Source organism: Prionailurus viverrinus, chromosome E3, assembly GCF_022837055.1.
Source record: "Prionailurus viverrinus isolate Anna chromosome E3, UM_Priviv_1.0, whole genome shotgun sequence".
Classification (NCBI taxonomy): Eukaryota; Metazoa; Chordata; class Mammalia; order Carnivora; family Felidae; genus Prionailurus; species Prionailurus viverrinus.
The window spans coordinates 26261206-26333294 of record NC_062576.1 but is presented as its reverse complement, the minus strand read 5'-3'; the positions used below and the strand labels follow the sequence as shown (position 1 = coordinate 26333294).

The window sequence follows — 72089 nt, the reverse complement described above, 5'->3', positions numbered from 1 at the left end:
AATGAGGACTACATGAGATAATCCATGTAAAGCTCTCAGCAAGACTAGTGATAGTAGCAATGTTTAACATCATTATTACTCATTGAATGTTTAGATGAGGTGTTCAATAAATACTATTAGAATGGTTTTGACTGTTACCACTTTTTAAATCTTTTTTTTCAACGTTTATTTATTTATTTTTGGGACAGAGAGACAGAGCATGAACGGGGGAGGGGCAGAGAGAGAGGGAGACACAGAACCGGAAACAGGCTCCAGGCTCTGAGCCGTCAGCCCAGAGCCTGATGCGGGGCTCGAACTCCCGGACTGCGAGATCGTGACCTGGCTGAAGTCGGACGCTTAACCGACTGCGCCACCCAGGCGCCCCTGACTGTTACCACTTTTTAATTATATTATGGTTATTTATGAGTGTTTCATATTTCCCTTCCATTCATTCATTTATTCAAAAGTATTCATGAGAGTCTTGTCATGTGCCATGTACTATTTTACCAGTTGAAGAAATACCAGGGAAGATGTTAGACAATCTCTGTCTGCACAGAGCTGAGTCTTTCTCTTCCTTTCCCCTTCTCCTCCCCTTTGTGTTTCTTTCTGTCTCTCCTCTACCCCTAACACCCCCTTTTCCTTTCTCTGTTAGTCAAGACCCACCTTCATTAGACATTTAACATGTTTTCATTGAGTGTCTGCTATGTGCCAGCACATGGGGATATAGTAAGGAACAACACAAGTACCACTCATGCCCAATGGCACAGCAGCAGTTTTAATTTAGGGTATGGGCAGTGCAGGCTCTGATCTTGGTTCTGAGAAGACCTGGCCCCTTGGCCTCCAGAAACCCCTACTGCTGGGATAGAGTTCTGCTGCCCTCTTCTCAACCTCAGCATCCTCCCTGGACTCCTTACATATTCTCATCAGCACCAGTGGCTACTAGAGCTTCCTGATTCTTCACGAAGTTTTGGGATAGAGCAGGCACACAGCATCCTGAGCCCTGGCTCCTGACTGGCTGTTTTCTCAGGCATGTCAGGACTCTGCTTCACTTTTCTGCATAAGAGGCCAGAGCTGATGGACTAGGCTTCCTACCATGCTGACTGGCGACTATTAGCAACGTGCCCCTCTCTGAAGATGGAGAAAAAAGGGTCACAGATGGGGTTTCAGCTTGGGCTATATAGTACATATAAGGGGACTTATTTGGTGAGAGTGAGTCCTGGTTTCCAGAAAGACTAAAAAACTGGGAATGGAGAGACCTGGCGTTTGATTCCAGCTCACCCTGTAGCATGCCATGTGATCTAGGGGAAATGCCTTTCCTTCTCTGGCATCACTCTTCCTGTCTGTGATGTCTGATTCTTATAGCACTTACACTGTTTTGCCATATCAGTGTATTACCTCTAGACTTACTTAGTTGTTTTTCTTTAAAATGACTTACCTTAAATTTACTTTAAAAGGAAAATTTATGTAATATTTATGTCCTATATTTAGATCATGAAGGAAAATCCAATTATCAATCAATTTCCATAAATAAGAGACAACCATGAAAATAAATAGGGGGAAAACAAACCCACAATACTAAGTTCTTCTCAGATACTATTGCCCATTAGAAGCTTTGAGTTTGGGGCCTGACATGATTTGTTAAATAGGAAATATGGCATGTTTTAGAAAGGTGTTCTAGATGTGCCAGCACCATATAGAGACTTGTAATTAGAAAGATAGAAAGAGAACAGTGAAGATAGAACGTTGTATAAGTTGATGTTATTTACTTTCATGTCTGGGTACCACATAAAAGCCAGTCTCACTCTTATGAGTGATAATTACCCCTCATTTTGGAAAACTTCCATGATTTCTTAAAAAAAAATCTTTTAAAAATGTTTATTTTTCAGAAACAAAGAGAGTGTGTGAGCAGGGGAGGGGCAGAGAGAGAGAGAATCTGAAGCAGGTTCCAGGCTCTGGGCTGTCAGCACAGAGCCTGTTGTGGGGCTTGAAATCATGAACCCATGAGATCATGACCTGAGCCAAAGTCGGATGCTTGACCGACTGAGCCACCCAGGTGCTCTGTTTTCTAAGGTCCCTTCTTGCTTGGACATTTTTGACTCTTAAATACCTAGATTTTCCAGCTGTTTTAACACTTCTTGCTGCCTGGTGAGGCATGTGGAATTGTTTCATTTTTTAAATGAGTTAATTAAGGCCTTAATGTGGTTGGTCCCAGGCCTTCCATGTCCCTGCTCAGCTTTCATGTTTGGGATCCGTAATGGCAATTTCAGACCTTCTCCATTCTCATGCCTCCTGCCAGCTACTATCCTCTGACTAGATGGTCATGGAAGCCATAATTCAAAGGGGAGGTCCCCCTTTCCAATCCAGCCTCTCCTTTTCTTATTTTATGGTTCAAGAGGTATCTTACCTGTTCTCTGGATCCCCTCCTGGGTTCTCAGGGTCTTCACTCCGTCAATTATCCCTAGTCTTTTCAGCATTTTCAGTTTCTTTCCTCTAGTGACTCCTCACCAACATTTGTTTGGGTATCTCAGAAGTTCTTTCCTACAAATGGACAGTTTATTGGGTGATAAGGAAGACTCCAAGGAAACAAGATTGTTTGAAAAAAATATCTCCCATACTTGTTGAGAGCGATTACCTGTCTTTTGACAAATAGTTCAATCTGGTAGAGCAGGCATTTGGCAAACTATAGATAGCCTCTAGCCCTGCTTGTTTTTTTTTTAAAATGTTTTAAAACATTTATTTATTTTTGAGAGAGTGAGAAGGAGGAGGAGGGGCAGGGAGAGGGAGACAGGATCTGAAGCAGGATCCACCCTGTGAGCACAGAGCCCACTGTGGGCTCGAACCCATGAACTGTGAGATCCTGACCTGAGCTGAAACCGCAAGTTTGCCACTTAACTGAGTGAGCCACCCAGGTGCCCTGTGCTTCTGCTTGATTTTACAAATAAAGTGTTATTGGAACATAGGCATGTTCATTTGTTTATGCATTGTCTGTGTCTGCTTTTGCACTATAATGGCAGAGTTGAGTAACTGTGACAGAGATGGTTTGGCCTTCAAGTTAATATTATTTATTATCCTTTACTTGAAAAAAAGGTGCTTGGCCAGTTCATTCGGTAAGCATGTGACTCTGATCTTGGAATTGTGAGTTTGAGCCCCATGGTGAGGGTAGAGATTACTTTAAAGCATTATTTATCATCTGGCCCTTTGCAGAAAAAATTTGCTGACTCCATGCTAGAGAAGAACCAGTTCATATTTCAAGATAAGTATTAATGATGGGCTGCTTAAAACTGACACATGTTTAAAACCATTGTCTGAATAGAAATGTGGCCACAGGCCAGAACAGACCATAGAGTGATGGTTCAAGGTCTGGATTGCACACTGGATGTGTCACACTTTGATCCATCCACCTCTTAGGATTTTGCTTGCATTAAAAGATCTCGGTGAGTGAGGGCATTGTCTCATTGGAGTAGTGTGTGTTTAGATGAGCAAGCTGGGCAATGATGATATTTCATAACAGCACACATCCATTCAGCATGATAAGCACAGCACTGCCATGTGGAATGATATCCAGGTGAAAATCCAGTGCCTTAATGCCATCTGTCTACACCTTGAGAACACATTTCCCGTCAATGTAACACATTCATTTATGTGTGCTTTTTATCTGGAAGAAACACACATGCACTCAAATCACAATTTGGTCGTCATACATTCTGGATCCTGTGGTTGGCCAATGTGAGATGAAATGGATGGTTGAAGCTTGTCTTCATGTCTCAGAGTTTTGGGTGAGTTCTCAAAGCTGATAGGAATAGGGAGGGGCAAGGAATCCCCGTATTCTAAAGTGAGGTGTTAAATTCTTTTGAGAGGACTTTGGCAGGCCCCGAGGTTGGATCTTCTAGAATTAGCCCATCCTCAGACTTCAGACTATGGGGAGAAGGCTAAAGATTGATCCAGGAGCTGAAGAAAGTATAGAGTGAATAAAACAAAGAGTGGAAGTGTCTTTAGACAGAGAGTTTTTAGATTATTGATGAATTTCTGCATCCTCTTCCCACCATGAGGCAGAAGGGGGTGGTGGCAGTGGACTTAAAGATATCTGCTTGGAAAGGTTGAATTATATCCCCTGAAACTCAAGGAATAAAGTAATTGTTACCTGTTGTATGCATAAATATCCAAGACAAGCTCCAATCCAAGCCAAGCTGGAAGCTGAGGAGGAGATAAGGCTGCCTTTGCATTGCCCGGAGTCACACAGGCAAGGTTGCTCTTAACCTTACCATGGAAGGGAGCTGGCTAGGGGTCATCCTAAAAGGTATGCACCCATGAGGATCATCTGGAGAGAGAAGGTTACTTCAGCAGATGGGTGGACTGCCAGAAGCCAACACCTGGGACAGAGAAGATGAGAAAGTTTGTTTAATGGAACAGTGGTAAGAAAAAAAAGTTTACAATTAGTCTGTATTCCTACCTTCAGTCTCAGGTAACCATTAATCTACTTTCTCTCTCTATAGACTTTCTTTGTTCTTTAGAAAAATATTTTATGTAAATGAAATCACACAGTATGTAGTCTTTTGTGTCTGGTTTTCCTGCACTTATTAGCATGTTTGTGAAGTACATCCATGTTGTAGCAGGTATTGGTATTTTGTTCCTTTCTATTGTTGAGTAGTATTCTGTTGCATGGATATACAGTGGTTATGGGCATTTTTTGTAGCCGATACTACCCAAAGCAATCTACATATTCAGTACAACCTCTATCAAAATAACACCAGCATTCTTCACAGACCTAGAGCAAACAATTCTAAAATTTGTATGGAACCAGTAATGTTGAAAAAGAAAACCAATGCTGGAGGCCTCACAATTCCAGACTTCACGCTGTATTACAAAGCTGTAGTCTCAAGACAGTATTGTCCTGACACAAAAACAGACACATACATCAATGGAACAGACTAGAGAACCCAGAAATAGACCCACAAATGTATGGCCAACTAATCTTTGACAAAGCAAGGAAGGATATCCAATGGAAAAAAGAAAGTTTCAGCAAATGGTATTGGGAAACTGGACGGTTTGTAATGTAATGGTATTTTCTTCCTTTCTGTTGTTGGGTAGTATTCTGTTGCATGGATATACACTGGCTGTGGGCTATCCTAGGTGATTCTAATGTGCAGACTTGATGTATCCATTCAGCCATCTGATTATGAATAAAAAAAAAAACCTGTGAGACACCAGGTCAACATGTTTAAATTTCTCCTAGTTTATAAAAAATAAAACCAACCAGTTTCCTTCAGCATCACGCCTCCGTGCAGTGAGCAACTCCCTCCCTCTCGGTCTTCCTCCCTGACAAACTTCTTGGCCAGCTGTCTCCAGTTCCTCACCTTCTCCTTGACTTCTGACCTGCCTGCTGCTCTGAAGCTGCTATGTGTAAGGAAATGTCTTGGCTGTCCCCTACTTAGCCTTGAGGACGTTTGTCTAGCTAATTACTTCCTTCTTCTTGAAACATCATGACATCACAATTTTATGATTTTCCTTTGAACTCCTGCCTGTTTCTTTTCATGAATATTTTATTTGTATTAGTTTTCTACTTATGTGTAACAAATTACCAAAAATTTAGTGGCTTAAAACAACACATATTTATGATCTCAGTTTCTGAGGGTTAGGAGTGCAGGTACAGCTTACCTGGCTCTTCTGCTAGGGTCTAAGAAGGCATTTACATCAAGAGTCTTGACTGAGGGAAAATTCAGTCCTAAGCTCATCAAGCTGCTGCCAGAATTCATTTCCTTGTGGCTCTATGACTGAGGGCCATGCTTCTCATTTGGTGTCAGCTTGGGGCAATGCCTAGGTCCTAGAGGGCCACCCACAGTTCCTTGCCATGTGGCTCTCTCACAACATGACAGCTTATTTGTCAAAGCCAGCAAGACTAGTCTGCTAAGGCAAAGCCTCATGTAATGTAACATAATAATGAGAGTGATATCCTGTCACCTTTGTCATATTCTGTAGGTTAGAATCAGGTCACAGGTTCTGTCTGCACTCATAGAGAGGAGATTATATAAGGACTTGACTCATTGGGGATTACTTTGCCTTCCACATTCTTATAAAATACAGTAAATGCAGAGTATATATACTCATCTGTATAATATCTTGGCATTTTTCCGTGTTTGTTTCAGAGTTATTTAAAGGAATGAAACATCAGTCCATTCAGTTGCAGTCTGTTTTGTGTCTGTTTCCTTCGGATTTCCTTTCTCTTGTCCAAGAAGTATTCACTATCAAAAATTTGGGATTCAGCGTCTCCATTCATATTTTTACTGTTTCTCTAAATGTATGTATGTACCCAAGGAAACTTAAATAAATGTAATCATATTTTATATACATGTCAGTTTTTAACATTCTCTTTTGAGGTTTATTTTTGACACCTGTAGCTTTAGTTCATTCATTTGCTTTGTGATATAGCATCCTATTTATTTGACCATTTTCTTGGTGGACATGTAGGCTATTTCCAAGTTGTTGCTAATGCCACAATGCTGCCATACACATGCTGGTACCCATATCTTTGAGCATATTGATGAGATTTTTTCCCCTGAAGTGTGCAGCTGGAAATAGAATTATTTGATGGTAAGGTGATGCCTCGCTCACCAGTTGTTCTCTGTGTTGCCCAGCTTCTCCTCAAAGTGCTTATACCCATTTTTTCTCTTTTCACAGGCATTTGTCTTTTCCATATCCATCCAACACTTGAGGCTGTTTCTTTTAATTATTGACAATCCAATAGGTATGAAAATTGTTGATGTTTTAATGTCCACATTCCTGATTTTTAGTGAAGTTAGACGTGGTATGTATGTATGTATGCATCATTCATTCATTAATTCATTCACCTTCCAGATTTCCTCTTCTGTGAACTGCTTACTGCCTACTCATAGTTAGAATCTTCATGATTTTTTCCCAAATATATGCCAGGTGACTTGACCTGGAAGAGAGACCATTTCCCACTTCTGCTTGGAATGTGGCCCTGCTCTAGCTTTTGTTGGCCTTTTCATGGTGGCCTCTGTCAGTAATGGCAACAGTGAGGTCCTCTGAAGTTCTTCATGTTTGGGAGACATCAACAAGAAGAACCTGGGACTATAGAGAAAGAAGAACAGGGAGGCCTCCATGTGGACACACTAGCTAATAGATTGAGGACATGTGAAGTGACCACAGAGACTCCTCGAAATATTGAAAGGGGGACCCAAGGGAACACACAGAGGCAAGACAGAAAAATTTAGGTAGATTATAATTAATAGAACTTTAAAAACAATTTTTTTGACATTTATTCATTTTCGGTAGAGACAGAGTGCAATTGGGGGAGGGGCACAGAGAGAGGGAGACAGAATCTGAAGCAGGCACCAGGCTCCAAGCTGTCAGCACAGAGCCCGATGCGGGGCTTGAACCCATAAACCATGAGATCGTGACCTGAGCCGAAGTCGGACGCTTAACCAACTGAGCCATCCAGGTGCCCTAGAACATTTTTAATATAGCTCTTTGTATATCTACAGGATGGTGAGGCAGGGGCACGTTTGCATTATTATACATTTAGCCTTTTCTGATTGAGATAATATGGCATCAGTAAAATCCTTTTATAACCTTAGCAGCACATGTATAAACCAAAGGGAGAGGTTAACCTCCCAAAAGTATTGCTGTTTCCTTAAGCAGGGTCTCTCTCACTGTAAGGTATGATCCTTTCTCTTTGGAAGGGGCTTACACATCTACCTACAGCTGTGCTGGACTTGGTTGGAGATATAGTCTCATTTAATATTTCAGTTCCACCAAGATAAGATGGAATATTTTAAAGGTATGGGATGTAGCAGAAAACCAGCAAAGAGAACCTTAAGGAAGCAGTCAAACTTGAAGTAGAATTGCCTCTAGGTAGACCTGTCTCATTGGTAGAAATCTCAGGAAAGATGAACCATCCCAGTTCTCTTTCTTCTGGCTTCAAGCCCCACATTTAGCATCTTCTTCCCAGGAAACATCTTGTAAACATATAAATTGTCCAAGTTAAGACAAAGAAGCTGAACTCTTTCTCCTACTTTTCCAAGCCCATTCCTTTTGCCTTGTCCAATGGCCTGCTTCTTCCCCAGATGACAGATGCTATGATGACCTCATTCTTGGGGAAAACCCTGTCCTTTCTTCTCATGGCTGTGGCCTTTCCCTTGCAGACTTCACAGGGACAGCGATGTCAGAACACATCACCATGCCCCAGAAATCAGATACACTAAGAGGGACACACATATAACCACAGGGAGTCATTTCCTTACAGCCTCTTAAAAATCAGATATTTATAAGATTAATTTGCAATAACAAGAAGCCCTTGTCTCTAGCTGAGGAATATTTGTATCCTCTCTCAGAGCCCTGGAGACATACTTGACATCTTGGGGACAGGTCACCTGTATCAACCTTCACCCACCAGCAGGAACTATTTCCATTTTTCTCATCACTGGTGTGAAATGATAGCAACCCTAACGAGATGGGCAAGTGGCCTTTATGCAGCCGCCATCACATCATCCTGAAGGCTGAAGTTTCACTCCAGCAATTAGTGTTGGATGCATACGGTTTGAGAGAAAGAATTCGGGTGTAACTGGAGGCCACATTTCATGGTATTGAAATTGACTGTGGAGTGACTGATGGCCTGCCCCTAGTCTTCCAAATCCTTGATGCTCTGTCTTTTCCAGGGACTGTCACTAGATGATTGCAATGAATGATATGCTTTCTCCACTTTGAAAAAGAGAGAAAGCTGGAACATGACATAACTAAACCTTTCTTCTCAAGAGTGGCCTTGTCATTGCAAAGGTGACCCAGTTTCCCAGAGAAGTTCTGGAATATGCAGTGTTCTCTTGTCCCTATCATGGGGAACTAAATAATCATAGCACTATTTATTAGTAATACAGGTATGTTCCAAACACTTAAAAAAATCATGCAAATAACTCCCACCACCCGCCTTTTCAAGTCAGTACTATTTTTATTCCTACTTTCCTTATGATGTAACAGTAGCTCAGAGACTGGAGTAACTTTTCTAGTGTCATGTAGCTGGCAAGTGGTGGAGTCAGGATTTGAACCTAGATCTTCATGACCCACATCCTTGCACACCAGGAAGCTGCCTTTGAGGGTTGCAGTGCTGTGAAGGTGTCAGATACTGGCACCACTTTTGTTCACTCCTAAAAGTGCTATTTGGCATCCTTATTTTAATCAAAGTCAATTAAAATTATTTTTGATGTCAGGGGCACCTGGGTGGCTCAGTCAGTTAAGCATCTGACTTTGGTTCAGGTCACGATCTCATGGTTCACAAGTTCGAACCCCGTGCCGGACTCTGCTGACAGTTCAGAGCCTGGAGCCTGCTTCAGATTCTCTCTCTCTCTCTCTCTCTCTCTCTCTCTCTCTCTCTCTGCCCCTCCCCTGCTCACACTCTCTCTCTCTCTTTCAAAAATAAATATTAAAAAAACTAAAAAAATTATTTTTGATTTCAGAGCGTTTAGAGAACTGTGTGCTGGCAGTGAGAGATAGATAGACCAGGGCTGAGGCCTTGAAGATAGAATTATGCCTTTGGAGGCACCCAATAGCCCTAATTTGAGGACATGAGGCTCTGGAGGATTAGAAGGATCTTTTCTTGCCTTTTATCTAAGTATTTTAACAGTGCAGCACACCTGACTGTTTTTCTCCTTGTGGGTTGTGAAATACTGAATTCCCTGGGTCATAAGGATGTGAATATAGGGGAGACCCATTTTTTCTTTCTAATAGTTCTTTTTTTCCCCTAATCCAATTAATTATTTTTTATTTTTTAAATTTACATCCATATTAGCATATGGTGCAATAATGATTTCAGGGGTAGATTCCATCTGTTAGTTCTATCTTAACCCGTAGTTTAGGAAGTGTTGATTTTACTCTCAGAGGTACTTGGAAGGTAACTTTTCTCAACCCTTCTTTTTCACTCTGCCCCCAAAGGAGAGGGAAGGCCTTGACTGATTTGTAGCAGAGGAAGAAGGAACACCATATATGTAAGAAAGCCACCTTATCTTTCTATTTCTCAGGCCTCCAGAAAGGAGGAATTGTTTCCATGCTCCTGCCTTCCACACAGGAATCCTAACTGGGTTGTGGTCCAGGTGTGGCTTGCAGGGGAGGGTCTAGAGGTCTGTCTGTAATTGTCCTCACTGATAGGACTCTCCTTGGGGGACAGATATTATGCTTGCAACTGTCTTCTATACAGTTCCAGACTCTCATGAGTGTTTGAGCCAAAATATAAACTGATTGGGTAGGAAGTCCATTGGCTCTCAATTCAACCAGGTTTTCCAACCTACCCTTCTAGTAATAGAACTGATCATTGATCTCCACTAGTCCGTTTCTTGAATCTGTTTCTCAGCAGGTTCCACACTCAGAGTAAGGGGGTATAGGGTGTGATTTTTCAGTTTCCTTAATCTTCAACAGTGAGAAGTACACACACCGTGAAACCTCAACCAATTCTGGAAAGTCTGAATTGGGAAATAGCCAAATGAAAGATTATTTGGGAAATCTGTATTGTAATTTGCCAGTTCTTACAGGCAACCAAGTGTTACCAAATAGGCAAGTGGTTCTCAAGCCTGGCTCTGTATCAGAATCACATGGGAAGGCTTTAGAAAATTTTGATGTCTTGAGCCCATTGCCCTTGGTTCTGATTTAATTCATTTGGGTGTAGAGTCAGGCCATAGGTTTAAGTTAAGGCTGGAAATCACTAAAGGAAGGTGCTGAAGGCTCCTTGTTTAATAGGTCAATGTCTTCTAAAGTACAGTTCTTATAACAAGGGGTATGTGAATCAAGTTAGATGACAAAGGCTTTGCTTCAGTAACATTGAAGCACATTGAAAAAAATTTTTTCCCTTTCTAATTTGTTATTAATCCTTCTGATTAGGTTAAGGAGAAAGTCTCAATATGGTGGTAGTAGGCCCTTAATTCCTGTCTTTTGTTATTTATTTATTTATTTATTTATTTATTTAAATATATGAAATTTATTGTCAAATTGGTTTCCATACAACACCCAGTGCTCATCCCAAAAGATGCTGTCTTTTGTTTTTTAACACAAAGAGAATAGATGTTAGTTTCAGAGAGTTGTATAAAGTAAGAATTATTAACAATCTTTGGCCTTTTTAAAATGGGTTCTATCTATTATGGCAGGTGATTCTGGTTTTCCATTTATGATAGTGATTTAAAGTTTTCTTTAAAAAAAAAACAGTGGTTCTCCATTTTGGTTGTACATTAGAATTATCCAAGGAACTTTAAAAAATACTGTCATCTGGGTTTCATGTTGGGTATTGGGATTTTAAAAAAGCTTCCCAAGGGTGTAAAACCACTGTTTTAAAGTCCAACAGTGCAGTACTTCTCAATATTTCATGTGTGTATGAATCACCTGGGATCTTGTTAAAATTCAGATTCTGGTTCAGTACGTTGGGGTAGAGCCTGTGATTCCATACTTCTTACAAATTCCCAGGTAATACTGATGTGATGCTGCCATTAGTGGACCATGGTTTGAGGAGCAAGGCCCCAGTGGACCTCGTGTTCTAAGAAATCCAATTCTTAAATAGTTTCATAAAGTAAATAATGCTGTACCAGTTCCTTTTATTTTAATTTTATTTTTAAAAATTTACATCCAAATTAGTTACCATATAGTGCGACAATGGTTTCAGGAGTAGATTCCTTAGTGCCCCTTACCCATTTAGTCCATCCCGCCTCCCACAACCCCTCCAGTTACCCTCTGTTTATTCTCCATATTTAAGAGTCTCTTATGTTTTGTCCCCCTCCCTGTTTTTATATTATTTTTGTTTCCCTTCCCTTATGTTCATCTGTTTTGTGTCTTAAAGTCCTCATATGAGTGAAGTCATATGATATTTGTCTTTCTCTGACTAATTTCGCTTAGCATAATACCCTCCAGTTCCATTTACGTAGTTGCAAATGGCAAGATTTCATTCTTTTTGATTGCTGAGTAATACTCCATTGTATATATATACCACATTTTCTTTATCCATTCATCCATGGATGGACATTTGGTCTCTTTCCATATTTTGGCTGTTGTTGATAGTGCTGCTGTAAACATGGGGGTGCATTTGTCCCTTCAAGACAGCATACCTGTATCCCTTGGATAAATGCCTAGTAGTGCCATTGCTGGGTCGTAGAGTAGTTCTATTTTTAGTTTTTTTGAGGAACCTCCATACTGTTTTCCAGAGTGGCTGCACCAGCTTGCATTCCCACCAACAATTCAAAAGAGATCCTCTTTCTCCACATCCTCACCAACATCTGTTGTTGCCTGAGTTGTTAATGTGAGCCATTCTGACAGGTGTAAGGTGGTATTTCATTGTGGTTTTGATTTGTATTTTCCTGATGATGAGTGATGTTGAACATTTTTTTTCATGTGTTGGTTGGCCATCTGGATGTCTTCCTTGGAGAAGTGTCTATTCATGTCTTTTGCCCATTTCTTCACTGGATCATTTGTTTTTTGGGTGTTGAGTTTGATAAGTTCTTTATAGATTTTGGATACTAACCCTTTATCTGATATGTCATTTACAAATATCTTCTCCATTCTGTCAGTTGCCTTTTAGTTTTGTTGATTGTTTCCTTCGCTGTGCAGAAGCTTTTTATTTTGATGAGGTCCCAGTAGTTCATTTTTGCTTTTGTTTCCCTTGCCTCCGGAGACGTGTTGAGTAAGAAATTGCTGTGGCCAAGATCAAAGAGGTTTTTGCCTGCTTTCTCCTCAAGGATTTTGATGGCTTCCTGTCTTACATTGAGGTCTTTCACCCACTTTATTTTTGTGTATGGTGTAAGAAAGTGGTCCAGGTTCATTCTTCTGCATGTTGCTGTCCAGGTTTCCCAGTACCACTTGCTGAAGAGACTGTCTTTATTCCATTGGATGTTCTTTCCTGCTTTGTCAAAGATGAGTTGGCCATACATTTTTGGGTCCATTTCTGGGTTCTCTGTTCTGTTCCATTGATCTGAGTGTCTGTTCTTGTGCCAGTACCATACTGTCTTGATGATTACAGCCTTGTAGTATATCTTGAAGTCTGGGACTGTGATGCCTCCTGCTTTGGTTTTCTTTTTCAAGATTGCTTTGGCTATTCAGCATCTTTTCTGGTTCCATACAAATTGTAGGATTATTTGTTCTAGCTCTGTGAAGAATGCTGGTGTTATTTTGATAGGGATTGCATTGAATATGTAGATTGCTTTGGGTATTATCGACATTTTAACAATATTTGTTCTTCCTATCCAGGTGCATGGAATCTTTTTCCATTTTTTTGTGTCTTCTTCACTTTCTTTCATAAGCTTTCTATAGTCTTCAGTGTATAGATTTTTCACCTCTTTGGTTAGATTTATTCCTAGGTATTTTATGGTTTTTGGCGCAATTGTAAATGGGATGGATTCCTTGATTTCTCTTTCTGTTGCTTCATTGTTGGTGTATAGGAATGCAACCGATTTCTGTGTGTTGATTTTATATCCTGCAACTTTGCTGAATTCATGAATCAATTCTAGCAGTTTTTTGGTGGAATCTTTTGGGTTTTCCATATGGAGTATCATGTCATCTGTGAAGAGTGAAAGTTTGATTTCCTCCTGGCCGATTTGGATGCCTTTTATTTCTTTGTGTTGTCTGATTGCAGAGGTGAAGACTTCCAATACTATGTTGAATAACAGTGGTGAGAGTGGACATCCCTGTCTTGTTCTTGACCGCAGGGGGAATGCTCTCAGTTTTTCCCCATTGAGGATGATATTAGCATTGGGTCATTCATATATGGCTTTTATGATCTCGAGGTATGATCCTTCTATCCTTACTTTCTTGAGGGTTTTTATCAAGAAAGGATGCTGTGTTTTGTCAAATGCTTTCTCTGCATCTATTGAGAGGATCATTTGGTTCTTGTCCTTTCTTTTATTGATGTGATGAATCAGGTTAATTGTTTTGTGGATATTGAACCAGCCCTGCATCCCAGGTATAAATCCCACTTGGTCATGGTGAATAATTTTTTTAACGTATTGTTGGATCTGGTTGGCTAACGTGTTGTTGAGTATTTTTGCGTCCATGTTCATCGGGGAAATTGGTCTGTAGTTCTCCTTTTTATTGGGGTCTCTGTCTGGTTTTGGAATCAAGGTAATGCTGGCCTCATAGAAAGAGTTTGGAAGTTTTCCTTTTATTTCTGTTTTTTGGAACAGCTTCAAGAGAATAGGTGTTAACTCTTCCTTAAATGTTTGATAGAATTCCCGTGGAAAGCCATCTGGTCCTGGACTCTTGTTTTTTTGTTTTGTTTTGTTTTGTTTTGGGAGAACCAATTCCTTTTTTAACGAGAGGGAGCAAATATGTATCTTTAAAAGTGAAATTTTCTTTTTTTTAAAAGTTTTTATTGAGAGAGAGAGAGAGAGAGGGAGAGAGAGAATGAATGAATCTGTCAGCACAGAGTTTGAGTCGCAGCTTCAACTCATGAACTGTGATATGACCTGACCTGAAATCAACAGTTGGATTCTTAACCAACTGAACAATCTGGGCACCCCTATACATAAAATTTTCTTAGCAGATTGTGCATTTCTTATTCAAATCAAAGTCGTGGTCAAATGATTTCAGCACCTTGGACAGAAGCAAAGGCCCTTGCTCTGAAGAGCCAGCCACTAAGCTGGAGAGGGACCAAGAATTGAAATCTGTGTGTAAGAGCATTTGCAAAACAATGTCATTGAAAATATTATTGAGGTTTGTTTTAAAAGATATAAGCTTTCAAAAATTTTAATATATAACAATAAATATTTTATTACATATTACATATATTATAATATATAATTATATGTTACACAGTACATATACATATTACATAATTATATAATATACACATATACATATACATAATACACTATATATATACATATATATATATATATATATATATATATATATATATATATTTAGGTAAATAAATATATATATTTGCTTTGCCTGCCAGTAGAGTCTATATTATTTTCTCCATGAACTTGTGTGACTGATTCTCTACTCTGCCAGATTTCATCAGACACATGAATTAGGTCATGAAATAGAACCATATGCTATCATGACCTGATGATTTCTGACTCTTCATTACTGGAATTAGAGGATAGCTTTAGTCTAAATATCAGCTTTGGATGATGAAAAGGCTAATGGGAACAAGCTGCTATTTCAGAAGAGAGTATGGGATGTGAAGGAAGTTGTGTCAAGGTGGCCTGAAGAAATGGCTCTTGTAACCAGACAGGACTAGGCTTAAATACCACTCATAAATTACTTACTGTGACCTTGAGGCTTCCCTGTGAGAATCCCCATGAGACTTCATTTTCTTATCTGAAGAATGGAGGTAACAATACTCTTCTTCAAGAGTTGTTATGATGGTTAGGTGATGTGGTTAGAAGATCACATCAGGGGTGCGTGGGTGACTCAGTCAGTTGAGTGTCTGACTCTTGATTTTGGCTTGGATTGTGATCTCACTGTTCATGGGATTGAGCCCTTCATTGGACCCTGCATTGGACTGATATCATGGAACATGCTTGGGATTCTCTCTCCCTTTCTCTCTGCCCCTTCCCAACTCGCATTCTCTCTTTCTCTCTCAAAACAAACAATTGAACTTAAGATGACATCAATTTCTTTCTTAAAATTCGTCAGTGGCTTTTCACCAAGTTCCTTACCAGACCCCACAGAGCTCTGCATTATTTTGCTCCTGCCAGCCCCTCCATGCCTTGGTCTGTATCACTCTTCCCCTGGATTACTATGTTTCGGTAATGCTAGTCTCCTATTTGTACTATGAGTGCTCAGGGTTTTTCTCATTTCAAAGTGTCTGTACTTTATGCTTCCTTTACCTAAAAGGAAAGTCTTCATAGTCTTAGCACTACTTGAAATTACCTTATTTGCTTTCTTGCATATTGTCTCTCCTGATAGAATGTAAGTACCACAAAGTCAGAAGCCCTATGTGTTTTGTTCACCAGAGAATCACTATGCCTACAATAGATTTGGAATATGAATAGACATCATATGTTTCAACACATATTAGTCAAATAAGTGAGTGATCGTAGGAGTGCCTGAGACACAATGGTTACTAAATGAGTGCCCAGCTTCCTCATTTCTCTCCCAAACATATTCATGTTGACAACTGGAGATGCTGAGGATTAATGAAAGAAAATTCTAAGTATGATGGTTGGAAAGCAAGTTTGTGAAGGTCTACAGTACATGTTCCTGGGATTGTGCTAGAAAATCATTAGAAGGCGGACCTACCAACATCTAGGTCATATGACCTCGGGCAAGGCGATCTCTTAGGCCTTAATTTTCCCTTTCTGTCTCTCTCTTTCTTTCCTTCCTTCCTTTCTTCCTCCTCCTTCTCCTTCCTTCCTTCCTTCCTTCCTTCCTTCCTTCCTTCCTTCCTTCTTTATTTGAGTGAAGTATCCTCCATGATCCTCTCCAGCATTCAGTGATAGGAAAATAAGAATCCAAGCTTTGCTGGTTATTCTGCAGTTGCTGCTTGTCTCACTTCACTCTTGATCTATTTTTCACTGTTTGTGCCTTGAGGCCTGGCCACTATGGACTACATCACCAGCTCACCCTCCTTGGCTGACTTCTGTTTGAGCTCTGCTGGTGGGGGCATCAACATGCTATCAAAGGGAAGGAAAAGAGAGATTGGGGATCTTCCATTTCCTCTCAGGCCTCACATCTCTGGTAATGGTGTGGCACTTGTTTGCTAGAAGGCCCTACCTCCAGAGTTCAGCCACACTGAGCTGCAGTAACAGTGTTTTCACTAATTTTTCTAGTTCCTAGGAATCTCAATAACTCTTGTTCGTTCCCTTAATCTTGATGAGACCATTTTTAAAGGTCTCCTTGGTTAAAAGCTTTTTATTGAAACTGTCTGAGTGAGATTTGTTTTCCTCCAAGACTCTGATATACAGTCCATTTGAAAATATACCCAGATTCTGAGAACTCCATTTTTGGAGTGAGTAGACAGCATTATGAAGACTTCCCTTTTGGGTTTGATCTGGATCTCTCATACTTGAGTTTCAGTCTCACGTGCTTTTTTGTTCCATCTCCAGTAGAGAGAAATATTGTATTATTACCATTCACTAGGTAACAAAGCTCTATGGACATAGTAAGTTCCTCATGCAGAGAGTTGATGGGAAGGAATCTCTTCCCTGTGGCTCTCTTTTGCTCCTTTTTAATCAGAGAAGTTTTCTTTTTCTGGCATTACAGTGACACATTCTCCCAATAAACCCGGGAAATTCACAGTTTCTATTTATCCCAGTAGACATGAGCCTCTTATCCCCCTTGTTGTGTCTGGCAAGTTTGTGGATTAATTGCATACCCTCCATAGAAGCTGAACCATCACATTTAGCTGAGTGCACTAATAAAAGGATTATTATTTAACAGTTCAACCTTCATCAACTTACTTTTATCCTGCCTTCCTGAGTTGGTGAACAAAATTAATGAGGATGCTGTAGCCATGCCTAACAGCTTCTGCTTGCAACCTTCTCAGCAAATTCTTTGCTTTTTTGTGCTTCCGTCTCAACTTGTAAGTTACTTTCATTATCCAAGTTGACGCAAAGATAGATTGTGACAATAGTTTGTGGGTGGCTGTCAGAATTGATAGTGGTTTGTGTGGGAAATGCATAGCTAGTTTAAGAGCTGTGGTTAGGATTCCAGAGAGTCAACTTAAAAAAAAATCTACCTTAGAGGGAAAGGTCAAGCAAAATTTTTTAATTACAATGCAGTTATAATATATCTCATGCTTGGATGACCTGGGATTGAAAGGTTGGAAAACTATGCAATATACTCAAATCTGAAAAGGGCATGAGTCAGAATCTTTCAGAGAAGGCAATGAGGTAAAGTGGGAGGCATGAAGTGTGTAGTGACTACTTTGGACAAAGTCATTGACCTCTTTTGACCCAGTATCCTTACCCGTAAAATGATGTGCACTTGGAGACTCCTTTTAGCTCTACTATTAATAATCACCCTATGAGGTATGTATTGGAATTACTAGTAGCCATGTTTTATGGAGAAGAAATTGAGACTTAGAGAGATTGAGAACATTGTGCAAGGCCACACAGGTAGGAAGTGGAATAGCCTGCAAAGTTATAGCCTGCCAAAATTGACTCCAAATCTTGATTTCCTGACCTTGAGAGCTTCTATTTACCTTGAAGGCAACCAAAAAATTAAATTTTGTACCATTTTTTATGTGAGGACCATCTTTCAGAGATCTTCAAAGAATTGTTGAAGGCCACCCATTTAGTAAATGGTGGGTCTGGGATGTGAAACCATGACTGTCTGGCTTCAACATCCAAGTTATTACAAGATACAGAAACAACTTAAGTGGCCATTAATAGATGAATGAGCAGAGAAGATGTGGTATATACACACAACAGAATACTATTCAGCCATAAAAAAAATAAAATCTTGCCATTTGTAACAATATGGATGGACCTTGAGGGCTTTATCCTAAGTGAAATAAGTCAGACAGAGAAAAGAAAAATACTGTATGATCTCATTTATATGTGGAATTTAAAAAACAAGACAAAAAGCTAAGCTCGTAGATACAGGGAACATATTGATGGTTGCCAGAGATGGGGGGTAGGCGTGGGAAAAATGGGTGAAGGGAGTCAAAAGATAAAATCTTCCAGTTATAGATAAGTCATGAGGGAAAAACAAGTCCAAGCTCTTTGTCATTATGCTAGATTTCCTCTTATGATTATAGTCAGCATTGTCTTGAAGACATGTAAAGGATAAAGTCAAAAGAGAATTCAGATTTATCCCCAGTAAACTACCTAATTAGGATTATAGGAAGCAGAGTTCAGTGGTCTTAAATTCTGAAATATATCTGGCTAACCAAGGGATAGGTGGGATTCAGGTCTCATTGTAGCACCAGCACAAAGGATAAGTAAAAAGCTCATTTAAAAATTTTTAGCCAGAGTTCTGCCATAGCATGAACATATATGCAAATTCCAAACACCAAGTGTGCACCATATTAGAATTTATTATAATACAAACAAGTCCAAACACAATATATTATCTAATTAAGAAAATATGAACATTTACTATTCTTCTCTGGTAACATTCTATTCCATTCTTTGAACTGGAATAGCCAACATTAGAGTCTTTGATTCACTTCACATAGGCTCATGTTGGACCAGTAGGCTCCAACTGTGCAAAGTAATCTTCCAGTTGCAGAATGTTTGCAAAATGGAAGTTCATACCTTCTCATGGTCTGTCTTTTATGGTTTGTCTTTCATGTTCCTCATTTCTTTCCCCATGAGACAGTTCAGTCCTTGAGCTGTCTGATAAAAAGACACAGCATGTACGTGTGTAGCATCACTGCATGTCCAACCAGGGACACAAATCACACAAGAGAAATGCTAGTTAACAGTCCTTCACAAAAACCTAATATAAGGCAATTGCTTAAGTGCCGTCAACAGCAGCTCTTTACATGACAGGCTTTAAAATTCAAGGCTGTTTCCAAAACTGGCCTGAAAGAAAAGGTTTAAAAGTTTTTTTTCTTAAAAACCTTATCATTATTGTCCATAATTATTACTATAAATAATAATAATAAATTAAAAGTCCATAGATTATCTGAAACAAATTTTAGGACATATGTATTAACCTAACCCAGTGAGTACTCTTATGCATTTTAACCAGAAGATAACAACTCATTGGAATGCCTTCAAGAATCAGACCTCTTTTAAATATTATTTATCAAAATATAAAATATAGCCAGAAGGAAAAAAGATCACAATACAACGTGGTACAACCTCTACTGGTAAGAGAATTAATAAATGAGTGTATGAGGAAAACATTCCAAATGCACACCCAGTTTTTTACTTTTTAAACATCAACAGTTTTTACATGTAATTAAAAATGTGGAGCAGGGAGCATTGAGATTTACACACATATTTTCCATCTTGCATACATTCTTAAAGAGGAATTGCTTAATCTTTAGAGCTATTGCACTGTGACTCATCCACATATAGCTCAAACTAGCATTTTTGAGCCATGTGTTTAAAAAAATATATATATATATATATATATTCAGTGTAGGTAGCCTTTGGTCAATGTTCATTCATAAGGGGGTGTGGTGGAATTGCATCATACACACACTTAATGAACACGACATATTTGGACTACATGTGCTTGGCAAAAAAGAAACTGAAAGAGAAATGCAATTTAAAGGTTGTGGGGGAGTCTGCCCACCATTCCATTTGATGCACATGTGCGCTGGGGAGAGTGTGATATGGGACATACTAACCTGTTTGTCCCTCATACAACTTCCGTGAACCTCTTCTAGTGGGAGCATCTTGCTGCACGAGTGCGATCTTAATGTTCTTGGATACATTAGATTCATACAGTGAAGGGAGGTCTCTAAATGCATGCCAACTTTGTCTTATCCTTGATATAAGAAATCTGTTCTATTGCTGGAGAAGAACTTAGCTGAGTTAGGTTTTATAAGGATTAGAATATGGTCTCCAATACGGTTCCTTCCTCAGGACCTTGCAGAAGTAACTTCGGCTCTGCCAGATTTTTTTCTTTTGCACTGACTTTAGAATCTAATCTTTGGGTAAGATGAGACTCTACTGCAGTCATTTAAAAGGAGTAGGAATTAGAATAATCAGGACTACCATGACCTAAAATTATATTGACTTAGTATTGAGGGCATTGACTAATTGTTTAGGGCTTGTGTTGCACTGGGGCCTTTTCTACCATACTCATTTTATTGCAGATTTCCTTAAAAAGGGTAGACACGTCTTCCAATTTAGGACTAAAAATGTAGTAAGAATCCAGCCTGAGGAACCAAGTGTTCCAGGAGGACTGTTTGCTTTTTGTTTGCTCACCAAAAACACCATACAATTCCAAAATCATTTTGGGAGATTTCTTCCAGAACACAGATAATTTCAAATACTGGTAATCTGGAAGAGAAATTTTTAAAAAGCTAAATAAGTGGAACTCCAGCATGGTTTCCCTTTTAAAATACATTACTGGATACATATAAGCCTAATATAATCAAACATGTGTGGGCATGTGTGTGTACACACATGAGTGGCAAATCTGAGGGAAGCCCCTATTAATTACATCAGAGAGCTCTTTTTGCCTTGGACAGGCAAGGGGAGAACAGCTAAATAAATTCATATTTTATCATTTTGCAACGGACCTGAATTAAGTAGCTTCACTGAAAACTGGTACCACCCTTTTGAGCCATATGCATCAAAGGGCACACAAGCAGACAACATGGGCACCTTACCGTGTGAATTTTATCTGCATTTGTGGCTGAATAGTAATACCAGGTAGACTGTGGGGCAGAGCTAAGAATGTCTCCTTTCACACCTGGAGGGCTACAGTTCCTGACCCTTGAAAATTAAGTCCAGTTTGGAAGTCACTTCAGATAAAACAATTTGGTGAGGGCTTCAGCAAGCAAGGAGGCAGGGTTGTCAACTCTACATGTAAAAGGCTTCTCCAGGAAGCTTAAGTGGCACCGCAATAAGAAGCTATTTTGAGTAAAGGGATCATACACAGCTGACACGGGATGGATCGAAACAATGGCAAGAGTGGGCTTATTTTTTTGTTTTTCTGGGCTCAAGAGATCCTCCTTCCCCCCCACGCACCAGGCAGGGGTCTTTGTTTTGGAGGAGATAGATAAAATCTATACATAATGACAAATAGAAAGCCTGCATTTTAGACCCAAATCTGAGGGTCATAGTTATGTTGGTTTGAAGCCTTTCCAAAGAAGCTCTGGCCAGAGTTTGGATGGGATTAATACTTGCTTGTCCCCTTACAGTGTCATTCTGTAGCTTAGGGTTCCAGGGCCACTTCAAGACCACAACCTTCTCTAGGACAAAGGGCACCTTGGAAAAATCCCAAATCCCAGTGGTCAGCATTATTAGCTGCTGGGGATGGCACAGGGAAACGATGGTTGACCTCAGCTCTTAGAGGAAGAGTGTGGACTCAGCTACCTGCTATTGTGGCTTGGTGTGTCACATAAATGAGAGGTTCCCAATGACTGGATGGTGCCAAGGCAAAGTCATAGACTATTTCTTTCCTGTGTCCTCATTGGCCACAGGATGATGACACAACCTCTAAAGACATCTTCAAACTGGTAGAAATTCTGCTGTCAAGTGACATTGTGAAAATAAATGCACAAATGAAAACAAGATTGGTGCTTTTCTTTCTTCTCTTCCATCTTTTCTCATCTACCAGTCTGAGGGTTGCTCAGTCTGTGGAGATAGGAAATCAGGTTAGCACTTTTAAGTGGGCTACCCTCCCATCTGGAAATAGATTAGACAGAGGCACTAGGTGCCAAACCTGTGAGGTCATGGGGATACTTTTATAGGTTTTCCATTTTTGTCATACTGGTACACCAGCATCTTGATACAGTGTGAGTTGGCTGGTGAGATCCAGGGGCTACTTGTTATGGAAAAGTTATGGTTGGTGTAGAACTGTACAGGTTGCTTTTGGCACTTGAAGAAGGCCTTGAGCGTGGCGGCCGCCATAGTGCGGAACCTCTTGCTGATGAAGCAGTAGAGGAAGAAGTTGATGGCTGTGTTCAGAAGGGCCAGCATGTTGGCAATGTCGGACATGATGTGCACCAGCCAGCGGTTTTGGATAGGTGCCCCATAGAGGTGGTAGAGAATCATGACAATGCGGGGGGCCCAGAGTGTGGCAAAGATGGAGGTAATGGTGAACAAGATGGCAGTAGTTTTCCCTGTGGAATAGCCACGGAGGCGAAAATTGCTTTTCCTCCTGAGCTTGTACACAATGATTGAGTTCAAGATGAAGAAAATGGAGCAGGGCACCAAGTACACGGTGAAGCAGTGAATCCAGATAAGGACGTGATGCATGGAGGTGCTGATGTAGTCTTCAGTCCAGATGTTGGGCCACCAGTAGTAGGGGATGCTGGTCAGGAAGCAGGTGATGTAAACACTTACAATGACTTTCCGGGTGCGGGCTGGGTAGGAGACCGTGTGGTACTTGAGTGGGTGGCAGACTGCAATATACCGATCAATGGTTAATGGAACAGTAATCCAAATAGAAGTGTGGATGGATGAAAATTCCAGCACTTCTATGATCTTATTGGGCACCTGAGGCATCTGCATGTTCAAGATGAAGTCTTCCAACAGGAAGTCCACAAACACAATGAAAAAGAGGACCAAGATGTCAGCAGCAGCAAGTGCCAAGAGATAGTTGTAGGAGGACTTCTGCCTTCTAGCTACCAGCTGAGAGAGAATGATCACTGTCAGGATATTGGCTGTGGAGAGAAGAGAATCTGGTTTATCTCTGAAGTCAGATGACTTCATTGGCTAATATAGGGCCCTAGGCTTATGTTTATGGGTACTTCCATGGAAGCCAAAGGGACCAAACCAGTGCTTTTGAAAGACAGTCTCTACACTACAAATTATAGCTCATGCAGCCATCTGGATACTATTTTGACAAAATTACATACTCGTAATTTAATATTGTAGGAATAAATAAACTATTCCTCACAATCATTGGAGGTGGTGTTGCCATTATTCTCACTTCAGAAATGAAACTGGGGCCCAGAGGGCTTAAGGAATTCACTTAAAGTCACACAGTTAGTAAGTGCTGGCGACAGGAACCAAGCCTAGATCCCCTAATCTGAAATCCCATGCTCTTTCTTTTGTCCTCATGCATGCAGGAAAATATGGGGTGTTCCCTGCTTCATGTGTTCAGGTAGGAGACTAACCTCTTAAGAACCTTTTTGGAACCTGGATTTTAGGACCTTTCCTTTTTATGTAGGTTTAGTATTGATGGAGTGGAGAAGATCATGACCTTCAGATTAATTTAAAGATAAATTATATTTATTTTTTAGAGTAGGTGCCGATGGTCTCTGATTTATGATGGTTCAACTTAGGATTTTCTGACTTTACTGTGGTGCAAAAGCTATAGGCATTCAGTAGAAATTGTACTTGGGATTTTGAATTTGGATCTTTTCCTGGGTTAGTGATGTGCGGTATGAGACTCTTGTTATGCTGGGCAACAGCAGTAAGTCAGAGCTCCCAGTCAATCACGTGATCATGAGCTCTTAAAACTGACACACTTGGGAGAGAGCCAAAACATAAGAGACTGTTAAAAACTGAGAACAAACTGAGGGTTGATGGGCGGTGGGAGGGAGGGGAGGGTGGGTGATGGGTATTGAGGAGGGCACCTTTTGGGATGAGTACTGGGTGTTGTATGGAAACCAATTTGACAATAAATTTCATATATTAAAAAAAAAGATTAAAAAAAAAACCTGACACACTTAACGACGATCTGTACCTGTATAACCATTCTGTTTCTCACTTTTAGTCCAGTATTCAAAAAGCCTTGTGTTAGATGATTTTGCCCAACCATAGGCTAATGTAAATGTTCTAAGAATATTTAAGGTAGGCTAGGCTAAGCTATGATGTTCAGTAGATTAGGTGTATTCCATGCATTTTCAATTTTTATGATGGGTTTATCAGGATGTAACTCCATCGTATCACGGAAGAGCTGTAATCTACAATAGGGTACATAATTAGAAATAATAGCAGGGAGAAGTAAATTTCCCTTCTTGTTCTCCAACCACCCAAATACCCCTCCCTCAGGGCAATCACAGTAATAAATAGTCTATCCTTATATATGTCTTTATAATATATATAGTTTTTGAACAAACAGTAGCAATATATTATTTTTCTTGGTGTGTGATTTGTTTTGAAAATGCATGCATATAATTTCTTCTTCTAAAGTTTTTTTTTTTTTTTTAAGTAATTTCTGTACCTAACATGGGGCTTGAATGACTTTGAGATCAAGAGTCACATGCTCTTCCAACTGAGCCAGCCAGGTGCCCCTTGACATGCATGCATATAATTTCTGATCAATTTAAAAAAAAGTCTCTCTGAATAAGACACATCTGGAAAGTTGTTAGGGACTCATTCTAAAATGATATTCCAGTGGATAATATCTATAAGTCATTCTGCACATTGAATCTCATTAATTTTCAATCAACACTATTAATCCTATTTTGAAAACAGGAGTATCAGAGAATTTATGTCTCTTTTCTGAAGTATGGTGGTAGAGTTGGCATCTGAATCTCTCTTAATCTCACTTTTTAAAATGTTATACAATAGTTCACTTGTAAAATTAGCTTGTAATATACATATCCTGGTGCACTCTTCACTCAGATTAAATAAATTTTAACATTTTAACATATTTGTTTCAGTTCTTAAAAAAAAAGAACTGACACTGTAGATACAATTGAAGTCCTCTTTGAAATTGTCCCAGGCCCATTCTTTTCCTTCCCTCCTTCTTTCTCTGTCTCTAGAGGCAAACCCCATACTGTAATCTTCAGGGCCACATTTGCATACCCTTACTTTTCTTTAGATTGGACCATCCATTCCATATGCTTCTGTTTCCACTCAACATTATGTTTTAGAGACTGTATTGTTGATACATGCAGCTCTCATTCACTCATTTTAATGACTATATAGGATTCCATTGTATAAAATTACTGTAATTTACTTATTCGCATATACGTACAGAGACAAATCTGTACATATATACACATGTCTGTATATATTTCTGTATAATAGGCATGTATAGGCATGTACACACATGTATGTCTACATAATATGTGCATATATACACATATAGACATACGTGTGTGTGTGTGTGTGTGCGCACGCGTGTATAAAACAATGTACATTTAGGGGCACCTGGGTGGCTCAGTTGGTTAAGCCTCCGACTTCGGCTCAGGTCATAATCTCAGTTCTTGAGTTCAAGCCCTGCATCAGGCTCTGTGCTGACAGTCCAGAGCCTGAAGCCTGCTTCAGATTTGGTGTCTCCCTCTCTCTCTCTCTCGGACCCACCCCTGCTGACACTCTGTCTCTCTAAAAAATAAACATTAAAAAAAATTAAAACAAAAAATAAAACAATGTACAGTTAAATTAGTCCCAAGGTTTTGCTATTAAAAACTGCTGTAGTTAACAGCTTGATATTTGAGAGTTTCTCTTGGGTAATATACATGTACAAGTATATTTATTATGTTCTAGAGTAAGTGCATCTTTATCTCTACCATCTACAGCTGAATTGGTCTGTAAAGTGGTTTTACTAACTTACATTCCCTAACAGCAGGGTATGAGAGTTCTAGTTTCCTCATATCCTTTCTGTATTTCTTACTGTTAGTTTTTGTTTTTAAGTCTGTGCTATTCTTGCTCTTTTTCAAAGCACTTTGAAATAATATTTTGAAGCAGTGAAGAGTTAAGCATTTATGATATTTATTAGCCAGAATTCAAACCCAGGACCAATGCCCATGCTCTAAACCACTCTGCAATATGAATAATTCCAGGTAGTGGTGGGGGTACCATGCAGGTATATTACAGTGTATACAAAAGCGAAAAATAATGAGTAAATTCTATTTGAAGTCACTACTTAAGAAAAGAGGTCCTGGGGCGCCTGGGTGGCTCAGTCGGTTAAGCGTCCGACTTCAGCTCAGGTCATGATCTCACGGTTCATGGGTTTGAGCCCCACATCAGGCTCTGTGCTGACAGCTTGGAGCCTGGAGCCTGGAGCCTGCTTCGGATTCTGTGTCTCCCTTGCTCTCTGCCCCTCCCCCACTTGCACTCTGTTGGTCTCTCTCAAAAATAAATAAACATTAAAAAAAAAAAAGTCCCATTAAAGCAAAGTTTTTTTGTATTTGTAAACATGAAATTTCAAAAGTTTATTCATGCATTCAACAGTGTTTTGTGCATTGATTATGAGCTATGCCCTGGGAGGAGATGTTGACCAAAATAGACATGGATGGTCTTGCCTTCATGGAGTTTAGAATCTTTTAGGCAAAAAACCAAAAAGTTAACTGAAGAGCCACAGTAGAAAATATGTAACTGGAAGCTGTAAGTGGTATGAGTGATAAATAAAAGATTTACTGAGGAAATGATGTTCAAGCTGAAATTTGGAGAACCAGGAGGAAGTAAATAGGCAAAAAGGGTGAGAGTAGAAAGTGTGTTTCAGGCAAGGAAAACGGCATATGCAAAGGCCCTGAGATGGCAAAAGCATGAAGAGTTGGGTTTATTAAGGCAAGGAATGCTAATGTTAATTTTCTACTTGCTTTGTATACATTTTTGTTCTCTCTCTCTCTTTTAAAAATTTTTAATGTTTATTTATTTTTGAGAGAGAGAGAGAGAGACAGAGCCTGAGTGGGGAGGGGCAGAGAGAGAGGGAGACACAGAATCTGAAGCAGGCTCCAGGCTCCGAGCCGTCAGCCCAGAGCCAGATGTGGGGCTCGAACTCACAGACTGCAAAATCATGACCTGAGCTGAAGTCAGAGGCTTAACTGACTGAGCCACCCTGGTGCCCCTTCTCTTTTTTTAATAGAATGCACATTTTATTTTATTTTTATTGTAGAGAAAAAGCAAGTTGGGGAGAGGGGCAGAGGGAGAGAGAGACAGACAGAGAGAGAGAGAGAGAGAGAGAGAGTCTTAAGAAAGCCACATGCTCACTGTGGAGCCTGACAGGGCTCAATCCCATGACCCTGGGATCATGACCTAAGCTGAAATCAAGAGTCGTATGCTCAACCGACTGAGCCACCCAAGCACCCACACACTCTTGCTGTATTGTGTTGAAAAATGTTCCAAAATGTTTTATTCATTTAGAAATCTTTTCAAAAAGTATTTAGCATCTACCTTCTGTGTGCATGGGCCCATGGTAGAAACAAATTGGTATTCAGAGTCTCCACTCAGAAAGTATAGAAAAACACACAAGTAACTAAGTATTAAAGAGATAAATGAGAGGGGCGCCTGGGTGGCTCAGTTGGTTAGGTGTCTGACTTCGACTCAGGTCATGATCTCACGGTTTGTGGGTTCGAGCCACACATCAGGCTCTGTGCTAAATGCTCGCTTGGAGCCTGCTTCAGAGTCTGTGTCTCCTCTCTCTGCCCCTCCTCTGCTCATGCTCTGTCTCATTCTGTCTCTCAAAAATAAATAAAGATAAACTAAAAAAAAAAGATAAATGAGAGAGAACACACAGGTGATTTAAGAGGGATTGGTGAACACACATAGAATGATTTGGGGGAAGGTGTGGGTCAAAAGTCTGGCTACTTTGATCTAATCATATACACTCAGGGCTTCGTAAATTCAAGCTGTAAAATCAGGTCTGATGGTTACATATCAAAGAGCGTCAGGACTCTGGATTAAGTGTGTGGAGTCTGGGGCTGGGCTGCTGGAGTTTAGTCCTGGCCCTACTGCTTATTGGCTCTTTGCCTTTGGGCAGATTTATTCAATCTCTCTGCATGTCAGTTTCCTTCTTTATAAAATCGGGTTAATAAGAATATCTCCTTGAGAGGGTTGTTTTGAGAATCAAGTGAGATAATTTTTACAAAGTGTTTAGAACAGTGCGTGGCATGTGGTTAAGTTTTCAATGAATGTTAGCTATTGACTGAGAGTCCACTCCTTTAGCAAATTTTAGCAGAGCATTTCCTATGTGCCAGGCATTGTATGAGGTGTTGGAGATGCAGGGGTTAACAAAATGCACAAGTTGCTTTATTGTGTGGTGAGGAAGACAGACAATAAGTAACTATAAAAATGTACAAGAGAATTTCAGACAGCATACTATCCAGAATAAAACCCAGGGATGAGACAAATTGATGGGAGATTATTCTTTAGGTTAGGAAGTGACATTTGAGTTTAATTAAGGGTGAAAAGAAGGTTATCTGCCATGAAAAGACTTGTGGGAAAGGAATTCTAGGCAGTGGGAATGCCAAGTGCAAAGGCCCTGAGGTGGGAATGAATATGGTATTCATGGAACGGAAAGAAGGCCTCTTATCAGTCCTATTATCATCCCCATTTTATAGATGAGGAAACTGAGGATTGGATCTTTAGGTTATTTGCCCAAAGCCACATCCGGAGTAAGTGGGAGAGCCAGAAAGTGACTCTAGTTCTTTCTGACTTTATGGCATATCAAGTTCTGTGTTGTTTATTTTTGATCACAGGAAAGGGTTCTCAGCTGGAGGAAAGTGATTTCCTGTTTCCTGGGTTGCCCCTGACTTAGAACTAAGTGCTGTCATTTCTCTCCCATGTTCCTGCCCCACCTGCCAGCCTATAAGGAAGCAGGAATGGATAAATGCTGGGGTCTCCCCAGGGGAAAAAAAAAAACCTTACTATATGTTCGGCAGGGAGTGACTCTTCACCACTGTCTCTTACTCCCCAGATGAATGCTATTTGAAGTGTGGTGCTAAAAATTTTCCATATCCAAGCTGTTTAAAAAATATTTCAGCCCCATCTAATTAATGCTTTAAGTCAGGCAAGTCATTGAGTCCAAACGAAATTGCTACGTATTCCTATTTGACATTTCCTTAAGTTTCTAGTAATTGTCTCTCTTGAGAAACTAACCCGCAGACACTGAGTCTCCCGTTTCTTTTGTACAGATAGATTTGCCCCCAAGGCAACATCAAGCACACTTAGGAAATCCTTGGGATGAGAGAGCATGTGTGAGCCACAGAAACTTGGAGGGGAATGGAAAGATGCCTGTGTATTGATTTTCTGAAAAAGAAATGAGAAGGTAGAGTTTTCAACTCTTAAGGTTTCACATTTGCTGTAATTACATTAAGAAATCCCTTCATTTCTTTGGTGGCACGTTTTCCCCCAAAGAAAAGGAGTGGTGTTGACAGGGTCTGTGCGTATTTATAATGGGTGAAACAAACAAACAAACAAACAAAGAAAACAACCAAAGAAACCCAAGTCATCACCACCTGATATTCTATTTCTCAGGTTTTCTCTCAAACTAACCAGCCCAAGACTCTGTTGTTGTGGAAACCTAAGCAAGCCCCAGTGAACTTCACAATCAAAATGTCAATGCTTCAAAAAAGCAAATCCTTTCTGTCAATGGTGTCACAGGGCAGTTTTAAGCTCCTGGGTAATAGAAAGCCCGTGTTTTGTGATTGCAAAGCTTCTTGGTTATATTCTTGGGGGAATTAATTTCCTGTACTTTGCAGCTTACTATGCTCAAACCTGAGAGGATTTGGGGAGTGGCTGAAAGAACAACATGGGTTTGGCTGTCAGACCCTACCACCGAATGGCCTACTGGTACAGAGGTAAAGGGTCAAAGTTTTCCAGAGGTATTTTCTGTGTCTGTGAGGAGTATACGGTTCCTGTAGGTTCCTTGGAAGAAGTAGCTGGAACAGAGCATTGACTGGGAGTTTTGAGTTTATCTCTCTCATTTCTGCTGGATTTTTTTTTGTCATTGAAAATTAGTTTTTTCAATTACAAAAGTAAAACATATACTTATAAAAACTTAAACATTATATTGACATGTAATTATATTATTAGCTCGTTTTTATTGAGCATTTACTTGTAAGCATCTTAACAGACCATATATCATTTAATTCTTCACAACCACCTATGAGGTTGGAACTATGATTTGAGAGCATCAAGGCTCAAGAGAGGTTAAGAAACTTGTTCGAGGTCACACAGCAAGCAAGTGGTGATCTAGGACATTAAACCAGGCCTTCTGCCTCCCAGTTTATATATTTAACTACTACATTAGACATTGGAATGTGAAAGTCTGTCCAAATCCCATTTTCCAAAGGTATTGTAGTGCCTAGTCTCATAGATAGCCCTTGATGAACCACATGTCTGAATATTCACGCCTTTGGGTAGTCTCCTTCCCTTGAATTGGAGCTGGTCCTGTGATTTACTTTTGAGCATAGACTATGGGTCTGTACATACAGGGGTGACCTTGTATGTACAGGTAATATGTGGGCCTTCTGAATACTTGGTCTTGGGATGTTCCATTTTGGAACCCAGCTATGAGAAGCCCAAGTCAGATGGAAAGGTGTGCAGGACTCTGGTTGAAAGCCCCAGGTGATCTCATAGCCGAATCCAACATTAATTGTCAGCCATTTGAGTGTGCCATCTTTGATGTCCAGCTCAGTGGAACCCCAAGTGACAGCAGTTATTATAAATTATAAATGTAATTAGTAATAATAATTACTGCTACACAAGGAGATCATACAAAAAAACTGTTGTGCAAATTGATTTTTTTTGAAATTAGAAATAAATTGTGGATTTTTCCCATTGTCAATAATATTCATGAAATATTCACCTATGGCTGAACATTATTTATTTTATCTTATGTTTTGTTTGGCTACTGTAGAACTTCATTAAGTGTCTTTTCGTTTATCTGTAGAATAAATTCCCAAAAGTAGAAATGCTGGTTTAAAGGGTAACACAGTTTTTTCCCCTTCTTCCTCCCTCTCTCCCTCTTTCCATATCTCTCTTTCTTCCTAAAGGCAGCTAAGAAAATTTGTAAAAAGGAAAAGAACTCAAGTTGAAACTACAAAAGGATTTAGATTAGGCACCAAGAAGAACTTTTTGATTATAATGGCTGCTGTGTGAACAAGAGCAGGCCAGACACCACAGTTGCTTGGTTCATGGAGGTCTTCAGAAAAGGACAGAGAATTTCTTATCTGGGCTGATTCCTGAGGTTCCCTTCTGCAAATCCTCTTTTTCTGCATCCTAAATTATGTTCTTGTGAATTTCACCATCCTTGGTGACTTAAATGCATCTCTCCTCCTTAAAGTTGTCTGTTTTTTGCACTGGAAGAGTTAGGCCTGTTGTCCTACAGAAGTACAAGGACCCCTAACATTGTAAGCAATTTCAATGGTGTTATTTTAGCTGTTCCTGGGAGATGCCCGAAGGATAGACTTTTAGGAGAAGCAATGTTTAAGCCTCCCAGGCAAGAAGTCAGCACTGCCTTTGTTTAGATCAGCTGGGGAGTGGAGACTGAATTGTGTGATGGGCATTGACTCTTGGAGGTTGTCATCTTCCTCACTGTTACCTGTTCCACTCTGGATCTTGGAGGGTAGGGAAGAAGAGGGAATAAAGCATGATGCTGACGACTTGGTGTTCAGTCTTTTTGGCCTCCATGGATGGTACTAGAAGGTCTTCAGGTGGTTCTGCCCTGAGGGCTCCTAGGAGAGGAGCAGGGAAGGAATTGAGGGTAGCTGTCTTGCCATGTGGTTCCAACCTCAGGCACTACTAGCTGGCCAGTGGCCATCCTGTCTCTTCATTGTTCCTCTTGCTCCAGGGTAGAAGTTTGGGAATGCAAAAGTCTTTCTTGCTTTTGGTTATTAGTGGCACAAAACTGACTGTGGACTAGTGAGGACAGGCAGTGGGTCCCAACCCTCACCCTATGGGAAAGGCAGTCCTTGAGGGATGGCTTCCAGATTCCCAGATGGGCTCTAAAGAGCCATTTGGGTTTGTTGTTGTTGTTCTTTGCAGGCTTAACCTCACCCAAAATATCCAGGTACATAAGAACCTATCCTAGTTGGAAGAGTTTGTGAAGTATAGTGTTAATCTCTCTGAGCCTCAGTTCCTACACCTGTGAAATGGGCATCATAATAAACCTACCCCCGTTGGTTGTTATAAAGATACATGAAATACCGTGTGTGTAATGCTTAGCATAGTTTTTGGCACATAATGAGCCCTCAGTAAATTTTACCTGTTGTTTCTTTTTACACCTATGTTACCTATTGTTACATTTTACACCTGGCAAGTGCAGTTCAGCAGACAATTATTGAGCTAGAGGCCAGACACTGTGCTGGGAGCAGAGATGAGTCAGAGAGAGTCTGAGCTCTCCAGGAATCCCAGAGAAGATTCTAGTTTCCCTTAACCTATAATTCCAGGCACTAATAATCCTGTCACCCTATCCTGAAATTCTTTATTGCCTCTAACTTAATCCCTCTAGCTGCAGTGGTATTCCACCGGCTACTCCTCACTTTGTTTCTCTGCTTGGTGGAGAGGAACGCTGGCTGTTATCTAGGGCCCTGAAGAGCCATTGTTACACAATGACTCAGTTGTCTCTTGCTTTCTCTGAAATAGCCTTTGTTCTTTTAAAATTTTAGTTTTTATTTTGATAGCTCTTTAATTTTCTTTGTAGCTTTACTATCATGTTCTTCTCTATTTTCTTGTGGAGACCCCTATTTGTCACCGCATTTAGCACTGGAGTGGCTTATTTTCAAAGCTAAGGGTAGTATTTCCTCTATTTGTACAGTCTCATGTGAAGGGTGATTGCACAGCTTGAGACAGGAATGGCAAAACACGGTTCATCTTCAGTCTTTTGGTAGTGGCTACCATGTTCCCTGTTCTAAAACCATGCCTGAGTTTAGTAGTGCTGTGTTGGATTAGTGATATTTGCCATGGTGGAACAAATGCTGTGGATTTGCCCCGGGGGTTTGAGCCCTGGATACAGGATGCAGTCTTCCTTGCTTTTCCTAGAATCTAACAAAGCAGTGGTTTCCATTGTAGACCAGAACTAGTTGAGATCTAGTAAGGCTGACCCTTGCAGATGAATAGTCGGCAAGAGCTAAGATGGTTGCCAGGGTAGTCTGACTCAAGACAATGGGGGAAAGTGAATTAGTACCTGGACTGGTCATCACATTCATCTGGGCCAATCACTTGGCCTTCTCTTGACTGCAAAATTCCTTCTGACTTTTTGACCAGGAGCACCGTCTTGGGGTAACCATGACAACTGCTAGGTCTCAAGTTGGCCAATAGACTCAAAAGTTTCCAAACCATACTGCTTGGTGCCAAAGTTTATTTTCTTATGACTACTATACATTGAGCACCTACTATGAGCCTCTTGGCTCTGTAGAGATGAGGTGATTTTATGTGATTCACTGATGAATAATTTTACTTTTTTTTTCAATATATGAAATTTATTGTCAAATTGGTTTCCATACAACACCCAGTGCTCATCCCAAAAGGTGCCCTCCTCAATGAATAATTTTACTTTAAAAGTTATGTGTTTAGTTTAAATGGAATTGGAGGAATGTTATTTTTTCATTTAGGGTAGTGATTAAAAACATGCTTATAAAATAAGTTCAGTTTATTAAGAAAATGAGTTGATTTAAAGAAAGATGTGAGGGCATAACAGTGCAAAGAGAATGTAGGCTCTGGTCTCCATTTACAAAGAAGGAAACTGATGAAGGGAGGGTTAGGCACCTGTCCAACATGGCACAGCTGGTAAGTCGAAGAAGTATCTTGAAAGCACTCAGTGGTACCATCCTGGGTCAAATGATAGATGCAGCTGTGTTTTTATGGCTCCAGGGTTTGTTGCAAACACAGATAGGGGCAGAGCTTGAGCTGTCTTTGCAGCAAACATAGAATGTAAGAGTTACCAGAAGGGACAGGCTCATTAAAATGACAGGCATATATTTTGGAGTATAGATGAACTACACTCAGATCTGCTCCTTTCTAGCTGTCATTCTTGGACAAGTAACACCAGAAGCTTCAGCATCCTCCTCAGTAAAGTAGGAGAGCCAGTGACATGTGTTTCCCAGAAGATTGTTGGGGAATCAGAGGAGGTCACATGCATAAAGCTCTTGGCACAGAGCCTGGCATGGGCAGAGTGGACAGTAAGTGGCCACGATTAGTTAGTATGCATGAGTGTGATGACTAGTCCTGTGAAGGAGATGATCTGAATGAGGTGAAGGCTTGACATGGAGGAAGAATCACTGGCAAGTCTAGGCAGGGGATTCTCCTGCTGTATTTCTTGAGGATGGGAGAATTGGCTGTAGAAAAGACCTCTGACTCATTATACTCGGTCAATGAAAGTGTCCTTGAGATACATGTGCAAGTTGTTAATGCAGAGTAAACCCTAAGAGTTCTCATCGTAAGGAAAAAAAATCCTTTTCTCTCTTTGCTTTCTCTTTTAATTGTAGCTGTTTGAGGTGATGGATGATAAGCTTCTTGTAGCCATAATTTCATAATATATGTAAGCCAAACCATTACGCTCTATACCTTAAACTTATACTGTGATGTAGGTCAAATAAATCTCATTAAGGTGGGGGAAAAAGTGTGCCTAGGCATCCCAATTTTATTGGGAGATGCCTCAGGCTTCAATTAGGTTCTGACATAGACCTGTATGTGCCCGTGGACAAGCCATTTCCCTTCTCAGGGCTTCAGCTTCCAGAGCTGCAAAAATGAGCCAGTTACCAATAAAGCAATAATAATAAAGATAGTATCATAGCTCGCATCTAGTTAGGGTGAGTGGTAGTTTGACAGGTACACAAGACAAGGAAGGACTCTCCAGGGAGAGTGAACTGCCATGTCCCAAGGCAAAGAGGCATGAGACAGAAGACCCATTACCATTTTTTCAGGGCCCCTGGAAGTTATGAGCGCTTACTGTGTTTCAGGCCCTAAAACCCATCCCTTCATATACATGAAGCACGTTTCAGATCAAATGTCATCTAATATCATAGTATCTAATATTAAATATCCAACATTTAATCCTTACAAATAAACTAGGCACTCTTTCCATCCCTTTATTGATAAGAAAGACTGAAGGGTTAAGTAGTTGGCTGTTAAGGAATCAAATGCCTCTTCCAGTTCTCCTGTTTATGGATACCTGTTATATTAGAGCTGAGCACATTTAGTAATAACTAATGCATGTACTAATAACAGTTCCCTTTTTAAAGCATTTACCCCATGTGGCTCACTTGTTAGAGGTTTTACTTAACATTAAATTGAATCCTCACATGACGTTGGGAGATATGTACTATTAATATCCCCATTATAGGGATGAAAACACTGAGGCTCAGTGGGTTAAGAAACTGGCCCGAACAGACATCAAGTGTGTCCTGGACTTGGGATTCAAAAACAATTTATTAGACTTAGAGTCCATTTGATGCACGTGCTTGTCCAGATGCTTCCGTAATTAGCTCTAGTGAACTGACCATTATATAGAAATAGGCCAGTTTGTTCTTTCTCTTTCTTTCCTTTTTTTTTTTTAAATATGTGTATCAGCTGGCACTCTCCATTGCCCTTTCCAATATTGAATGATGCTCCCCACTGGCTAATTCTCCCTCGTATTTGTCCGGGGTGCTCAGTATCAGCCCACACTGCCCATCCCCTGACTTCCAGCTGGTGACTGCCTTGCACACAGGATGCTCATTTGTTTGTGCTGTTTTGTGGACCCAGGGTGATGGTCAGTGGGTGCCAGGGGACCAACAGGAAGTCAGAGGCTTCCGGGCTCTTCATCTAGAGTTCACTGGGGTGTCAGAGGCTAATTGTGGCTCTGCTCGGGTTGTCACTGTTTGATTAAACATCTTGTGCTAAGCACCATCCATCTGCCTCCCAATGGCTGCCAGGGGTAGGTATTTTTAGCTTCGGGCAAATAGCTTATCAATTGTGCATACAAAACACAGTCAACACAAAGTCAACACAAAAAGCCTTGTTTTCCGTTGCCTGTCTTCTTCAGTGCAGGCAAGGAAAAAGGAAGAATTAAATGAAGTTTGTGCTCACTTATTCATTCAACAAACATTTACTGAGCCCCACCATTACTAGGCCCTTTACCAGACATGGGTGATGCAGTAATGTGGAAACACACAAGCAGATCAAGTCCACACAGAGCTTACAATGTATGTTGACCAAGTAGAATTCTGTTCTGCTACCTACTAGCTTTGTGGCCTTGGGTAAATCACGTATTTCTCTGGGCCTTCTTGCACTCAAAAGGCATGTGCTGGACGTGTGCTGTGTGCTATTCACAGTGCTGAGGCTGCTGATGAGGGGAGGTAGATCTTTCTGCTAGCAAGAATGGCAAAGAGTTTGCATGACCAAGCGGCAAGAGTGACTCAGGCTGCCCCAGGCATTTTCTCAGGTCTATGGGGAGAGAGCAGCAACAAGGCCCCCCAGTGGGGTCAGGGAACGCTACACAGAGGCATGAAAGAGGAGACGGGGGAGACTGGGCACTCCAACATCCAGGAATGGTATGAGTTAGGGAGGCAGGCCTGTGGGCAGCACAGTCAAGAACTAAGAATCTAATAGATATAAGAGATAAATTAAACAAATAATTCTTCATCCAGTGACCCATGCTGTCTTTCTAGCCTGAAGGCTTTTCTTCTAAGGGGCTACTTCTTAGGGGCAGCTGGTTACCCTGGAGCTAAGACTGTGTATAAATGGCGACAATTAGCTGGCGACTTTGTACCTCCAGCTGCTTTCCAGTATTAGGTCTGCATCAAGGGTCTCCAACTTAAAAAAAAAAGAAAAAAGAAAAGCAGTAACATGATGTCAGGAAAAACTTGAACATTCACTAGGTTCCAGAGCACACTGCTACGATTAATCTGTCTACTTATGGTTCCATTGCTATAAACACTACTGGAACTGACCACAACTTTAAAGTCTGCTAGTTTGATGATTCAAGAGGCATTTCGGGGGCTCCCACTGTTATTCCAGAAAGACAAGGGCACAGAGAACAGATTCCAGAGCCAGACTGCTAGGGTTCAAATCTGCCTTTGCCACTTTTTAGCTGTGTCATCCTGGGCAATTTACTTAATAATGTGCCTCAGTTTACTCATCTATAAAAAGGATGATGATTTGGCACCTATCACAGGCTTCTATGAGCATTAAATAAATAAATATAGGGAAGATGCCTAGAACAAGTACGATGCATACTTGTACCATGCATGCTATATAAATTTCACCATCGTTACTATTAGAGGGGTTAGAACTCTAGAAGGGCAGGAAGTGTGTCTGTTTTGCTTATTATTACTAATACATTTCCAACCTCTTACACAGTTTCTGACATGCAGTAGCTGCTTAATAAATACTGTTGAATGAATGACTAACTACAAATATAGATTAACACAACATCACAGACACACAGAAGTTCTGGTTAACAATTTTGAATAGACTGGGAGCTTACGAAGGGTTTACTGCAGAAAATGAGTCAGGTGATATGATCAAAGGCAACTGGAAATTAATTTAGTGTTCAGTGTGAGAGAGAGATTATCATTCTTCTCTGAAGAGGATTTGTGCCAGAATCTTCCACGTGAATCCAATTTCGTTCAACATAAATTTAGTGATGCCCACCTACGTGCCAAGCCTGGAATAGGCTCTTGGGAGTACAAGACCCATTCCTTGGGCTCAGGGTGCTCAGAACTTACTGAATCAATCATACCAAGGCAGCATGAGGAGTCATTCCAAACTTGCTCCTGTCAATGGCTCTATGCCAAGGTTTGAAAATTCAAATGGCAACAGGACCAGGCAGGTAATATCAATATGTGAGGTGGGCATGCAGGGACCTTTAATGAACTGAGTAGTTCATGCCCTCCTTCAAGAGAGCAGCCACTATTTAGTTCTTCCTGGTGGTTTTCCATGAGGGAATGACAGCCAACTGGCCAGGTCTTCCAGTGCTTTAGGAGAGGCTTTCAAACAACACACACACACACACACACACACACACACACACACACACACACACACACAGTGTGGCCTGTGGGCAACTAGTTTGAGACCTCTGCTCTGTAGCCAAAATCCAGGATTTTTGCATGACCAACAAGACACCTCTCACACCATCAGCTCCCTTCTGTAACTCATGCAAATGCACCTTGCTCTTCACTTTATGAGCTGTTGCCTAAATGCACAGCACTCTTTCTTTCCTTCATAGCACTGAATGGGCTATTTCTTCTGCCTGGAATGCCTTCCTTGCCTGTAGCTCTTTGGCTGGTAGATTTTTTATTTTTAAAGCCTTCCCTGATCTCAGTATGCTGAGTCAAGCATCTCATTGGCTAGAGTATTTAACACATTTTTGTAATGATCTTCTTCAAAATCTTTATTACCCATTCAGTGAGAGCCCCTGGGAGGTGGGGACTGTATCTCTTTTCTCTGAACCTTGAGGGTTTGCAGGGCAGTCAAGGAGTATGTACTCTATCAACATTTGTAGAATAAGAGTGACGGATGGATGGATGGGTGGATGGATTCCCCATGGCATTCTTTGTGGAACATTTATCTGCTTGCTGTCAATTTTGTGGTATTCCATTACACACATGATAACTTGATCATATCCCTTCCCTTTGTTTTTTTCTGTCTAAACCCAGTCTCTCTAGGTAGCTTCTTAGGAACTTATTTCTCTTACCTCCTATGATGGATGATGGATCTGAGTTCCCCATTTCCTTGCCTGAACATGACACTTAACTCAGTTTTCTCATCTCTGCAAGGCAGACAATAACATTTTCCCATAGAAGACTGAGCATTTATACCATGCCTTGCATGTAGTCGGTTCTCAAATATTATTCATTTATCCACCGAGTGTGATAGACAGTTTCTTCCATAGAGCACTAACCCTTTCCCTTGTTGAAAAGTGGAGAGGTTAAGGGCACTGATTCTGAAACCAGGCTTCATGGGCTTGGATCCCAAGTTTGCCAGTTCCTTGTTTTGTGATCTTAAGTTTCTTAAATACTCTGTGCCTTAATGTTCCTTATCTGTAAAAAGGGGATAGTACTACCTGTTTCATAGGGTTCTTGTAGGAACTACATGAAATGCTTAGAAGAATACCTCGTACATAGTGAGTGCTCAACAGATGTTATTTTTGTTGCTCACAGCCCAACCCAAGAGATTCTGGAGTGAGAAGGATTTTGCATTATCACAGACAACTCAGGCCAGCCTCCCTCCCCTTTCTTCTATCACCGATACTGACTCCCTGCTGTGTTCAGGCACTGTGCCACAGCTGTGGATGTCATAGTAAACCCGAAGAAATGGTTTCTTCCTTCCTGGAGCTTCTAGCCTGGCAGAAGCCAGATAGATACCCAGAAAGAAGCTCCATAACAGCAGAAGACAGCATGTTATTGGGAGCACTTGAGAGTGGGTAACCATCTAAACTAGAGGATCACAGAAGGCTTCTGGGAGGAAGTGGCATGTGTGTGCAGTGACATGGAGGAGTAAGAACCAGTTGAGTGGGGAGCAAAGTATGCCAATAAGAGAGAACAAGATGTGCAAAGGTCAAGAGACAAGAAAAAGAGAATGGCTGTTGGAGAAGCTGAAAGTTCAGCATAGAATGGAGGTCACAGACCAGAGGCTTGTGGGGTAGATACCAGGCTGCAGATGTGTCTTTAGGGTTTCTGAATCAGTTTGTCATATCTATAAATTGAAGTATTTCATGGCCAATGGAAGATTTGAGCTTCTTTTGAAAATCAGAAGGAGAGGGCACCCTGGGTGACATTTTCATGGGGGTGTTCTCCAGCTGAACCAGTCCCCACCAGACCTCACTCATTTATGTTATCTGCCTGCCCTTGCTGGAGAGAGAGCTGGGAGAGAGGCCTGGTTGGAGAAGTGGTAGAGAAGTAGTAGCACCCGACTCTAATGATTCAGACAGTTTTGCAGTCGTGGTTGAGTTGAATTTGTCCTGAGGAAATGGAGAGTCATTGAAGGGCTTTCAGCCTTAAGGGGTTTTACTAGGTAAGATAGTTGTGGAGTGCCTGGGTGGTTCAGTCAGTTAAGCATCTGACTCTTGGTTTTGGCTCAGGTAATAATTTCACAGTTCCGTGAGTTTGAGCACCACCCTGGGCTCTGTGCTGTGAGCTGACAGCATGGAGCCTGCTTAGGATTCTCTCTCTCCTTCTCTCTCTGCCCTTCCCTCACTTGCACCGTCTCTGTCTTTCTCAAAAATAAATAAATAAACTTAAAAAAAATTTTTTTAAAAGATGGTTGTTATTTCTGTATCAAACTACAGATATCCAGGTGGGGGTGGGGTGGGTGGGTGGGGGAGTAAAGAACAGAAGGTCCTTTATAAACCTCATTGAAACTTCCAGGGGCGCCTGGGTGGCTTGGTTGGTTGAGCGTCCGACTTCGGCTCAGGTCATGATCTCACGGTCCGTGAGTTCGAGCCCTGCGTTGGACTCTGTGCTGACAGCTCAGAGCCTGGAGCCAGTTTCAGATTCTGTGTCTCCCTCTCTCTCTGACCTTCCCCCATTCATGCTCTGTCTCTCTCTGTCTCAAAAATAAATAAACGTTAAAAAAATTAAAAAAAAAGAAAAAAAAAGAAAAAAAAAAAAAAAAAAAAAAAGAAATTTCCAGACATGGGTATTGGTATTGTAGCTTCCTCATAGACCTCATAGACCAAATCCTTGAGAAGTAACACCTCCCGATGTAACGTGTCCCCCTTTCCCTGCTTGGGCTAACAGAGGAAAGTTCCATGGGATCTGAATGTTCAAGAACATTGGAAAATTTCCTGATGCACACAGCCCTGCTGCACGCTTTCCAAGGCCGCTGTCCTAATGGACATTCTGTTCCACCACGGGACCTGCATTCTCCCAGTGGATGCCGGGTTGAAGTGGCAGCACCTATGTCAGAGGATGTGGATGGACAGGGAACAGGCCATGCCCAGAAGACAATGTCTAATTACCCTGGGGCCTCGGGAAGCAATTTTCTCTGGCTGCAGAAATTGTTTTGTGCTTCAAGCCCATGCACACAACCGAATGACATGTAGGTCAAGGAGGCATAATTATATGGAAATGGTTTTATGTTTGGGAACTTCTAAAAACCCACCTCTGCACACTGGGAGGTGCCAGAGAGAGAGTAGCTTCCCCTCTGCCCAAGCTGAATTCAGCAGGTGAAGGATGCCTTACTTTTTCATGACTCTGGAGGGGTCTGTTTCTTTTCTGGCTTTGGGACACATGTCTGAGTGTCATAGAGAAAAAGAATCGTTGCCTTCTGGTGTGCTGGTGATGAGCCTGGGCACTGGATATAGATCTGACATGTTCTTGCTGTGTGACCTTGGGCAGGTTACCTAACTTCTCTGTGCCTATATTTGCCCATCTGTAAAATGGATCTGATTGTGAGGACTAAGTAAGTTAATGCATAGAAAGTGCCTAGAAGAATATAGGCTGCCTAGTAGACACCACTGGAATTGTGCCCTCTGCTCCTCTCTGCATCCCATGTCACTCATCATCCCTGCTGAGGGGATGTCCCAGCTGAGAGGAACTACTGCACGTGAAGCCCCCCAACAAGCCACATTCTCTCCAGACTTTGACCTTTGCCTGTGCAGTTTCCCTTTTCTATAACACTTCCCCCATCCGCTTTGTCTTGGATGACTCTTGTTCTTGACTCTTCATGAGCCAGCTTGTCCAGCCCCCACACTGATACCCCCTATGCTTTGCTGTGCCCCTTGCCTGTAACAAAACAAACCGCCTCCCTTTCTCCTCTGAGCAGAAATATCATTTCTAAGAGAGAACAAGGAGAATGTTACTAGGAAAAGCAAGTGGGTTTTTAGAAATGAGAGAAATGTAAATAATAGCAGTAGCAGTAATGATGATGATGATGATGATGATAAATGTGTGCCTTTTTCTGCCACAAGGGAAGTGGTCTTACTAATGAATAATAGCTTCCACTTCGCAATCCCTTATTGTACGTTAGAAACTGTGGTGGGTGGTTTGCACTTAGTTACTGCTACTCCCATCATTTTAAAGGTGGGTATTGTTAGATCCTTTCTATAGAGGAGGGAATTTAGAATTAGGTTTAGAGATTTGCCCAAGGTTACACAGCTAGTAAGTCACACAGCCAGGATTTGAACTCAAGTCTGACTAATTGCAAAGTGTTAACTGCTACACTCTTTAAGAAGGCAGAAGGCCTGGGGGCCATTGCTTCCAATGACACCTAAATCACCTGCAGGACAACTTGTGCCCTACTGGTCTTCTGGTCTACTCTGACATGGGCACCATCATTGGGTGCTTTATACTCTAGGATGCTGGGCCTTCCTCGCTGCCCTAGGGAAAAAAGGCCTTTCCCTGCCTGCCCATGGTTTCCCAGAATGAATAGGATACTCCTTGTTTGAACAAGGAAAGGATGGGCTGCTTTCTTGGCAGAAGGGAACCACAAGTGCAGAATCAAGGAAGTGTGAAAGCATGCTTTGTTTGCAGCACTGTAAAAAATGCCAGGCTTGGCCGGCGTGTGGACCAGAGGGAAATGAGGGATAAGAATTCAAGAATCCAGGGTGATAACCTCAGTGAAATTGCTCTGCGGACTCCCAAGGTTGTTGTGGGGACTGAAGAAGACAACACATGGGAAGTGGCTTTGCAAACTGGAAAAGCGTTAGACAAATGTTAATTATCACAAATTGTTTCACAGGTAGCCTGATTGGTATCAGGGGCGAGATAGCAGAAAATTAAAATATCTGGTAATTTCTCTTGAATCCACGTTCTCAAAAGCATTCATAAATGAAAAATTCTAATGTCACTGCTCTCATCTCCTTTTTTCAGCTGAATAGATTGTAAAAGATTTCAGAAGCTAATAAAAATTCAGTCAATTTCTTGGTTATTATCAATGATACTGCCAGGTTTTGAGACTTGCAGTAATGTTTTTGTTGCCCATCTAAAAACCACATCAGCTAATTCTTGGTCCAAATACCTTTAGAGGCACCTTGTCTTTTCTCTTTCCTTGGTCATCCTGATCCTGGGAGCCCTGGGAAGGCCTGTCTCATTTTGGGCCGTATTCCCAGTCACTAGTACAGTACCTGATACATGATGGTACATGGTGGGTACTAGATAAATGTTTAGTGCAGCATTGAGCCTAGATGTCATCATATTACACCTGAGTTACTGAGGGAACTTAGTTCTGTTCCCAAAGCAATCTGTCTGCATTTGATGCAAAACTCAATCCATTCTCTTCCTTCTGATAAAATATTATTGGTAAAACTAATTTAACTAATATTAAATATTAAAGCTGCTAACAAAGAATCCAAATCTACAGTGTAGCCAAAATGGTAAAGTGGGAAACTAAAATAAGGAGGATAACTATGTAACTATTTAAGAAGGCATCATCATCATTATTTATTGATAGTATAATGGTATGCTTAGAGAACTCAAGAGAATTAGCTGGAATGTTATTAGAACCAGCAAGAGAATCCTCAAGAGAACCAAAGCCCAAAAGTAATAGCAATTGTTGCTTACACAATGGAATGGGAAGAAGATTCCATTCACAAGCTTCTAAGTGCCAACACCCTCAGAGGCTATATATTCCTAGCAGAGGTGAAGAGAATGGCTTCCTTTTCAACCTTGGGTTGCACTTTGTCTCTTGCATCCCCAACCAGTCCTGCTTGAGTCCAAAGTCTTTCAGCATCTCTCACCAGACTGTTCTGTTGGCTCTGGTTCTTAACAGTATAAAAAATAAGGTTTAAATCCAGTTGGCCTGATGGGGGAGTTAGATGCCACCCCAATTATCTTGCCAGTATCCCCTCAGGGAAGATTTTCTACCTGATTCCTGATTCCTACCTGATTCTACCTCCAACACAGGCAGCCTTTACAATTCTATACCCCAGAGGTTAGGTGCCTCAACTCCCCATATCCATTTCAGTGGAAGAGATCATGGCTTTAATGAAAGCCCCACTTGGATGATCCTGGAACCAAAGAACTGTTCTGACCAAAAGCACAATTAGTGCTTCAGCTGAGCAGATGACATCACTCCTGATGTCTGGGTTAGAAGCCTGGCTTTGTCATAGCACTAACTGCATGACTTTGAGCCACCTCACAACCTACCATGTGTCTCAGTTTCTTGTACCCCATCTGTAGAATGGGGTAATAATAGCTATTATTATTATAGAATATTAGGTATTATAGAATATTAGGTATTATAGAATAATACCGACTTCATGGGTTAGAATTAAGTTAGTTAATTCATTGGAAGTACTTGAAACAGTGCCCAACAGGTCATAGGCATTCCATTCATGTTAGTTACAATTATGGTAAATAGCTGTTAGTTTAGTTTCTACCATCAGGTCTTCAGTAACTGTGCTCTCCAAGCTTCAGCCATGGATACTGCTACATGGGGGATGTGATGGTAGATGCATGAGTATGGTGTCAGATCACTGGTTTGGGGCTTTGACATCATCCTGAGCTTTTTTTCTGAACAGCAAAGTATTACACTATAAGGTATACATTTTAAAAGGTAAAAAATGAACATATGCATTTTAAAAGGTAAAAAATGGCCAAATGCTGATAATTTCATATAGTACAACCTTACAATTTTCAATTTACTTGTTTTGCCCACTGGACAGTACACATCTTAAAAGTATGGGCAAAGTTCATTCATCTCTCTCATTCCCAGTTCTTAACAAAGATTCTCATGTGAAGGAGATGCTCCATTCATGTGTATGATGAAGAAAGAGATTTGTGGTCAGAATTCACATTGCGTATTGGGTACCAGATATTAGGAAGGTGAGTTCCAGATAGTAGGAGCAAAAAAAGTCTGCCCTGTGACCCTGCTGCATTCCCAGCAACCCAACCCAAGACTGGGGTTGATTTCTTCTTCTTTGTCCCATGGTACATGGGCTTCCCTCTTGCTCATATCTTACCAATTTTCATGCTACTGTGAGTTGCTTCTTCATCTCTTCAGCTAGATTGAGTCCTCCCTGAGAGCAGGAACCCAGATCTGTTTGTCTTTGTGTCACTAATAGCTAACACATAATTTGCGAATGAATGAATAAATAATGGAAAGTCCTGGCAGAATTCATAGGGGAGGCTCCATTTTGGGGATCATTCCTACTTCTGACAGCTTTGTATAGGATCTAGCTTTGCTTTTCAGCCTGGCCTACCAGTAGTAACTTGAGAAAGCTATTTAACTCCTCCGAGCTTCAGTTTCATAATGGATGAGAAAGCCCTTTGTAAATTTTAATTCACTTTGCATATTGGCCAGCACTATATTAACATTAATGGCTGTTATCGATGATTCTTTTTAAGCATGAGGAATAGAGCCTGGCACGTAATAGGTGGTCAATAAACATTCACCACATGAACTGGATTTGAAATTTTGAGCACTTGACTGAAACTAAGCGCATTTATGGCTGATAACAGAAATCTTGGAAGGATTTGGAAGACCACAGAGTTTTCACAGAAATTGTTTCATCACAATATGCTTCTTAAAAAAAAAAGGCAGCTCAATTTCCATTTTGTAGGTTAGGTATGAGGTGGAGAGGGAATTCACCTGCCTGTCCTTGCTCAAAAATAATTTCAAGTAATTAAACCATCTGCTTGGGGAGAGGGCAACGGGGACACTGGGAGAGTCTTCAGTCAGGAAGGAGGACATAGTCCCTTTAAATGCCTGCAAAGACCAGGCTGGGAGGGTGAACCAAGACAGAGGTCTGTAGACACAGCATTTGTCTTTTCTGATGCTCTGAATACCAATGTTTGCAGCAGGTCCAGTGGTAAGAGTGGAGTGCAAGCAGTGATACACAGGCCTACTCTGTCTTAGCTCTGCTCCTCAGGAGCTGAATTGCCTTGGGCAGGTTATTTTACTTCTCAGAGCCTCAGTTCCCCCATCTACCAGATGGGGACGATAGAAGTACCACCTCACAGGCATTACTTTGGGGTTTAATGAGTCAGTGTGGAATAATGTGTTTGATTCAGTGCTTGGCTTGGATTAAGTGCTTGATAAAGGGTGGTGGTGGTGATGATGATAGTGGTGATCAAGATGTTTTCTTCAGTCTCTTCAAGGTTAGTGTGGACATGACATTAATGGGATAAAGAAGGCCATCACCTATTCATGTGATGCATCCACCCACCTATCCATTCAGTATTGCTAAGCCCCCTATCATGTGCCAAGGCCCCCCAGAGGGTACTGTCATCATGGAGATGACTCAGATCCCATGCCTGTTGGCATGGTTAGTTCAAAGCCTAAGTCTGCATTTTTTGATGCCCTTAGGCAAAGATAAGTTTGAGGTCCCACAGGAATTTAAATGCTTCACCCTCACCCCTGTTGTAGAACTTGTCATATCACATTATGATTATTGACTTGCTTTTCTACCCATCTAGACTGTGAATTCTTTAGGGGCAAGGGCCATGCCATGTTTATCTTTGTCTTTCGCTCATCTTTATCCCCTAGAATTCCTGGCACAAAGTATGAAATGAAAAGAAGTCTGGCCTCATGTAATGGAGCCAGATCTTTAACATAGCCTAAGGAGTCCAGGTGAGGATTTGATAGGAAATCCTTGTCAGTCTTAAGAAAAAAAATCCTCTATTAAAAACCTACCATGTGCCAGGTACATTGTCTTGTGTATTCCCCTCAACAAGGGGTGCATCCTTGTTACTAATTCTCATTTTACAGATATGGAAATAGACATTCAGGGAAGCTAATTGCACACAGCCGGAAAGTCCAGTGGATCTCAAACCCAGGTTTTCACCAACTTCCCTTCTTGCAGGAAAGCATATAGTGTGGTTGGAAAGCATAGATGCGGCTAAAAGTGTGGTGGTATAAATGGATATGGGATATATGTACGTATGTGTTAAGCTTTAGACAGTAAGACAGTAAATTTAAAATCCTATAGGAGCAAGGTAGGGAACAGAAGTGAGAGAAACAGGTCAGGTGTGTGTGTGTGTGTGTGTGTGTGTGTGTGTGTATAAAATCTTTGTGCTGGGGCACCATAACTCCGATGAACTGGGTAGCACAAGTGCCACCTAAAGAAGGCTGTGGCTACTTGGTTCTAGGCACTTAGTGACAGGGAAAGCTCAGTTTTTCCAGCCTTTGAAATTTTCCAAGACTCATGAGAAACCTGAATTTTTAAGAGATTGCCTCTGAATGTTAATAGGCATGGTGCTGCCTTTTAAGAAAACCTTTCACAGGCTTCTTTCACATTCCAAGGGGTCTGAGTTTCTGGTTGGTTGTTGGCTGTTGGCTGGCTATGACCCCCAGTCCAGGCCTCTTCAGGAGGTTATATGAGGGTGGTTGAGAAAGGTATTAACCAGCATGTATCTGAATAGCATTTTGAGGAAATTATTCAGTACTGATAGTGATTAAGGAAAAAAAAATCCTCTTATTTCTTAGAGCCATTCTCTTCTGGCCAGAAGGTCTAACACTGAGAAGATCCAAGAGGCAAACTACCATTTTCTTTCCTCTTCCATGAGCATTCTCTTCCTATTTTCAGGACGTCCTTGGAGTCTCCACCTCAATCCTGGGGGCATTACTCCCTTCTTCCTGTAATACCTTGGGTCATTAGAACTGAATGCAGTCACGATGATAATGTCTCTCTACCATGCCAGCCAGAACTCAATCCTGTTCATTTGTCAAATGACAGTGCTGAAGGTGACCCTTTTCTTCTTGTCCAGACACTTGCTTTCTCTCTGTTCAGGACTCTCGCAATTGACAGCTGGATCATTAGCAGGACTTGCCCACTGCCACAACCAAGATGATAGCTCTCTGTTGTGCTGCGGGCGCTTTGCCATGGTGCCTGGAGAGCCAGGCACAGATGTCCTTGATGTCTGAGGACATTGTTAGTTTGCTTACTTCACATGTCTGATGCTGTTTCACTTGGAGACCGAGGTGATGGTGGATGGGGTGGGAGTAGGTTTGGAGCGTCTGTGAACATGACCCTTGACCCACACTCCTACTGTGTGCCGGGCACTGTGTTGGCCACTCTACAGGTATTGCGCACTCTCTCCTACTGGAAACCAGAGATCGTTCACACTACAACAGCTTCCTCTTCTTTCCTAAGAAAAGGAGCTTTCCTCCTAAACCACCTTCCATTTGTTTTTTTCACAGCAGCCAGAGAGACCTTTGAAAAACTCAAATTAGGTCATATCACATGCTTAAAAGGCTCTGGTCTCTTCTTGCAAATCCAGATTCCTCACTGTGGACCAAAAGGCCCCACAATCCAGCCAGTGTCCGCCTCTTCCCCTCATCTCCTGCCACTCTCCCTCTTGTTCATTGTATTCCAGCCACACAAGTCTGCCCTCACTCCACCTCCTTCCCACCTCTGAGCCTTTACCCTGTGGAGTCCCTCTGCCTGGCATGTCCTTCCCCTGTGTTTCTTGTGGCTGGCTCCTTCTCATCATTCCGGTGTCATTCTGGACATCAACTCTTTGGAGAGCCCCTTCCTGACCACCCTATGTAATATAGTTCCCTATCTCCTTACCACGTTGTTTTCTTGATGGCATGTATCAATATCTCAAAGAGTGTTGTGTATGCATTTGTTTATTTGTTTACCACTTGTCTCCCTGGTAGAATGTACACCTGTGCAGACTTTATTTTTCCTCCAGTGCCTACATAGGTGCCTGGCATATGAAAGGAGTGCCACATATATGCCAAATAAATAAAGTTGTTATCACCCCCATTCTCAGATAAGGAAACTGAGGCTCCAAGAAGGGTAAATTACCTGCTCAAGACCTCACAGTTAGCAAAGTTGCAGTGCTGGGATTCAAACCCCCAGGTGTGCCTAATTCCTAAGCCAGTGTTACTTTCCTGATAGGAAAGGTGGTGTTGAGCCTTTCAGCCAGGACAGGTGGTGTTCTGGAAGGGTCCTGGGTGCGGAGGGTGGACATGATGTGGAAGCCAGGCTCTGTGAGGGTTGAGAATGTGGGCCTGTGATTCCTTTAAGGAATGCCCATCTCTACCCTTTTCATAGCACCAGCCCCTCTTGAGTTCTCTCTCCAGTTACTGCTCCATTCTGCTACCTTCCAGGGAGGCCACTGCTTTTCGTTCAAGAGGCAGATGATGGTTCTTGTCAGCAGCTCTATGGAGCTGAACCATGGTGGTGAGGTCCAGAATGCTAACAGCAAAAGGCTATAGCAAGGACCAGACCATTCTATACCTTTGACTGTGGGAGGAGTGTGTGTGTGTGTGTGTGTGTGTGTGTGTGTGTATGTATGTGTATGCATGTCTCTGTGTGTGTATCCCTGTGGGTGTATGTCTGTGTGTTTGCATGTCTGCGCATCTGTGTGTCTATGTGGTGTCTGTGTATATGCCTGTGTATGTTTGTGTGCACACATCTGTGTGTGTGTGTGCACATGCGCATGCATGCATCTCTATATGTGTGTGTGTGTGTGTGTGTGTGTGTGTGCGCGCGCGCGCACGTCTCTCTGTGTGGGTCTGTGGATAGTCCCTCCTGTGAAGTCATGTGGTAGATAGTTTTCCCTGCACTTAGCTGTAAATGATAAGAAATGTCTGTGGTGGAAAAGCAATTGCCCCAGGTCTTCAACTGCCAAATATTCTGGTAAACAAAGGGGGAAAGAAAAGAAATCATTGGTTAATACCAGAAGTCAAAAGGAGTCAACACTGTAGAATGTGTTCTCCCAATTCAGGGTCACTTTGTGTGGTTTCTGTAAAGCTCTGATTTCCTGTTTCCTCTGCTTACATCTCATGCCTTGTTTTCCTCCTGTCCTCAGACCACCTTTTGGCACTCCAGACTTGTCCTCTTTTTGTTCCTATATGGTGCACCAGTCCTCTCTTGCCTAAGAGTCATCGTGAAGCCTGTCCCCCTTGCCTCTTCTTCCATTCTTTCCTTCCTCAGTCTTCAGGTTCTAGGTCTTCCCCACTGGGCAAGTCCCCCCACAAAAAGCTCTCTTATCACCCTGTGCCTCTCCTTCATGTTCTTCTCACATGGGACTATTTACATTTATTCAGACTTCTGGTCATGCTGGTCTTCCCCACACGAACATGCAGACATCGAATGGGTCTTTTTAGACTTGCCATGAACCTACCACAGACTTGCCATGAGCCTACTTGGCAGTGTCAGGCACATGGATAGATGGATGGAAGGAGAGAGGGAGGGATAAGTGAATCAATAAATGCAGATTCAGGGGCTCCTGGGTGGCTCAGTCGGTTAAGCGTCTGACTTCGGCTTAGGTCATGATCTCATGGTTCGTGAGTTCGAGCCCCGTGTTGGGCTCTGTGCTGACAGCTCGGAGCCTGGAGCCTGCTTCACATTCTGTGTTTTCCCCTCTCTCTGCCCCTCCATGCTCATGCTCTGTCTCTTTCTGTCTCTCAATAATATATAAATGTTAAAAAATTTTTTTAAAAATGCAGATTCATTTGCCTAATTGTGCTTTCTGGTTTCTTGTCTCATCCTTCTTTGCCATGGGGCAAAATGAAAACATGTATTTGGGTTGAAAGTCACAACTCTCACTGTAGTTCAGCTGGTCATGACTTTTACTCAAGAGGAGCCTAAGTCATTCAGCTTCACTTGATAGAAAAGCAAAGATCCTGGATTATCCATACTTAGAAGTTCTCTCCGTTTGAATACCAATGGGATTCACGGTAGCCACATCCTCCCCATGCCCCAACCCCCTTTCTCTTTCTCTTGGTGGGGGACAGATGGTAGGGCTGTTGCAATGGCCAAAGCACACTGGATTCAGAATCTAGAAGATTTGGGGTCAAGATCACACCTGATTAGCTGTGTAACCTTGGGGAAATTTCTTGTCCTCTCCGGGGCTTCAATTTTTGTGTTAAGAACATTGTACTATATCAGGGCTCCCCAGATTTTAGTGATTGGCCACCAATATTATGATTTTTGCCATATTCTTGTGTCCCCTGTGCTATTATTAACATTTTGTTTTAAAGTGACTTGTCTTTTTCCCCCTGAATTTATACTTTATACAATACTGCTGTCCAATATAAATGTAATGTGAACCACATATGCAATCTTGATTTTTCTAGCAGCCACATTAACAAAATAAGAAACGGGTGAAATTAATTTTAAAAATATATTTTATTTAACTGTGTTCATCCAAAAATGTAATCAATATAAATTATTAATGAGATATTAAATTTTTTTCATACTAAATGTCCAAAGTCTGGCATGTATTTTACATTCTGAGCACATTTCTCTAAGGATGCTAAATTTTTCAGTGGAAATCCTGATTTCTGTTTAGATGTCATAAAATATACAGTTGAAAATTTCAGAGTAGATTCGCATACCCAAGTTGTTCCAATATACAGTTATTGTCCAATAACTGAATCAAGTATCAGGTCTTAATTGTAAATGAATTGAAATGAAATTGAATGAAAAAATCAGTTCCTCAGTTGTGCTACTCAAATGTCAAGTGCTCAATAGCCATGTGAGGCTGGTGGTTACTATATTGGACAGCATATATAGCAACCCTGAATCCCAAACCCACCTCCCTGTTGTAAACAGAAGATAGCCTTAAACATAAATATAATGACAGTGCAAGGGTGACATTAAATTTTAGCTAGATACTGCTGCTTCCCAAGGCTGAGCTCTAGGCCTGCTCTGTGTCTGTTAATAAGGGAGGTTTAGCACACGTGAAAAGGTGTTAAAGACATACTAGCACCAAGATGAGACTTTCCCTTTGATAGAATCAGAAAGGTTGAGAAAACTGAAAAGGGATTAAATAATGATGCAGTCTTGTGCCACCTAAAATAATCCTACATAAAACAACAATAACAACAACAAAATGCCCCTAAATCTAGATGATTACTCTGAGTTCTAAAATTCCACAGCCTGTTTCTCCTTTACTCCTATCACTTTGCTTCCTCAAGAAATCACTAGCAGTGTGATTTTATAAAAAGGGAACTAAATTAAAGTTGGAAAAGTTAAGTTCTGGTTTAGATTCTGCCATTCCTAGCTCTGTGACATTGGCTAAGGTGTCAGTTTCCTCATGTTATAAAATGATGGTGCTGACATTGATTAAAAAACAGCAGCCATGGAGTGGCAGACATTGGGACCCCTGCTAGCCATGAATTGCTTCATTTTGTCTGTACATACACCCTGTGAAAAAGGCACTTTTATACCCATTCTGCAGAGACGATCACTGACGCTCAGAGAGGTTTAAGCAACTTGCCAGAGCCCTGCCACTAGGAAGTCACAAGGCTGGAACTTGAATCCAGGTCAGTGGGAGACCATGAGCCCACATCCTAATCCACCATGCTGTCAGGTTCTAAGGGCTCTTCCCATTTACAAAAAAAAAATGGGGGATTTGTGTTCCAGGACATTGTCAACATGCAATTTGTGGTACTACTTGGAGTCCTTTCTTCTAGTCATGCCAAACCCCTGGTTTCCTGAGTTGGCATGCTTGTTTTTTTTTTTAGTCATGTGTTTCTTTGGGTCTCCCTCTCTTTTATTCCTTACTCCTCCCCCTAGCTTCTTGTTTTTATTCTCCACACACTGTGCACTGTGTTGGCATTTCTTGGTACCTCTTAAAGCTTTACCCACTCTGGAGTTTGTGAATTGGCAGCCTGGTGGGCTGTATCAAGCCTGAAGATATGTTTGGTTTGGCTCATGCAGTGCTGGCTCGCACAGTGTTTTTTAAAATTTTTGAATTAGTTGCCAACATTGAAACATTAGGATATTTCATATAAAAATCTAGATTTGTAGATTTTTGGAAGAATTTGGCAACACTGCATTGGCTAGAGAGCTGAGTGGTGATGGTACTTTGTAACCTCCTCCAGTCCTTACTCCTCCCCACTCCTCCCTATTGTTTGTTACCCCTGTCCCTAGTGATCTAGTCCAAGTGTTGCTTGTCAGCTGTCATTGTGTGTGTGTTGCCATTTTCTTATCATAAAGCTGGATAACAGTAATGAGTATCACTCTGTTGATTTCTAGCTATGTGACCATGGGCATCTCATCATTCTCATCTGAAAAATGGGCATGATAAGTATGCACACCTCAAAGGGTCATTGTGGGAATTAAATGAGCTAGTGCCTGTAAAATGCTTTGAAGAATCCCTAGTATATAGTAAGTGCAACAAACGTGCTAGCAGTTGTTAAGAGGAGAGTGCAGTGGTTTTGGTACATACGTCTCTATCACTGAGGGAAGATTAGAGAGACCAAAAGGGCCACATGTTTTCAGAAAAACAGCAGGGAAGGATGATTCTTTGGGTAAGTGAAATATTTCTTAAAACTGGGCCACTTTGTTTATTTATGCTATCTGACTGCCTCTAGCAAGTATTTGAGTTCAAGACACCTGCCCTTCCCTGCCCCCAGCATTTCATGGCACCCTGTGCAGGGCTAGCATCCCCTATCAGCATTGCCCACACAGTTCAGATCACATGGAGGTTCAGTGGCAGGATCTGTGTTCACCTCCCTGCATCACTTCTGTTTATGATCCTGGCTGCAGAATGCAGGGGACTCTTCTGGGTCCTTGTCAGTCCCTTTATCAACTTTAGCTGAAGAAGATTTCATGTTCTGGACTGATGGTATTTCTGGAGGTTTCACTGAACCACAAGAAACTCTTTGAGAGGTACAAATTCCTTAGGCTTATGATAGAATTGATTGTTTAATCCATTGGATAATTCTTTCTTAGTTTTCCAGGGCAAGGAGTTTCATTCCTGGTGGGTGCACTCTGAGTGGAATTGTATGGGAAAGACCTTGGTCAACAAGGCTTGTTGACATGTTAAACAATAAAAACAACACCAGGTACTCTTTATTGAGCTCCTACAATGTTTGAGGGATTGTGAGAAGCCTTTGCATATTTTATTTTGGATCACCACAGTAACAATGCAGGGCACAGAAGGTTAATAACACTTACTGAACTCTTACTCTATACAAGAGCAAACATGTGCCAAGAATGGTGCTAAGTATTTTTACATTTTCATTTAATCCTCACAACAACCCTATGAGATAGGTATTAGTATGGCCCCACCTCATTGATGAGGCTGCGACTCATAGAGGGTGAGAAATTGGCTCAAGGTCACAGACTGGTAAGTAGGGAAGCTAGGATTCAAACCCATTCAGTCTAACATCAGAGACCTCTTTCTTAAATGCTGAACTTGGCTGATTATTTTATTACAAATGAAAACTGGGACTCAGAGGTACAGTATCATATCTGAGATCACACAACAAACACGGGTAAGATACAGGATCCAAATCCATGTCCATTCAGTTCCAGTGCAATGCATTTTATACACAACCTCAAAAGCAGAAATTACACATGGGATCACTACAGAAATTGTGCAGGGGCAAGGACAACAAAGCTACTGTTCTGGACCCCAGCCCAAGGCCAACCTGGCCAGCCTCCAGCATAGCTACTTCACTGGTCAACGCTTGTGTCCCATTTATGGGCCATGTCTCCAACTGAGCTATACAAGCAGAGCCCAGCTCTCTCAGGCCTCTGACAGACCCACACTGTGAGTTAGTGCTAGAGAATAGCCTGGAATCCAGGACTCCTCATGCAGTGCTCTTTCTCCCACTGTTACAACAGGGATTCTAGGGCCAAATGTGCATAAAGAGGGGCCATACATGTTACAGAGAACAGTGAGGTGTCGCATATAGGGACCTTCACATAAGAGTGCCTATGTGATTTTGAAAGGGGCACCCATTAAATTATGGTACAGATATACAATGGAATACTATGCAGCTTCATAAAAGAATGAAAAAGCTTCAATATACCATGATGGATGATTAATATATTAAGTGAAAAAGAGCAAGATGGAGGAGAGTGTGTATAATGTGCTCATTTTGAGAACAGTAAAAAAAAAATGAAGAGTTGAGATCCTCTGTTCATACTTGCTTGTATATAAACTAAAACACTCTGAAAAAACAAATGAGAAACCAAGATACTGATGCCCTCGTTATCTGTGTAGTAGTGATGATGGGGTGGATTTAGGAATTGGTGAGTGGGGGAAATGGATGGGAGGGAGATTTCGCAATATGTGCCTTTTTATATTACTAGGTTTTTGAATAATATGAATGTCATTGCCTATTTAAGGCTCTCTCTCTCTCTCTCTCTCTCTCTCTCTCTCTCTCTCTCTCCAAAAAGCAGCTACATAGCAAAGCAGTCCATTCCTCATCTGCAGCCAACCTTCTGGGAATATGTGTCTAATATTAGTTCCTCTGGCTTTTCAAGGAAACTTGGAAATCGGTTTTTTTAATTCCAATTTTTAGTTTCAAATTGTCCATTGCTAATACATAGAAATACAGTAGGTTTTTGCATATTAACAGTGTGAACATGGTGCAACATGTACAAACATGGTGAACTCACTTATTCTGAGGAGCTTTTTTTGTGTGGAGTCTTTGTGATTTTCTATGAAGGTAATTGTATCATTTGTGAATAGAAACAGTTTAATTTCTTCCTTCTAGTATACCTTTTTTTAAACAATTTTTTAAGTTTATTTATTTTGAGAGAGAGTACAAGTGGGTGAGGGGCAGAGAGAGAGAATCCCATGCAGGCTCTGCACCATCAGTGCAGAGCCTAACTTGGGGCTCAAACTCACAAACTGTGAGATCATGACCTGAGCTGAAATCAAGAACCAGACCCTCAGTTGACTGAGCCACCCAGGTGCCCCTTTCCAGTATACCTTTTATTTCGTTTTCTTTCCTGGCTAGAACTTCCAGTATGATGTTGAATTGGAGTAGCAAGAACAGATCTCCTTGCCTTGTTCTAGATCCTAGAGGAGAAACATTCCATCTTTTATCATCACATGTGATGTTAGCCATAGGTTACCTATTGATAACCTTTATCAGGTTAAAGAAGTTCTCTAGTGTGATGAATTTTTATCATGAATGGATGTTGAATTTTGTCAGATACTTTTTTATATCTACTGAGAAGATCATATGGATTTCCTTTTTTAGGTTTTTTATTATGGTGGATCACACTGAATGATTTTCAGATGTTGAGCCAGCCTTACATTCCTGGGATAAACCCAACTTTATCTTGATTTGTTATCATTCTTATATATTCCTGAGTTAGATTTGGTAATATTTTATTGAGGATCTTTTGTGTCTATGTTCATGGGGAATATTGATTGGTAGTTTTCTTGTAATATCTTTGTCTGCTTTGGTATTAGTGTAAAGCTGGTGTCATAAGACAAGCTGAGAATTTTTCCTTAATTTTCCTAATTTAAAAACAAATTTTTTTTACCGTTTTTATTTATTTTTGAGACAGAGAGAGACAGAGCATGAACGGGGGAGGGGCAGAGAGAGAGGGAGACACAGAATTGGAAGCAGGCTCCAGGCTCTGAGCCATCAGCCCAGACCCCGACGCGGGTCTCGAACTCACGACCGTGAGATCATGACCTGAGCTGAAGTCAGACGCTTAACCGACTGAGCCACCCAGGCATCCCTAATTTTCCTAATTTTTAAATGATGAAAAATATGACTTATGGAGTGCTTACTGTGTGGCAGACATTGTGTTAAATATATAACCCACTGAATTTTCACAGCAACTCTATGAGGTATGTGCCATTATTATCATCATCCAATTTTACAGATGGGGAAACTGAGGCAGAGAGTAAAGTCACTTGCCTAAAGTTACACAGCATATAAATAGCAAAGCCAGGACTCAAACCCCAGAGGGCTAACTCCAGACCTTGTACTGTTAACCTGTTTACTATATTTTCTCAAAAGATGTTTATAGGTTCTCAAAAGAGAATGCATCTGAGGGCTCAGTCCAGCTTGCTAGTCACCATTTTCTCACCTCTTGTTAGCAGCAACTGTAACCACCACGTGTCAAAGCACTATCTGACAGGTGACAGACTCATCATCTCCTTCATTGTGCACCGATCCTCACAGGCAGGTATTACCATCCTCACATGGCAGTTCCAGAAATGCTCCTATCTGCTGGGCTGTGTGTGGTGTCAGGCTATCGTCTTCCTTACCTTGTCTCCCGTAACATCCCTGGTGCCTTTTAGAAGGTAAAATTTAAAAAAATATCTTTCATATCTCAGTTTAATTTCGTGCTGCTCCTTCCTTATCAGCCAGGCTCACCCGTCCTCCCTGCCACTCTCTTCCCTCAGGCATCAGGCTCATCTCTTCTTCCTGTACTGCCTTCTGCTTTGGACTATCTTGTCCCATTTGGCCCCATCAGGGTCCCCAACTGTACCTTGTTAGCTTTACTGGCTTATTGCATGCATTTGGAAAAGCTAGAAACATCTTGCTTACTTAAAAGGAAGAGAAAAGAGAAATAGTTTTAGGAACAGCTGGGACACACCAATGTTCTCCACTGAGTACACAGCATAAAGGACTGGGGTTAGTTAGAAGAACTTCCTGGCAATAATGAAGGCACCGTGGTACAATGGAAAGAGCAGGTGTTTACATACTGGTTTGATTGTGTGACTGTGGACGGGATGCTCCATTTCTCAGAATCTCAGTTTGCTCATCTGTAAAATGGGTTCAGGGACATGTACAGGTCCCAGGGATGTGGTGAAGATTAAGTGCAATAATCTAAGCATTTAGCATAGAAAAAGATCCCGTGCAGAGAAGGCACTAACAAGTGTTTTCCTCAGTCCAGGCACTGTACTTAGCCATTTTTATATGGATGATCTTATTTAATATACATTATCTGTGTGGGTAGTTGGTAGTGCTGTTACCCCCATTTTACAAGTGGGGTAATTTGTGGTACAGAAATGTTAAGAATTCTTAAGTGGCAGAGCTGTGCCCATACTTCATATTAGGACCCCCGGGTCCCACTCCAAAGCAGTTAAGTTAGACTGAGGTGATTCCTAGAGGCAGGGGATTGGACCACATGGCTTTTCCCAAGCTCTTCCTTTTAGTCTAGATACTGAAGGAGGTAAGAAACATCTGTGCTTTCTCCTAGTCACTAGCTCCCTTGTTGCCAAACAGCCACTCCTCATCCACCCCTCAGTTTCCAATCACTGTGAGAATTTGGAAATGGGGGTGAGTTCACTGCCAGGAAAAGTGATTCAATTAAAATCTCAGTTTTCAACAATATGACCAAGCTCTGTGGTCTGTTACTTCACACTCAGCATAGCTGTGCATCCTGGTCAGTAGCAGGGCAATGAGGGTTTGCTAATTGCCGGTAGCTGGGGGTGGGGAGGGGAATACTGTAGTGAGCTCAGGCGCTGAGCTAAGTGGTTTTCTTGTGTGCTCCCAGTCCCTTCTCTGACTCCCATGCCACGCAGTCCCCCTCCTTACAACCAGATCAGCTTCATGATGACCACAACTGCAGTGTCACAGCAGCAGTCAGTCAGTGTGTGGTGTGTCAGGCACTGAGCTGAGCGCTTAACCTGCACCATCATCTCCATCAACGTCTTTCCTTCTTGCCATCATTCCGGGAGGTGGCTGCTGTCCTAATGCCTGTTTTACAGATGTGGAAACTGAGGCACAGAAACACAGAAGGTCCACATGTTAACAACCAGCTCTGCTTCATTCTGCAGTCTGCATTCTTAGTCACTAGGACATACTTGCCTGCCCTTATGGTTCTAAGAGAATGACTTAAGGATTTCACCTTCTGAACCACCTTGCAAGCAATTAACAAAACACTTATCAACCTATCATCTTCCTGCAAGCCTGCCCTCTTCAATCATCCTTTTCCAGAATGCTTGGTCCTTCTGCATCCACCACAAGCTCCACTTGTGAGCTCCTTGAATCCTCTAGGCACCTCTTTAGCACTTGACACACAGTAGGTGGTCACAGCTTTTAGTGGAGCATAAGAACCTATCAGTGCCTTCCAAGTTCTCATCCTAATCCCTCTCTCTTTGTCTCCTAACCCTGGGCTCAGCCATGATGAGCCTGTGCCTAGGACTGCTTGGCACACAATAGGTGCCAATGCTATGGGTCAGGAAGGCCATGTCTGGCATAGGAGTTATGCTGTAAAGATGTGAGGTATCTTGTTTTCCACCTTGAGGTGTTTGAAGGTCTGAGCTTTCCCCTGTTCTACTCATCTTCATGTCCCTGCTCTGGGCCCTTGGAGCCTCCCCGTCTTTATGTCTCCGTCCCTTAAAGGGGTTTCAGAAGGAAAGCCTGAGACAGTAGCTTCTTTAGTCAGCAGAGGAGATGGAGGGTTGAAGGCGGAGGGGTCAGACATTCTGATGTGAGAGCCGAAGGGAAAAGGGGCGGCTATCACTTCTCTGGTTCAGCAAGTGTCACCAATAACCAACCTCCTCAAAAACTCACTCCCTAAAAGAGAGCTCTGGGAGAGGCTCAGGGGGGCTGATGGGGAGGTGGGGACTGGACAAATCAATTCCTGCTCAAGGTAATTATAGGACACGTGCTGCTGCCCCAGCAGGGTGAATCAGAGGCTGAGCGTCTCTCCCAGGGCAGCCAGAACGATTAGTTAGTAATAAAAACCTCATCACTCGCTGGGAGAGAGGCTTGGTGATTGTAAACTTATGCTTTCTCATTCCTTCCAAAATTTGGGAGGGGGAATTTATATAAACAACCTTATCAGGGGCCCTGACCACCAAGTTGAATGTTTTGAAAAGGAAATGTCAACAAGGCTTTCAGAAATCCAGCTCCCAAGTTCCCAGGATGCGGAATGGCAGGGTAGATGATGTTGTGATTCTAGGCTGTATGCTGGATTTTTTTTCTTTCTGTTTCCTTTTGTCCCTCTCTTGTCTGCTTGCAAGTGATCTTTAGGAATCTTTCTGCCACACAGACCGTCTCAGAGACTATCTGGAAGAAGGGGTTATCTCACGCTGGAGCCCCAGGAACCCCCTCCCCCTCTCTCACAAACAGCAAGCACCCCCAGCCCCCAGCAGCCCAGCTCTCTTCAGGAATTCAGCAGAAGTCTCAGTCACACTTTGGAGAGGACGTTAAGATGTGGGACCAGCCAGACATCCGCAGCGGTCATGAGCTGCCCAGAATGGATGGACAGGGAAGCAAAGCCAGGGGGCAAGGCATGTCCTCAAGGAGACTGTGACCCCCTGAAGTGGCTTCTGAAGCCTGTGGGTGTCTCTGGACCCTTACCCTGGCCAAGGCATGGTCCCAGACCCACCCAGACTCTTCCTAGCCTCCCTGGAGACCCCTTCCTCGCTTAGGGGTCACAGGGGCTCATCCTTTGCTCCATCCCAGCAGCCCCAGAGAAAGAGTGCTGGGCATCAGAACCTCTGGCTTCACCTCCAATCAGGGGTGACACGCGCGGTGGGGGAGGGGGCAGAGGTTTTCTCAGGCTGGAGTGGATGTGGGGGGGGGGCCACAAGAGAAGTGAAACCCCAGAAAGCTGTGGGGAAGTGCGGTCAAGTCACACAGCCCCCACTGGACACCTTCAGGGACGCGGATTGCTTCAGATGCTCATGCAAATACTCGAATCCACGCGCACACTCACACCAACACATACACCATGCCCATCACCTGCCACGCTCGCTCGAGACGCGCACGCGCGCGCGGCACACACACACACACACACACACACACACACACACACACACACACACACACGAGTCCCTGACAGGCACAGCAACTTCCTTTCTCCCCAGTCTGGAAATGTCCGCTGTTGCCCTTAGGCTTAAACTTTTTCAGAAGGGGCGCCAGGGATCACGCGCCGAGGATGTCTAGGCCTGGGGGTTCTAGACAGGGTCGCTCCGCATTCGGGGGTCCCGGCTTCCTCCCTCTCCCCCACGCTCCTCACCTGGTAAACCGAGGCACAGCAAGAGGCTGTAATAAACCACGGGCACGAAGCCCAAGCCGCAGGTCGAGCCGGGGGACCAGGACAACGAGCTGTTGGCTACGAGGTGGGCGTGCGTGTGCTCCATGAGCTCGCCCCTCGCTCCTCTCGTCTCCGTGCCTGGCCTGCCAGCCCCGCTCTGGACGCTGGTTCGGTGGTGGCGGCAGTGGCGGAGGCAGCAGCCGGAGCAGCAGCGCCTTTCTTTCTGCAGGACTTGCTTCTACCTTTGGCCGTGGTCCCCTTTGCTCCCTCTACACCTGCCCTCCTGGAGTCCTGGCACGGCCGTCGCGTAGGGCACAGGGCGCTGGGCACGGGGACTTGGGAGGGGCTCCCAGAGCCGGTTCGTGCGCCTCCCACCTCGGACCCGCTCCGCTCCCGCCTCGGAGACGGGGAGCTGGGGCGCTGCTCCCCGCAGCCAATCAGCAGCTGCCTGGACGCGGATGGTGGGGCGAGGGGGATGCATGGGAGGAGGGGGTCCCAGCTGTCTCTCACAGCTCCAGTTTGAGGAGAAGAGTGAGACCTGGAAGCCCCAGAGGAAGACCGGGGTGGGAACAAGCTATCCCTCTGCGGGAGGGGCGTGGTGTGGGTGGGACCTGCTTCCCCGCAGCGGCTCTGGCTCCGTACTCCTTCAGCGTGTCCTCAGTTTGCCTTGCCCGATTCTCCTCCCAGTCACTTTTCTTCCCCGTTGCCAGTGCTCTGAGTCCATCTCCATGTAGAGGATCCTTCAGCCAGGGCATCGGAGGGTGGGGTTGGGGGTTGGGGAGGAGGCTGTCGGAGTGAGGATGCTCAAGGTTTGTCGGTTCTCTTGGGCCAAAGGAACAGCGCTTGAAATCTCCACTCCTACCCTCCCAAATGCTCACTTCCTCTGCCCCTCCCCTGCTTAATTTTTCTCCATCGTGCTTAGTACCACGGTCATACCATATACAGTTTATTGAATTAGTTTGTTTCTTATCTGTTTCCCCTCTTAGAGAATCAGGGACTTTTGTCTGTTTTGTTCACAGTTGCATCACCAGCTTCTACATGGTGCCTGCATGTTGCAGATTCTCATTAAACATTGAGAGAATGAAAGGCCCCAGCACCTGCTGACTTAGGGCAGGCAGGGCATGGGGAGATAAGTTTATCTTTGCTTGTCTTTGCAGGCCAGAGTGTCAGAACATGGATACTGTTAGGGTTGTGGGGCTCAGTCTCAGATTTAGCATGTAATTATCAAGTCTGATTAACCACTATAAAAATAATTTGTGTGATTTGGTTCTGGGGATCTTGTTAGAAACTATAAAACTAGAAACTTGGCTAGGCCAAGGAGCAGGGCTGCATGGAGAATCTTGATGGACCTTATTTTTACTGAGCCTCTATTTCCCCATCTGTAAAATGGGATGAAGGAAACCAGGTGCATCTTATTTCAGGGATGCTGAGCAGGAAGAGAGGGAGTAGAGAGGTAGAAGCCATGCAGACTCTGATCTGGAGAATGGAGAATGGGATGGGGTTCACTGCTGGTTCCATTGAGAACTCTGGCAGCCTGTCAAGGTCAAAGTTTCCCAGGAAATGGGTGGGTTAGATGAGAAGAAATTTAAGGTCCTGGGTCAGGCTTTTAGTACCAGGGAAGGGACAGGATGAGTCAACAACGAAGTTTGTTGAATTTTGCTCAGGGGCTGAGCCACTTGACTGGCTCTGTAAGATAATGGCGTTCTTGAGCATCAACTGTGGTTGGCTAAATTCACTCACTTATTCATTCTCTCAACAGACATTTACTGAGCATTTAATGTGTATTGATCAGGACTGGCTGCATCATTGCAGGGCCTGATACGAAAATAAAAATACAGGGCCCCTTGTTCAAAAATTAAGAATTTGGGGGGCAGCAACAGCAGAGCATTAAACTAAGTGGAGAGCCCTTTTCAGTATGGGGCTCTGTGTGGCTGCACAGGACACATTACCCGTGAAGCCAGTCCTGCGTAAGGTACAGAGGTAGGAAATAAAAGATATGGGGGTTTATGATGAGACAGCTGTGTCTTAACTCATTACATGCACACAATAACACTATTAGCTCAATTTTACAGGTGAGGAAACCAAGGTATAGAGAAGTTTGGTAAGTTGCTCAAGGCCACCTGGCTGGGATTAGGTCCAAGGCTGTCTGGCTCCAGAGCTGGTGTTGGAACCACTTCTGCTTAGTGGAAGGACAGATATACAACAGGAAACTCACACTGTAATTCAGGCACTATGACTTGAGGGCAGGGACTTCATTTGCCATATCCGCTGTATCCTCAGTGCCAAGAACATACCTAGTGCCAGGTGGGTGTTCAGAAATAAATCTTAAAATTTTTAATGTATATTTATTTATTTTGAGAAAGAGAGACAGCATGAGTGGGGTAGGGGCAGAGAGAGAATGCCAAGCAGTGTCCATGCTGCCAGCACAGAGCCTGATGTGGGGCTTAAACTCACGAAACTGCAAAATCATGACCTGAGCTGAGATCAAGAGTCAGATACCTTAAATAAATAAATAAGTAATAGAAATATATGAATAATGTTAGGGGAAGGTGTTGAAAATTCAAATGCCTACGAGCCTGGACAGGAAATAAACATAAGTGAGACCGAACTATTTATTGTACATTTTCTACTTCCGTAAAGAAAAATGCAGTCTCCCATTTTCCTGGAAACACTTGGCACTCTGGGTCTAGCCTCCATTTCTCTACCCTTTAAAGAATTTTTTTTTCAATGTTTTTATTTATTTTTGGGACAGAGAGAGACAGAGCATGAACGGGGGAGGGGCAGAGAGAGAGGGAGACACAGAATTGGAAACAGGCTCCAGGCTCCGAGCCATCAGCCCAGAGCCTGATGCGGGGCTCGAACTCACGGACTGCGAGATCGTGACCTGGCTGAAGTCGGACGCTTAACCGACTGCGCCACCCAGGCGCCCCTATTTCTCTACCCTTTAATAGAGGCAGTAGTCTAAAGGAATAATTCTTTTTTCTAGGGAAACAGTAGCACAAACAACATAAATTGTAACTAACACAACTTGGAGTTGGGAATGCAACAGGGAGTGGTGGGGACTGTAACAAAATGGAAGTGTGCACTAGCCACTGTACTGAATTCTGGGTATGAAGTTATTTTAAGAAGTTGACCTGGTCTCTGATTTTCTGGGTCTTAAGTACAAGACACAGGCATGAATCAATCCATCAAATACACACACATACACACATTTCTAAACTTGGATAAGTGCTATAAAGAAAAAGTCAAACAAATGAGAGAACATGTACCAGTGAGATCTGATGTGGTCTGGCAATCAGGGAAGGCTTCTCTTAGGAAGTGATATTTGAATCTGAGATAAGAAGTAAAAGACGAGTAAGTGTTAATTAGGTAAAGGGATGTGGGGCTGGGGGTGAGAGGAGCATTTCAAGGAGATTTCAAATTCAAAGGCTCTAGGATGGGATAGAGAAGGACTCTAGGATGGGATAGAGAAGGACTCTTTGAAGAACTGGAAGACCAGGGAAGCTGGGGTGCAGTGAGTGGGGTGGATACGTGGAGCTGGATGTAGTTGGAGAATGGGAAGGGTCTTGTAGGCTGTGTTGAGGAGTTCTTTCTTTATCCATGGTTTTAAGCAGGGGAGTACCATGATTAGATTTTCATTTTAAAATATTTGCTTTGTCAGAGAGGTGGACAATTGATGGAAGCAAGGCAAGAATGGAGGTGGGAAGACAAGTTATGAGGCTGCCAAGTTGGACATGTGAGAAATGATGGTGGCTTAGACTAGGGCGGTATTGATGATGGGGTGGACTGCATCCCAGAAGGTAGGCGAGTGAGTACATGAAGAGAGGAGAGAGAAAGAAGGGGAGGGAGAGAGAGAGAGGGATACAGAGAGAGAAACGCAGAGAGAGACACACAGTGAGAGACAGGAAAAGAAAAAGAGGGGTGCCAGGGTGGCTCATTTGGTTGGGCATCTGACTTTGGCTCAGGTCATGATCTTACAGTTCATGAGTTCGAGCCCTGCGTTGGGCTCTGTGCTGACAGCTTGGAGCCTGGAGCCTGCTTTGGATTGTGTGTTTGTCTCTCTCTGCCCCTCCCCTGCTCCGTCTCTGCCTCTCTCAAAAATAAGTAAACATTAAAAAAATTTAAAAAAAAGAAAAGAAAAAGAGAGACCGAGATGTGGAGAGAGACACAGAGAAGACAGATGAATAGACAGATTGATAGAGGGACACACACACAGATTATGACTGAGATTGTTTTGGTTCAGAAGGTTGGTGAAAAGGGCTTGGAGCTCCCTAAGACCACTCTGCTGACCCGCTCTGTTCCCTACCTCCCATAAGAGTGCAACTTGTGCTCTGTTTTCTCCTGACTTTACAAGCCTCCTCTTTTTTTTTTTTTTTAATTTTTATGTTAATGTTTATTTATTTATTTTTGAGAGAGAGAGAGAGAGAGAGAGAGAGAGAGAGAGAGAAAGAGAGAGAATGAACAAGTCGGGGAGGAGCAGAGAGAGAAGGAGACACAGAATCTGAAACAGGGTCCAGGCTCCAGGCTCTGAGCTGTCAGCACAGAGCCCTATGTAGGTCTCAAACCCATGAAGTGTGAGATCATGACCTGAGGTGAAGTCAGATGCTCAACTGAATGAGCCACCCAGGGGCCCCTACAAGGCTCGTTTTAAGGGTCACCTTGTCCTCCAAGCTTTTCCAAGTCCCCCAGCACCTCCCTGACACTGAGATCTATCTTCTATACCACTTACCACATTGTGTTCCCACTAGAGGGTTACTTGTTACCTGTGCTTTCTGGATTCACATCACCTACTGGGCAGGGTAAGTTTCCCTCCTCTTTGAATTTTCAGTGCATGACCTAACTGTAGCGTAACTTAACAGTCAAGAACTTGAACCCAGACTTGGGTGTGAAACCCATAGTAACTATTCGCCAGGATTATTTTTATTGAAATGAATAGAAGAAGAGCTCAAGCTATTTTTTCTTTTTTAAAAGCTTATTTGTTTATTTTTAGAGAGTGAGAGAGAGAGAGAGAGAGAGAGAGAGAGAACGAGCAGGGGAGCGGCAGAAAGAGAAGGGGACAGAGGATCCAAAGCAGGCTCTTTTCTGACCGCAGAGAGCCCAGTGCAGGGCACGAACTCATGAACTGTGAGATCATGATCTGAGCCACAAAGTCAGATGTTTAATCGACCTGAACTATTTAGTTTTTTAAAAGGAATGTATTAACTCTTATAACTGAAAAATACGGTTTTCTGGACTTTAGGCCTGGCTGGATCCAGGAGCATAAATTACCTGTACCTTTCTACCTATGGGCTCTGCTTTGCTTTGGATTAGCTGCATTTTTAAGCAGCTTCTTACAACATCTTAAAAAAGGTGGACACCAGCACACCAGCATCCCTAGATTTATCCTATTGGATTAGTAACCTGAACTGAAAGAGAATTTCATTGAGGGTCTTTGGGAAGGCTCTCAATGGACCAATGGGATCCATGTGCCCATCTCAACTCAACTCACCATTTGAATTGGATTTCTGTAGCCAATCAGCACTGCATTGATTGGCCAGGTAGGGACCAATGGGATCCATGTGCCCATCTCAACTCAACTCACCATTTGAATTGGATTTCTGTAGCCAATCAGCACTGCATTGATTGGCCAGGTAGGGCTCATGGGCCTGGTGATAGAGCCAAGAGAAGCAATCCGTTCTTCCCAAAACACATGGATTATGAGAGGAGGTGGATCATTTATTCAAAAGAAGCTTGGGATTCTGTAACAGGAGGAATGAGAATAGATTCTGGGCAGGGAAAACCAACACATGTCTGCAAGCCAAGTTCAGCCCTTGGGATGCCAGTTTGCCGATCCTCTGTTAGAGATAAGTCATAGGTTTTATTTAATTTTCAATCATCTATTTAATTAAAAAATAGACTTTATTTATAAAAAGAAAAAATAGACTTTTTAAAGAGCATTTTTAGATTAATGGCGAAATCAAGCAGGAAATATAGAGATTTCCCATAAAACCTCTGGCTACACACATACACAGGCCCCCTCATTATCCATGTCCCCCAGCAGACTGGTACATTTGTCACAATGGATGTACACATCATTATCACCCAGAGCCCATAATTTACAATAGGGTTTACTCTTGGTATTGTACATTCTGTGGGTTTGGACAAATGTATAAGAACAAGGGTCCTCTATTACAGTGTCATAAAGAGTATTTTCACTGCCCTAAAAATCCTCTGTGCCTCATCCATTCATCCTTCCCTCTCCCTAATCCCTGTGTTTTATTTTTTATATCAGAAATATCTTCTGCATGTGCCCTAAGCAAATACTGCATGCTGAAGCTCTGAGGTAACATGTACCATTGCATGCCACTAACTGTGAAGTGTATCAAAAAGTCAGCTGGATTGATGAGTAGATAAAAGAATGGATAAATATGTGTTAACCCAGGGAAATATTAATAGTAGAATCTAGGTCATGGGTATATGAGTTTTCACTATAAACTTCTTTCAGTTTTTATGTATCCTTGAAAATTTTCATAGTAAAATATAGGAAAAAATATCTTGTGTACTTTGTCTTGGGCATGTAGGTTATTACAAGCTATTGTCAAAACCAGCACCTTCTGGTGGTATTGCAGTTCTTGACAAATTCAGCCTTGAGAGTTTTTGCAGAAGACCATTCCTTCCTTGCTATTAGGCTGTCAAAATAGTACCTGACATTTCCCCTGATGTTCCTGGTTCTCCACTGACCTTGGCCAGCTTTACTAGAGCTTTTACTGGTTTGTCTTTGTCTGCAGGCTCTTGTTTGCTTTCCAGTAAGAACTGTAGTGTTGCGTTTCTCTGCTGTGTTTGTTTTACTCCACACGCATGGCTTGTGGTTGAGGGCGTCTTGGTGAGCTGCTGAGAATCCATCCATTCCAGTGCTCTCTGTAACAACCATTCACTACAGTTCTCTGAGGGGCATGCCAATTCTGATAGAATTTGGATAAAGTCTTTTGTTGCTTGTCACTGACCTGTTGAGGTGGTCAGTGATTGCCACAGAGCAGGAAGAGAATTATTTCCACAGTTGCATGCCTCTTTCTCAACCCTGCAGCCTGGTGGGGAAAGAAAGGGTCCAAATTGCACGTGGGCAAATTTCGTCAGGAGGTGAGGAATGACAGAGGATGAGGTGAAGGAAACAGGGCCTCTGCCTGAGAGGAAGAGGGAAGCAAGGGTTGGGGCGTGTATCTGTGTCTTATGTGTACGCACCTGTGTGGCAGATTGAAGGAGGGGTAATTGACCAGGAGGTTGAAGCATGAGGAAAACAGTCTTTTCTCTTTGGTTCAGAGACCCAGGAGACTCGTAAGTATCCTTTAAGCCTTTGCTCCTATCACCTTACCGGACAGGAGTGAGTTGGGGAAGAGAAAAGAGAAGGAGAGAGACAGAAAGAACAGGGGTGGGGTAGGGGTGGAAGAGGAAAGAGAGAGGATATGGAGGAAAGAAAGAAAACCACTCTAACCAAACTACCTGTCTCCTATCAGGCAGGGGAACATGTAATGTTGAAAAGTAAAAAAAAAAAAGTCATACTGGTGGGTGACATACTGTGATTATTTAAGCATTTAAGTAATCTCTGGGTGGTCATTATTTCATATTCAGGAGCTGTGCAGAATCTTATTCCCCTTCCCTGCAGTTTTGATTTCCTTTTGGAGAGTGATCCTCTCTACTTGGTGTGGTCTCAGCGAATTCTGGTGTCTGCTACTCATTTACAGAAACAGAAGGGGCCAGATCCTCTGGCTCAGGACTGTCATGGGTGGGAAGGCAGGTGTTCTAAACTTGGCCAGTAGATTCTGTCTTCTGGTGTCAGAATCTTGAATGAGTGAAATAAGGGCAGGAGAAGAGTTTGGATTTCATTTGTCCTATGAGGACTGTCTGGCAGGATTCTACTGCTCTGGAGCCATTGTTGTGGTTCTTGTTTCCTGCCCATTCTCAAATCTATGGCTCCCGGTTTCCCTGTGAGCCCTTGAGTACCTCGTAACTCCCAAGTTCATAGCAGCATTATTCATAATCATTAAGATGTGGCCACAGCCTGAATGTCCAATCATGGGTGAATGGACAAAGAAAATGTATATACATAGAATGGAATATTATTCAGCCTTAGAAAAGAAGGAAATTCTGCCTAATGTGACAACATGGATAAGCCTTGAGGATAATATGCTGAGTGATATAAGCCAATTACAGAAAGACAAATACTACATGATTCTACTTACATGAAGTATCTAAAATAGCCCACTCATGGAAGCAGAGAGTAGAATGGTGATTGCCAGGGGCTGGAGGAGGGGGAATGTAGAGTTGCTACTCAAGGGGCATAAAGTTTTAGTTATGCAAGATGAATAAGTTCTCAAAATCTTACCGTTAATATCATGCCTATAGTTAACAATATTGCATTACACACTTAAAATCTTGTTAAAAGGGTAGATCTTATGTTAAATGTTCTTATTACAATTTTTAAAAATCCAAAAAACATAGAGATAGTCTAGGTAAGGCTTTGTAGAGAACAAAAACAAAAACAAAAATGAAAACAAAAAAACCCTCCCATTTGTTTAAGTTAGAGAAGGATTTTGTTCCTAGCAACTCAAGGGCATGCGTCGATCAACCAGTGATCTTTGTTGTCATTACAGTAACACTTCAAAACTGATGGAAATTTACTTTTAACAAATATAGCTGTGTACACCATTTTATTTTAATCCTCATCATTATCTGTGTGAAGTGGTCAGAGCTTAATTAGCTCATTTTACACATGGGAAATCCATGGCCTGGAGACAGCAAGCACAGTGCCCACATGATTACCTAGTGTTTGAGGATTGTGATACCCACAGAGATGATTCTGTCCAATTCCTATATTTTACAGATGAGAGAATTGAGGTCCAGGGAAGTTAAGTGTGGCACCCATGGTCACACACTGCATTGATATCACAGCTGGAACACAAAGGCAGTTTTGACAACACTTAGTATCATGCCACTCCCAGCATAATTGACAACTGGCTCCAGAAGAGGCATGAACAGTAACTTGTTGTTGAAATCCTGTCTGTGGGTTATATGAGTTTCTTCTGATTTGTATACATTCAGAGGCCAAGAATTCTCATATACTATATAACACCTAGAATAGATGGTCAAGTTGTCAAACTAGTAGATGAGAGAAGGTTTGAATATTCTTTCTAGCCAGGTTATCACAAGAACATTCCCCCCATCCTGGAGCCTTTTTTTTTTTTTTCAGCCACTGCACTCCAACTGCTGAAAAGTTCAATTTTCTTTAAGAGCCTCAGAAATAGTCCTAACAGGGAAGCATGGAGTATTAAGAGCAGTGAGAGTGAAGGTACTTACCAGAATCTTCCCTGCAGGGATAAAACATTGAAATGTACAGAAAGCATGACTCATCAATGTACAGATAAGGCGGGTTCTGCCAAGCAGCAACGAAGACAGAAGCAGAGCAGCTAGAAAGGCCAGCAGATAGGCAATCTAGTGGCAGGGCCACACTAGGTAGGGGCAGAGGAGTGAACTGTCCTGATCAGGAAAGTTTCAGAATGTCCTGAATACCTGAGCACCAGATGCTGTCTTCCCTGGAACAGCACTGTCATCCCGGGGACTCCACATTACTGACCTAAGAGACCAATTAACAGTGCAACATTGGGTTCTAGTACCACTCTGCCTCTCTATAGCTGATGCTGTGAGAAGAGAAGCTGTTGGAGATTTGGAGAGAGAATTTAGTGCTTGCCCAAGCATTTGCAGGTGAGGGTTAGCCATACACCTGGAAGCTAATTTCTAAAGCCAGCACTCACTGGAACTTTTTATTTTTAAAAATTTTTTTCTGAGAGTGAGAGAGAGTGTGTGTGTGCATGCATGCACAGGGGAGTGGCAGAGGGAGAGGGAGAGAGAGAATCTTAAGCTCATTGTGGATCCCGATGCGGGGCTTGATCTCACAACTTTGAGCTCCTGATCTGAGCTGACTGAGCCACCCAGGCACCCCTGGAGCCTTCCTAAGAGATGCATCGGAGGTTTTCCTAAGTTGACAACTTCTGATTCTGATAACAAACACTGTGATCAGTCAGCGTGGTGAGATTTCAAATTTTGCAGCTAGGTAGAATTGGGTTGAAGAGGCCTATCTGACTTTGGCTGCCTCACTTTTCCTATCTGCGTCACAGACTCCAACATGTAAACTAGAGATAAAAATGGCATCTACCTCAAAGGGTTGCTATTAGGATAAAAGAAGTAAGTCAGCACTTCCTGAAATTTAGCCATTTGAGTACTGTGTGTATGATTTTTGCCACATGTACTATTATTAACATGATATTGCTTTTTAAGTAGGTATTTAAACTTTATTTTAAAATTAATTTTTATCATGTATAAGCAGACTAGTTTCTCGTTCTTTAAAAAAGGAAACCATTTAAAGAATCATGGAGTAAAAAAAAAAATAGTCACTAAAATTCTAGCTAGTACTGTAGCCTGCCACGGCTCTGAGTCTAAGGCTTGTTCATTTTTTGTTGAAAGGAGAGATTAGCAAGTGGTAGAGAAGTGTTAAAGACATGCTAGCACCCACTTGAGACTTTCCCTTGGTGTAATTAGAAAGATGGGTGAGGGATGAACTGCTCACCATGTGTTCCAATGTTATTTAATACTGGGTCTAGGAACCCTTAAAATTATATTCTCCATGGTCTCTTGTCCTAGTCTGTTCAGGCTGCTATAACAGAATACCTCAGAGTGGGTAGCTTATAAACCACATACATTTATTTCTATAGTTCTGGAGGCTGGGAAGTCTAAGACGGCAGAGCCAGCAGATTCAATATAGTGGCTGGTGAGGGGTTACTTCCTGGTTCATAGCCAGAGTATTCTCACTGAGTCCTCACATGGTGGAAGGGGTAGGGAGCTGTGTGAAGTCTCTTTTATCAGGGCATGAATCCCATTCATGAGGGTCCACCCTCATGACCTCATCACCTCCCAAAAGCCCCACCTCCTAACACTATCATCTTTGGGGGTTAGGATTTCAACATATGAATTTAGTGTGTGTGTGTGGGGGTGCACAGCATTTAGACATAGCATCTCCTGTAACTATATTTGGGGGAAATATACTGCAATGGTGTATATGCCTTACATAGTGCTTGGTCCATAGGATACCTGAAATACATTTACTCTTTTTCCCTTATTCTTCGTCATGGCTGCTTTTAAAGTGACTGTTGGGAGGTTTAATCATGGTGGCAACATTTCCAATGGTGAATACATATTTATTTATTTAATCAGTCAATCAATCAATCCATCCATCAGTTGCCAGGGCTGGCTTGCATTTTGGAGGGTGGATGGGAAGTTTGTTCTAGTTTAAAATGCAGGTAAGAATCCATATGCTATGG

At 42.2% G+C, this 72089-nt stretch overlaps 1 protein-coding gene across 1 annotated transcript; it reads right to left on the bottom strand.

Moving 5' to 3' along the window:
* Positions 1-22268: 22268 nt before the first annotated feature.
* Positions 22269-60847, bottom strand: GPR139 (G protein-coupled receptor 139). Its single transcript, XM_047839305.1, has 2 exons — positions 60724-60847; positions 22269-23203 (listed from the first exon to the last, which is right to left on the bottom strand). Exons 1-2 carry the CDS (start codon positions 60845-60847, stop codon positions 22269-22271), a joined length of 1059 nt encoding a protein of 352 aa, XP_047695261.1.
* Between the last annotated feature and the right edge of the window lie 11242 nt (positions 60848-72089).

Excerpts from the sequence above, each read along its gene's own strand:
- GPR139 (XM_047839305.1), bottom strand. The coding sequence starts at position 60,847 with ATGGAGCACACGCACGCCCACCTCGTAGCCAACAGCTCGTTGTCCTGG. Across the intron at positions 23,204-60,723 it reads GCTGTGCCTCGGTTTACCAG|CCAATATCCTGACAGTGATC; the intron begins GTGAGGAGCGTG and ends TTCTCTCCACAG.